The 61,472-nt window shown below is 43.5% G+C and overlaps 4 protein-coding genes across 6 annotated transcripts; 2 read left to right on the forward strand and 2 right to left on the reverse strand.

The window, feature by feature from the left end:
- Nucleotides 1–2,351: 2,351 nt before the first annotated feature.
- LOC138202268 (5'(3')-deoxyribonucleotidase, mitochondrial-like) lies at nucleotides 2,352–11,951 on the reverse strand. Of its 2 annotated transcripts, XR_011178635.1 has the most exons (6): nucleotides 11,222–11,951; nucleotides 10,315–10,415; nucleotides 8,179–8,239; nucleotides 7,796–7,910; nucleotides 5,042–5,301; nucleotides 2,352–3,601 (listed from the first exon to the last, which is right to left on the reverse strand). XR_011178635.1 is itself a non-coding variant. In XM_069156142.1 (5 exons), the coding sequence occupies exons 1-5, from the start codon at nucleotides 11,492–11,494 to the stop codon at nucleotides 5,162–5,164; spliced, it is 690 nt and encodes a 229-aa protein (XP_069012243.1). In that variant the 5' UTR covers nucleotides 11,495–11,951; the 3' UTR covers nucleotides 3,696–5,161. The 2 variants fall into 2 exon arrangements, 1 of the variants encoding a protein (XP_069012243.1); XM_069156142.1 differs by lacking the exon at nucleotides 2,352–3,601 and having other exon boundaries at nucleotides 3,696–5,301.
- Nucleotides 11,952–12,888: 937 nt separating this feature from the next.
- On the forward strand, nucleotides 12,889–23,140 carry cops3 (COP9 signalosome subunit 3). The gene is made up of 12 exons (XM_069156145.1): nucleotides 12,889–13,062; nucleotides 14,027–14,156; nucleotides 15,131–15,243; nucleotides 15,681–15,730; nucleotides 16,887–16,979; nucleotides 17,213–17,392; nucleotides 18,075–18,215; nucleotides 19,611–19,784; nucleotides 20,680–20,766; nucleotides 21,441–21,554; nucleotides 21,697–21,777; nucleotides 22,641–23,140. The coding sequence occupies exons 1-12, from the start codon at nucleotides 13,008–13,010 to the stop codon at nucleotides 22,692–22,694; spliced, it is 1,272 nt and encodes a 423-aa protein (XP_069012246.1). The 5' UTR covers nucleotides 12,889–13,007; the 3' UTR covers nucleotides 22,695–23,140.
- A 677-nt stretch (nucleotides 23,141–23,817) lies between these two features.
- Nucleotides 23,818–44,297, forward strand: usp22 (ubiquitin specific peptidase 22). Its single transcript, XM_069156144.1, has 13 exons — nucleotides 23,818–24,304; nucleotides 29,870–30,002; nucleotides 33,504–33,617; nucleotides 34,408–34,509; nucleotides 35,961–36,127; nucleotides 36,229–36,376; nucleotides 36,672–36,774; nucleotides 40,497–40,655; nucleotides 40,800–40,926; nucleotides 41,064–41,155; nucleotides 41,875–41,940; nucleotides 42,332–42,481; nucleotides 43,184–44,297. The coding sequence occupies exons 1-13, from the start codon at nucleotides 24,185–24,187 to the stop codon at nucleotides 43,224–43,226; spliced, it is 1,524 nt and encodes a 507-aa protein (XP_069012245.1). The 5' UTR covers nucleotides 23,818–24,184; the 3' UTR covers nucleotides 43,227–44,297.
- A 966-nt stretch (nucleotides 44,298–45,263) lies between these two features.
- On the reverse strand, nucleotides 45,264–54,342 carry LOC138202271 (tumor necrosis factor receptor superfamily member 13B). 2 transcript variants are annotated; one of them, XM_069156146.1, is made up of 5 exons: nucleotides 54,237–54,342; nucleotides 52,155–52,289; nucleotides 51,816–51,932; nucleotides 47,699–47,977; nucleotides 45,264–47,585 (listed from the first exon to the last, which is right to left on the reverse strand). In XM_069156146.1, exons 2-5 carry the CDS (start codon nucleotides 52,267–52,269, stop codon nucleotides 47,362–47,364), a joined length of 735 nt encoding a protein of 244 aa, XP_069012247.1. In that variant the 5' UTR covers nucleotides 52,270–52,289; nucleotides 54,237–54,342; the 3' UTR covers nucleotides 45,264–47,361. The 2 variants fall into 2 exon arrangements, with proteins under 2 accessions (XP_069012247.1, XP_069012248.1); XM_069156147.1 differs by lacking the exon at nucleotides 54,237–54,342 and having other exon boundaries at nucleotides 52,155–52,701.
- Between the last annotated feature and the right edge of the window lie 7,130 nt (nucleotides 54,343–61,472).

Raw genomic sequence — 61,472 nt, forward strand, 5'->3', positions numbered from 1 at the left:
AAAACAATCAGTTTCACATTAGTTTAAACTTTTGGAATTCTTTGATAAATCTATTATTCTCCTACAAACGCAGAAGAGTGAGCAGCAACACAAACACGGGACATCTGTTGACCCAACAAAACAAAACAAAAAAGGCTGACACAGAACTGACACACATGCAGCGCTTGTGTAACGCCTCATTGGCATTTTGCCGTCATGCAGCTTCTTTTCACCAACAACTACAACATCAGGAGAGGGCGATCGGACGGAGCGAGCTCCTGCTCAGAAGCGGAGCGACAGATGACCCGTTTGACCAGTTAACGGCGGTCGGGAATGTCGTGAAGAAGCGCTTTGAAAGTGCGCCAGGTCACGAACAGGATGCGGGAAGAAGAAACAATGAAAGTGTGTGTCGGTGTCGGTTTGGGAAACGATGCTTCAGTTCAGGTCAGGTTTGTTTATATAGCGCCAAAACACAACACAGGAAAAAAAAAAAAAGGGAAAAACTCCCTTTAAACAGGAAGACAAACTTTAGACAGAACCAGGCTCAGAGGTGGTTTCTGTCTGCCTCAACCGGTTGAGGTGACGGGAGAGCGGAGACAGAAAAGAACAGCATAGAGATCCAAAAGAATAGAGCAGGACCAACTGATGCTTTCTGAGTTTTGCCCAACAGTCCCGTGTGAAATGAAAAGCGTCCACACAGTGCGAGTGTTCGTCTCTCTGTGTGTCCCATGATGGAGGCTCAACGTGTCTTGCGAGTTTCGAAGGTATGCTGGGAAACGTTTCAATCCCCTTCGAACTTATATGGAAATAAATAAATACAATAACGGCGAAAGTGAAACACACGTACCATCGGGAAAAAAAAGGTAGAGCCTGTCCATGTGCATTAGTGTGCTGCACTCCGTTCATTTACAACAGGGAAAGTCCCAGAACTTTGTATATGTCTGTTCAGGTGTTGGGGAAGAGCACTTGTGCACCTTTGAAAACGAGTTCTGTGAAGCCTTTTGTGGCTCAAGAGGAAGCTGCATGAAGTCGAATATACAGTGGGTACGGAAAGTATTCAGACCCCTTTAAATTTTTCACTCTTTGTTTCATTGCAGCCATTTGCTAAAATCAAAAAAGTTCATTTTATTTCTCATTAATGTACACTCAGCACCCCATCTTGACAGAAAAAAAAAACAGAAATGTAGAAATTTGTGCAAATTTATTAAAAAAGAAAAACTGAAATATCACATGGTCATAAGTATTCAGACCCTTTGCTGTGACACTCATATTTAACTCACATGCTGTCCATTTCTTCTGATCCTCCTTGAGATGGTTCTACTCCTTCATTGGAGTCCAGCTGTGTTTAATTAAACTGATTGGACTTGATTAGGAAAAGCACACACCTGTCTATATAAGACCTTACAGCTCACAGTGCATGTCAGAGCAAATGAGAATCATGAGGTCGAAGGAACTGTCCAAGGAGCTCAGAGACAGAATTGTGGCAAGGCACAGATCTGGCCAAGGTTACAAAATAATTTCTGCAGCACTCAAGGTTCCTAAGAGCACAGTGGCCTCCATAATCCTTAAATGGAAGAAGTTTGGGACGACCAGAACTCTTCCTAGACCTGGCCGTCCAGACAAACTGAGCAATCGTGGGAGAAGAGCCTTGGTGAGAGAGGTAAAGAAGAACCCAAAGATCACTGTGGCTGAGCTCCAGAGATGCAGTAGAGAGATGGGAGAAAGTTCCACAAAGTCAACTATCACTGCAGCCCTCCACCAGTCGGGGCTTTATGGCAGAGTGGCCCGACGGAAGCCTCTCCTCAGTGCAAGACATATGAAAGCCCTCATAGAGTTTGCCAAAAAACACATGAAGGACTCCCAGACTATGAGAAATAAGATTCTCTGGTCCGATGAGACCAAGATTGAACTTTTTGGCGTTAATTCTAAGCGGTATGTGTGGAGAAAACCAGGCACTGCTCATCACCTGCCCAATACAATCCCAACAGTGAAACATGGTGGTGGCAGCATCATGCTATGGGGGTGTTTTTCAGCTGCAGGGACAGGACGACTGGTTGCAATTGAAGGAAAGATGAATGCGGCCAAGTACAGCGATATCCTGGAAGAAAACCTCTTCCAGAGTGCTCTGGACCTCAGACTGGGCCGAAGGTTCACCTTCCAACAAGACAATGACCCTAAGCACACAGCTAAAATAACAAAGGAGTGGCTTCGGAACAACTCTGTGACCATTCTTGACTGGCCCAGCCAGAGCCCTGACCTAAACCCAATTGAGCATCTCTGGAGAGACCTGAAAATGGCTGTCCACCAACGTTCACCATCCAACCTGACGGAACTGGAGAGGATCTGCAAGGAAGAATGGCAGAGGATCCCCAAATCCAGGTGTGAAAAGCTTGTTGCATCATTCCCAAGAAGACTCATGGCTGTACTAGCTCAAAAGGGTGCTTCTACTCAATACTGAGCAAAGAGTCTGAATACTTATGACCATGTGATATTTCAGTTTTTCTTTTTTAATAAATTTGCACAAATTTCTACATTTGTTTTTTTCTGTCAAGATGGGGTGCTGAGTGTACATTAATGAGAAATAAAATGAACTTTTTTGATTTTAGCAAATGGCTGCAATGAAACAAAGAGTGAACAATTTAAAGGGGTCTGAATACTTTCCGTACCCACTGTATGCCGACTCTAGTGTCTGCAGACTACATGTTTGAAAAGGAGAAAAATCTGGGAAAATTGAGTCGAGCAAAACCTCTGTGGCTCGATCTTCATATTGGCTTGAGGCCACATTAGCTGCCGTGATTGTAACACGAAACTCTTAAACCGGATCGTTGGCGGTCGAGTTGCTTTGTGGGGAACTTTTTGGACTCCAACCAAAACCCAGTTATTCATCCTGATTCTTCAGAGAGCTCCCGAGGTCTCTTAAATGCGAGTAGATGTTGAGGTTTTAGGACACGGACACTCACCATTTAAGTCACGTTTTGAAATGCAGCATTGTTCACGATGTATGAAATATGTGAAACAATATGTGTAAGGCAGAATCAGGAACTTTCTTTGATTTTTACATCTGCTCTTTTCTTGTGAGTTGTTTGCAACGTCTGTCACGATGTTTCAACCCCTATTGTTGGCACCTGATGATGTAGTTCACATTATTTCAGCCAGTTTCCCTTTATTTCATATATATACTGTATATATTTTATAATGAAAGTATAACATGTTTGTATATCACCACTGGATATATTAGAAAACGTTTTTTTAAGACTGAATAACTGATTGATATGGTTGAAATGTGGTTGTTGCCGTTACTCCTACTCTCTGCTGCAGATGTATGTTTTATTCAGTGAGAAATTATTTGATATAAGCCACAGGAGTTAAAACCAAAAGATGTCACAGCTGTTCGAAACATCCACCCTGGTAAAAATACATGAAAATGCAGCGTGGACTAATGCTCATATTCATGTGTTACTACATGTTTTCTTAACTGACATGATCAGCAGTGAGAGAAAGAAACAACAAAGAGGCATTTTCATCATGTTTTGTAAAACTGTCCTCCGGACGTTGAAACCACGAGGCCGAGCAGGTTTCCGAACTTTTGTCGAAAGCCATCGTGACATTTTGCTGCGTGAACCTAAAAAAACACAAACAAGTATAAAAGCAAAGAAAGAAAGCAAAGTGAATCATTAATAGCACCCATAAAAAGAAGACCATTGAAAGTATCCTGGTTGTCATGGGATTCTTTTCTTGGTTTTAATTGAGGTGCAGCAAAACACAGCATTAAAACATCCCTTAGACACAGATAAGCGTTGAATTTGCACATTAAACTAGGCACGATAAATCCGCAATTAGTACATCTTCCACAACACATGGTCTGCTTGGTTCCCTAAAAGCACGCCAGCAGCAACATGTCAGAAAGAAACAAAATGAATTGAGCTTCTACGTACTGACGGTGTGTCTTTAAGCAAAACAACACAGATCCTCACTGGGAAAGTGTCCGTTTTTAGAACTCGCTAAAATCCACAGACAGAACGGTTCTCGCCTGAAATACTGTTTTGTGGCAAATGTGGATGAACTCTATAAAACCTTTAAATAAATGTTTTTACAACTCGTAAATGACATGCTAAAACAAATACATCTTGTTGTTTTGTGGAGGGAATCTGCCCCGTCCGGAGTTCTTTTATTTCGTCTGATGCGATGTAAACAGGCTACAGTAAAATAGATCAGATGTTAGTAAGTGAAATGACACATTGGTCATTTTATCTGACATGACACAGATCTCATTAGAAATGGCGTTCACATCGACAGCTTGTTCAATATAGTGAAGAATATGTCTTAAAAGTGTGATTTTTCTTTTTTTTTACATAAATTCAGTATTTTTCTTTTGGCAACATGCGTATGCGTGTGCGTGTGCGTAGTTTACTCTCATCAGTGTATGATGCATAGATCGTTATGAACCGCTGAGGAAACACGTTTAAAAAAAACAAAAAAAACCAGCACCAATGCAGCCATCCACAGTTGATTCCCCTGTGCAAATAAATCTGCATTTACACAACAGTGGTTTGGTACATTCCCATAAAGTACATGTAAAATGCCGACCTAACAAAACAGAGTATTTCGCAAGTCCAGGTATCTTTTCTGTGTTTATGTATTGCACGTAATCACCAGTGCCGACGACTCTGGGAGGTTATTCTAGCGTGTACTGGAGTGCCCTGTTTGTGTGACTCATTAATGCTACCCAGAACTGTCAACTATCGGTTAAAAAAAACATAAAATAAAATGTCTTTGACTTTCAACTTAAATGTCCACGATTCGAAACACAAAGACGTTACCAACACCTTTAAGACAATAGGTAGGTAGGTAGGTAGGTAGGTAGGTATAAAATATATACCTACCTACCTACCTACCTATCCATTTTCAGTTCGTTTGGTCCTCGTGATGTTTGTTAAGGTGGTGGAAACACGACTTCACGCTCGGTCTCAGAGCGCCCCCTTGTGGTCAAACAAGTGAAAGTCCTCTCCCAGCTGAGTGCACCAACGTTGTGTGGAAACATGCGACCTCCATTGGTACCTACAGAAATGAGGGATCTGGATGACGATGCCTCCGAGCTCCGACGTCCGCCGATGTCGTGCCGGTGACCCTCAAAAATTCCCTCCATTACCGAGGTGCTGGGGCTCGTGGGAGGTGGAGCTCCTCACTGCCTTTTGCTGTCCAGGATGGCCCTCCAGTCGTCCGACCAGGACAGCAGCCGCCTCCGGGAGGGGCTGACGGACAGGTGCTTGTTGTGGCAGGCGGTGAACAGGATGTGCTCCCACGTCGGTTTGGGCTCCACGCCTGAGGGACACATGTTCGACACGAACATTACAAAGCTCCCACTGCTCGGAGCGTACGCATCACACTGGAGCGGCTGTCTCAAGGTCGCAAATGAAGCCTTGAAGATGAATGCAAATTATTATGACACCCACATAAAGTTACACGAACAGGATTATGCAATCCTCTTTATCAAACACATTTACATTATGATTGTGTTTTGTCGCCCATTTCATTTATCAAAACTCACCAACTCGGATCAAACATCCGGCACTATTGTATGCGTGTTTTTTAAACCCACTCTGGATCAGTGATGGTGAAATCACAGCTGGGCAACTGTAATTAGTCTGGCTCGTTTGGATCTGTCCACATGTTAAAGACGTGAGCGTGGTGCTGCAGTGGGAGGAAGTCTTCAGATGGTGGCGTATTTTATTTCGGCCTTCCGAGAGCTTAAAATCTCAAAAGCTCCATTGGAAGGATTATGAACGTATTCAACAGTAATTTATCTGCTCTATTATAATAATAATAATATTACATTTTATTTCCAGTGCTTTTCACGGTATTCAAAGACACTTTACGAAAGTTAAAATGATCAAAGAAAACAACACAATAAAAGTATAAAACACACAATATTAATCGGACATTAAAGGCGGCTCTAAAACGGAAGGTTTTGAGTATGAAGTTGAAGATGAACAGGTCGGTGTTGTGCGATTCTGTGCTAGGCTATGTTTACAATAATACAACATATATGTATGCCATATCATATTACTTATATATAAAGTCGTATTATCAACTATTAATCCTAAGGTGTAGACAAAAGGCTGTGTATGTAAATGAGAGTGATACTGCTGGGCCAAACCAAAAGGTCACAGGAGGAGGTCTGCGACCTTTGGGGTCACATACTGTTTCTCTTTGAAGTACTGTGTAAAACCAAAAGGTCACAGGAGGGGGTCGGCAACCTGTGGGGTCACATCCTGTTGTTCTGTGAGTCATAAACAGGAACAAACGGCTGTCGTGAGGACTCCAGGGTGTGAAGGAAGACAACCACCACCTCGACCAATCAACAAAGGACACGTCACCACACATGACTTTTTGGTTCCTGTACTATAAGAAGACCGGGTCAGGGAGAGTCAGGAGGTCAGACTTCGTGAACTGACACATACTCTGTTGCGGTCAGGGAAACACAGTCTGGACCCAGAGCTCTGTAAACTGATTATTCTGCGGCTGTTAAATAAATATCTTGAAGCCTGACATCTTCTCCTATTGCCTCATTAAAAGAACACGCAGGACTGGGGGCTGACACATGTTGGCTTTGTACTAGCAGGAGCCTGAGTCCAACAGTATTTGAGGAGAGACTTCCAGATGGGGCAGGTATAGAGGGGACTAACTCGGCCCAGGTCCGGTGCTTGGTCTGAGTGGCTGAGACTGAAGGTTGGCGTCAGAGGAGCGGGAGGGAGTGTGGAGTGTTAACTGACCGGGTAGTGACTGAACGTCTCTCTCGTACTGCGTAAAAGTGAAAACACACCACTTGAAAATATGGTTAAGCCGAGGAGGCGGATGTAAATGTGAAATACCAAACAGTAATAGCAGTAATGTCCAGAGGCGATCCAGATCATTCAAAATAAAAACCGGTCTTCCCTGCTGAGCTCTATTATCCACCTCAACCTGCTGGTGCCGCAGAGCTGCTCTCCTTCGTGACAGCCGGCTTCTACGCCGCCACTATTTCACTCTAGCTGAGGGTGAACGTGTGCGAATCGGAAAACGTTTTTGCTCGCAGGTGATCCGACTGTTCGGATACTCAGACTGGCAAAATACGCTAAAGTACGAGTAAAGAATCTGTTATCTCTCCTCTGTCAAAGATCAAACACAGAAGTGGATTCATATTTGTCGCTGAAGCTGACAGTCTCACCTTAAGGAGGTTAAAACTGCCATGTCAGCATGCCACATACATATTCAAATATGGAAATATTATCAACATTTAGCTAAATATAAGTACTGCCTAAAAAATATCTTAAATACTATACTATTTACTTCCAGACTGCATTACAAGACTTATCGTTTATTTTATTGTCTATTGTTCATTGTCAGTGTTTTCTACATGGATCAACAAGCGGTGAAGACTTTTATCTGATGTTTGTAGCGCACATCTTTGACTCTTTTCACAGGATTCATGTTTGAAATCGAGTCAGCTGGAAACGACAAAAGGTCATCAGAGATAGTGTTTGCTAATTTGAGCTTATTTATAGAAAACTCGAGCTGCTGACAGACACTCGAGTCATGAAATCAAGGACCGATTGTTTGAGGCATGTTGGCACAGTCGGGACTCCGTGTGGGCCGGGCCAGAATAGAAAGCTTGACAGGCAACGGTAACTAAGGGTTACTGGGTGTAGTGAGTGATCTGGGAGCCGCATCAACATCAATATCAAATCATCAGTATTATTACAATACAGGATCTCAATTTGTTGCGTGTATGACTTTAAAAACAAACACTGAAAGTAAACACGTATACATTCCTCACCCAGAATATCAGGCTTGTCATCGATGAGGATGTCGCCGCTGACTACCGTCTTGTCTCTGGTCAGGATCACCTGCTCCAGAAAGTCGTGGCCCAGATGTTTCTCCACCCAGGCGTACTGCACAAAAACACACACACTCTCGTTAGAGAACTGAAACTTGAATCATTTCCATTTCATTTATCTGATGCTTTTATCCAAAGCGACTTACAAGAAGTGCATTTCAACCATGAGGGTACAAAACCCAGAACAACAGGAATCAAGAAAATACAATTTCTTCAAGAAAGCCAAACTACAAAGTGCTAAAAGTAAGTGCCATTTTAAGCGCTACTAAAGTTCTACTATTTCCAAAAAGGAATAAAGGATACGTGATGGTCAGAGGGCTTACCTTCTCATACGAGCAGTGCTTGTAGTGTTTTATAGGGCTGGTGCAAATGAACACATCTGTGCTGCGGAAAGAAAAAGAAAACAAACAAACCAGAGAGGAAAAATTACGACCATCATTTCTATATTCCAGCTGCTGAGGCCGGACAGATATTTTTAGCTGGAAGTGATAACTGTACGGTACAAAAATAACGACGTCGAAAACAAAAACACATGACTGATTTCCCTTGGTAAGGAAATAGGTGCATTCAGGCACTTGCGGCTAAAGAGAGACATTTATTTCCAGCAGGAGAGGAAATGACGGCTATTTTTAGACTTTATTCCACTGCTTTGTCCGTTTGAGAATAAGAAGAAATCACAGCCTCCTTCATGTGGATTGAGATTACACATGATTGAATTATCAGCAAAGAAGAAGTCAGTTACGGGAGGCTTTCACTAAGACGCGTACAGCATAGTGCAACAACAGCACCTGGCTGGTTGGAGTCACAACTCTAACTACAGCTGGACTGATAAACCTTAGTGACACAGGAAAGAGACCTTAGCAGCGACAGCAGCAGCCTCAGTCCTCGAGTGTGAACACGATGCGTTCAGGTACAGTAAAGAGCTGTAGGTCATCTGCAATTGAGCCTTTTAGTAAACACCATCAATCTTTGTGGTTTTGGTGTGTAAAACGGAAGCAAGTACAACTTGAAAAGTAAAAGGTCACATTTTAAGTGTGGATAGTACACATGAAACAACTGTTCGTAGCTCCTGGAGACAACCGGACTGATCAAAATACGTGGATTTGTTCTATCAGATTCATGTGGCACTCATGACTAAAACAATGCAACCATGAGCACAATAAGTCGGGTCAATTCGTGGAGTCATCTCTTCTTTAATTTTTTTGCCCTCAATCAGAGTTCAACTTTTTTTGCTCCCTCAAACTGGAGCTTTCCTGTAACCGGCTCCACGGAGTAGAAATCTGAAAGCGCCAGCTGAGTGTTGCAGCGTGTGTGGGGAGGACAGAGGTTTGTAGAAACGCTGTCATGTTGCCAACAAAACAGATGGTGGCAATAGAGTGGCGTTTTTTAAATTTTTTTTTTTTAGCAATAACAAACAAACAATAACTCTGACATAAGTATACTTTATATTATAGGAACTTCAAAGGTCAGTTAAAAAAAAGTCTTCCCTGAAACATGAGCCAAAAAGGTTTCGTAGCTCCTGGGTTTCCTTCCACATTGAGTGTTACACCTGCATGAAGTCCCACTCTGCCCACAGGCTTTATATTTACATGTCACTGAAATAAAATCCCCTTTCCTGGGATTAGAAATAGAAACAATACTCCAAGACCTTGATACTGCAAGCAGGAAATGCGGCTTAAAAATGAACACTAACGAGACCAAAGTCATGGCAGGCAACGTAACGTCCCCCAAGACAATAAGTATAAATGGTATACAACTGGAACAGGTGGAAGAATACATCTAATTGGGACAAAGATTCACCTTAACTGAGAAAAACCAGGAGAATGAAATAAGAAGGCAGATAAAAGCAGGATGGCAAACATGTGGGAGACACGGCGCAATCATGAAGAGAAACCTCCCAATATGTCTAAAGAGGAAAATATTCAACCAGTGCATCATACCGGTCGTGACACATGGTTCAGAAACATGGACACGGACAACTAAAATGGAAAAAAACCCTCTCCTCAGTCCAACACAATATGGAACGCAGCGTACTAAATATCACATACAAAGTGCAAGACATCATGGAAACCACCAAAAACAGAAAGTGGACTCGGGCAGGTCATTTGACGAGGCGAACGGATGGAAGATGGAGTACAGAAATCACTGTATGGACACCAATAGAAGGCAAACGAACGAGAGGAAGACAGCGGAAGAGATGGAGAGATGAAGTCCAACACTACTGGGACACTGCCAACTGGTACAATTTCACAAGGGACAGAAAGTTGTGGAAACTCCATGCTGAGGCCTTCGTCCTGCAGCGGATTGACAATGGCTGAACATGATGTGAATTATAACAAACCGATCCTCAACACACACACATACTCAAACAGGAGCTCACAAACTACTGGTTGGAGACCCCTGATCTATTCACGTCAAATACTGAATTATGCACATTTTCCACCCGTTATGATACCTACTCATCCATCCTGGCCATCTCCTTTACTGCCTCCACTCCTCCCGGCAGCGGCTCCAGGTCCAGGAAGAAGTCTTTGGACTCCCAGATACTGATGGCTTTCTCCTGGGGGGTCAGAAAACACACACACACACACATACAGCTTATCACCAACAGTGTACGACGGTCAGGCATGTGTACGTCACATGAGTGTACGTGTGCTCTGAAGAAGGAGAGTCCCAAGGTCAACACTGGAGTTTGTGGGAGCTTCACAATCTGTTGATAGGTTTTATGCGAGTTATATAACATTGAGAAAACGGTACACACTGTATTTGCTTAACTTACGATCAAGGTGTACGAGAGGCCCAGATTGACAAAATGTTTCTCAACTAAAGGTCTGTCACGAACCAAAAATTAAAAATAAAAACACACAGTGACAAATCAGCGAGTGTGATTGAACCGCAAGAATCACAAAATACACACTTTTGGCTCATTGGATTTGAACCAATACAGAAAAAGATATAAAAACAGTTTCCTTTTCTGAAAGATTACGTGTCGCAGAAGTTTATGTTCTGTTTTGAAATAAGTGAACGTGATCATTAAATCTTTTCTGCCTCCTCAAATATTGAATGGCACATTAAATTAAAGCAGGAGACACTGTGTTATCACAAGCAGAAAAAAGGTTTAGAAATCACCGATCTATATATATATATATATATATATATATATATATATATATATATATATTTCTCCCTGAGGGACCCGTAATGTGAATTTAATATTAAGTTTCAACTGCAAACCATGAGAGTACGAAGTCTCTAAATGAAACTGGTTAAATGCTGCTCAAATTAAACCATGTCCCCCTGGACCCTGGTGAACCACCAGGAGGGGACACACGGGACCATGTCGGTTGTCCCCCCCGGGTCACTCACACACAGGTCGGTCCTCAGCTGTCCGTACTGCGTCGACACCCAAAACCCTCTCCTGTCATCCAGGGTGATGAAGGGCTCGTCCGGGTACCTGGCCCGGTACTTCTTCAAGAAGCCCCCCTCGAAGTCCGCCAGGACCCCGTCCACGTCCACCAGAACCCGCAGTCTCTTCCCCGAAGTCGTGGAGGACGACATGTTTACGCAAATCCTCTTAAACGGATCACGGAGCAAAGTGTTCCCTCTTCCGACGAGGCGCGTCGACCTGAACACCGACATCCTCCAGAGGCTCCGCTGACGTCCGCGCGGCAGCAACGGCCGCGACCCTCTCCGAAAGGCGAGCGGAAACTGCGGATAAAAGTCCGCATGGGGAGTCGACGAGTTCGTCTAATTACTGCGGCAGCTGCACCGCGCTGTTGCGTGACGTTTTGTTTCGCGTAACTTTCTCGCTGCGGGCGTCTCTCTGCTGCAGCTGAGCTAACGGCCGGTGCCTATCTCAGAGGCTAGCGGCGCGGTGGCGCGGCGGCGCGGCGCGGCGGGGCGGCGCGGCGGCGACGACCAGGTCAAATGTGACATGCCTTTGGCCGCAGTGGACAGGGAGCTGTCTGCATCGTTGGGCAGTGTGTGTACGCTCTGGCCGGCAGCGACCTTTTTTTTTTTTTTTTTTCTTAAGTCCAAAGCATCTGTGACGATGGCTGCTGCAGCTGCCTGTACTTGACCGATTAGTAAACAAATGGCGACGCAGCACCGAGGAGAGGGGGAGGGGGGGGGGGGCTGCACTTCAGGGCGCGACAAAGATAGTTTAACGAAGCGACGGTTCACTCCTACTGTGTTCCCAAGAACCATGCACAGTAGAAATGTGCTGTTTTTACAAAACTCCACTGTTATGATACGGATTTATTTGGTCCTGAGTGCATTTCTATTTAATTAAGATACTTTCTGATTAAATACTACATATAATTGTGAAGAGGACACAGGGTAACATTTTGCATCCCAAATTCTTTCAGGGATTTATATATTTACATGCGTTACATATATATTTGAAACGTCTTAAATATGTGGTATATAGTTTTTTTTTGCTCATCCTCTGGGGTTTGCAAATCAGTTTTAGAAATGAACAATTACAGTACACTGCAGTGCAGTAAATTACAGCAAGATATACTTTAGCTGGGAGTGAGACAAATATGATCAAAGATAGATGGATCAAATTCAAGTTTTAGAATTTGATTAATCAATATATGATAGGCTTTCATATCAAGGAAAAAGAGGCATTTTCAGATAAAGTGTCATTACTCTGTAACACTCAAAACTGAGACTATATTCTTCAGCCACCAATAAATTACTCTTCACTACTGTGGACGCTTAAAAATCAGTTCAATAGGAGTTCTCGCATCATAACATATCTTTGGTGAAAACCCGGTGAATTGTACGTCAGTTCCTGCATTTCTTAGTCCTTAAAGAGAGAAGTGGCACTGCTGTCTAAAAATAAACACTTGCTGCCCGTCAAGACATAAATGTGTTAAAACAAGTTATAACTGGCAAATAAAAACGATTTTTATGGAAATGATGTCAACAGTATTTCAAATACGACCAGCGAAACCGTGTGTGTGGCCCTTTAAGAATCCAACGGTCGACTCGTAAATCTCGTTGCAGTCCGTTCTATTCTTATGATCTCGCGATAGCTTCAACTCAGTGGCGGCTGTGTGGCCCCCTGTCTTAGTCCGGACGGAGTTGTTTCTGACGTTTGAATGAAAAACAGTGCAAATTACCTCCACTTTGGACCCAGGAAATAATGGCTTCAGCCTTGGAGCAGTTTGTGAACAATGTGCGGCAGCTCTCCGCTCAAGGTAGGGTTGCTAAACTCATTAGAGTGGGAAGTATTAGCTAGTGAGCTAGCATATGCTATCCAATGCCTTGCCGATAGCTCGGCAGCCAAACTGGTCAGAGCCTTCTTTTTGCTTTATCATGTAAACACACCGCAAAAATGACTTTCTGCGGCTGCCGGAGTTCCGTAAACTACCATCCGAAGTTGCGTCGCTCCACGGGGACGCTAATGATAACGGTGAACTTGGTAACTCGTCACACAAAATGTGAAATTTGTACTTTTTGTTTTTGATCTAGAAAATAATTTCCAGGGACTGCCTGCCGGTAGTCCCGCCCCGGCCTCACGCGATTGGCTGGCGAAGTGAATTAGCGAATGTTATTGGTTCAAAGTCACCTGTCAATCCTACTCGCATTCCCTATGTTGCAAGGCCTTGACAGGACACTTGACCGGCCGATTTATATTAAAATACTCCACAACACGATGGTCCTGAACTATTGTGTTCCTCTATTTTGATAACAAAAGCCCCCTGGCTTTCATTGGCGAGTAAATTCCTAATTAATCATAAATTTCGACGACTTAAACTATAAAAAAAAAATGTTTCAGCATATTTGAAAAAAAAATATTGCCCTGTTCTCTTTAATAAATTGTATTGACGTAACTTTATAATTTATACGAGCAGTGATAGGGAGAATGTTTTAATATTTCTGCTTTTGGTACAGAATGTAATAAAAAAAATTTTTTTTTAAAAAGCCTGTGCAATTCAAACCTGATGACATTAATCCTGGCATAACAACTTGGCTGGCATAAAAACAGTGGCTTTAAAAAATTTAGTCCACATCTAGGATTGTGATATAAACTGCTTTAAACAATTTGAGACTTTTTAATTTTTTTTCTTTTCTCTGAAAGATCTAAAGCACCTGTAAGAAACCCCGGGGTGGTTTAATTTCTCTGCTCTTCTGCCCTTCACCTTGACTCCCTCCCTTTAGGCCAGATGACTCAGCTGTGTGAGTTGATCAACAAGAGTGGGGAGCTGCTGGCCAAAAATCTGTCCCACCTGGACACAGTGCTGGGGGCTTTGGATATCCAGGAGCACTCCCTAGGTGTGCTGGCTGTGCTGTAAGTTCAAGCTTCCCCTTTAACTTTTCCCTGGTTTACTGTCATCAGTGCAGTCTTCTCTTAAATGGAGTTTGCTGCTGTTTTTCTGTATTTTGTTGACCCTTTTGTCCCATCTAGTGCTCCACTACACTCCTGCCTTCATTTTGCTCCATGCTTCTGCTCCACTTCCCTCCTCACCTGGACAGGATATTCTGTTATTGTCGTCACCGTTGAAGATCATGGTGTACTTTTTTGGGGTGAACAGGGTAGCGGTGGCGGAGCTATGGAGAAAGAGTAACAACTAGAGATAGACGCACACAAACAAAAAATTTTCAAAGAAGTAGAAGTTGCTAAATTGGTCAAAATAAACCACATAAATAATCCAGTATTTGAATATTGTATGTTAAAAAAAAAAAAGGTGCCAATCTCTTTTTCCCTGTTTTTCATTCTCAAAGGCTGCATGTTTGCATGAATCAGAACAAATGTGATGAAATCATGAAGCAGTGAAAGACTACCTGTTGCACATACAATTAATAATGTGGACTTGAAGCAGCCGAACACTGGAGCAACGGAAGAGATTTATTTTTTGTTCTTTAGAAAGAGAAGACTTTTTGATTATCATTGTAACAGTTATGATTTCAGAAGTTGAGTTTAGTTTCACATACACAATACACCACTATGAAATACAATACATATTTTTTCAACAATGAAATACTCTCACTGGATATTATCAGTTCACTTTTTCTTCTCAAACATTAAATCTCGATACCGATGGATACGTTTTCCTGCTTAATAGTGAGCCTTTGTTCCCGCACCTTCCTCTGCATACGGGTGGGACCTACAAAATACACCATTAAATCATTTTCATCCTACACGCCAAATTATTATTATTATTATTATTATTATTATTATTACTATTTAAGCTCAAAGGCCCAAAATGAAAGTGTCCTTTTTGACTGTCAGGTTTTTGCTAACTTCCGACTCCTTTGCTGCAGATTCGTGAAGTTCTCCATGCCAAACATCCCTGACTTTGAGACGCTCTTCTCCCAAGTCCAGCTCTTCATCAGCACCTGCAATGGGGAGCACATTAGATATGCAACAGACACTTGTAAGTCCTGACCGACCAGCTGCTCAGTGCTACACGTTTGGGAAGCTTATTTTTGGTTCCGTTTTATTGGAATTATTCAAATGAATAAGATCCGATTTCTGCACTGCTCAGTGGTCATATAATGTGTGTTATATGTCCCTTGACAAGCACTGCATAATGTTTTAGTGTCAATCACAACAAAGAAGAACATCTAGCAGTGGTTGAGTTAAGTTCAGCAGGATCTGCTACTGTAATTGCTAATATTTGGTTTTCATGTTGTTAACATGAGCTTTAGAAAATAATGTCATCATTGTACATGTGTTTATTCAGGAATATATTTGTGACTGATGTTTACACATGTCCTGCACACACACACACACGTGTAGCAGCGCATGGTACTGTCGAACCAACCACCAATCTCATTGAACCCTTTCTCACTCCTCTGCGTCCTCTCCCAGTTGCTGGTCTCTGCCACCAGTTGACAAACGCCCTTGTAGAGCGGAAACAGGTAAGACTCTCTTTTGTTTGAACTCCGCATGAATCGGTAGCAGGGCTTTAGGCTCGACTAAGCACTTCTGTTTTATTAAGTTAAGCTGAATTTTTGACTTTACGTAATTCTCCATAGCCGCCGAGGAAAAAACTCTTTTCCTCATTATGTGCCTCGGTGCCATTTATGATGCTGTTATTGTTTAGCCAAACAAATTGTTTTCATTCATTCGTAATTCACAGACTGCAGCCTTTGCAGTAGTCGGCAGTGCTCTGGTTGCTAATGAAGGTCGAGTTGTTTAAACCTCAGTTGAGAATGCAGAATTTTAGGGGTTATTTATTTATTTTCAAGTGCTTTCATTAACTCTTCTCTGCTTTTGTTTTTTAATTCCTTTTTCCCTCTTGTTCAGTGTTTGGTTCCATCGACGGCTGCCTGTAGTTAACCAGAGTGTATTCATTAACAGACTGCTGATTTAGTGATGTAGAGCGACTACCAGCTTTGAAATCTACCGTGTCTCTATAGACACTTTTATCCCATCAGCAGTTAATCTCTTTAGTGTTCACCTATAGGCCCTGTGTTACTTACAGTATGTTTGTGCCACCACTGACACACACACACACACACACACACACACACACACACACACACACACACACACACACACACACACACACACACTTTGTTTATGACTAGCACTTAACAAACCTATGTTACATCGGCCGCTCTGCACTTCAGCAGTAGAATCATGTGACCTGAGCCTCGGCTGTCTAACAGAGAAAACAAAAAACAGCACTTCCTTCCACCTGAATAATCATGTTAGTGTTGATCTCGGTTTCGATTTCTAATACGTTGCTGCGACGTGTCCTCGTCAACATGCCCCTCATGCATACAAGCTGTTTTAAAAGGCCGCTGTGCAGCGTCTGTGTGGGTGAAACTGTTTTTTAATGTGTGCTGCAAAAGAAGTTCCCTCTTTGGGACACTGAAATGAGTCAATCTGAAGTTAATTTTTTTTTTCTCTCCAAGACAAGACCACACAAACACACAAGCCGTTTCAGCATGTGTTCCTTTTCCGTCTCCATCTAAATATTTTAATGAATTTTAAAGTGTGGACCAGAAGGTCCTCAGTTTGTTTGGAAAGCTGCAGCAGAGTAACTCTTTCTGTCTCCTCCTCTGACAGCCATTGAGGGGTGTCGTCATCCTAAAACAGGCAATAGACAAAATGCAGATGAACACAAACCAACTTACCTCAGTTCATGCAGACCTGTGTCAGGTGAGTCATCGGCTGTAATCCTAATCCTTCAATGTTGAAACTAAACAAGATCACAGCTGTATTATCTATAATCATTATCGAAGTCCTCCCTGGTATCCTAATTGTCTTTAATCTCTGTCTGCTGAATGCAGATGTTGTTGTTGTTGTTGAGGATGCCGTGTGTTAAATAATTCAAGCCCAGTGGAAGCCCCAGTGTGACCGTCCACTCTAATCACACTCTGTCACTTCTACAGCTGTGCTTGTTAGCGAAGTGCTTCAAGCCCGCCCTGCCCTTCTTGGAGCTGGACATGATGGACATCTGTAAGGAGAACGGAGCCTACGACGCAAAGCACTTTTTATGTTACTACTACTACGGTGGCATGATCTACACGGGCCTCAAAAACTTCGAAAGAGCACTGTATTTTTATGAACAGGTACCCTCTTATCTGTTAACGGCACTTTCACATGATTGCAATGCAGCTAAATTCTTTGACTTCTAACGTGATCAATAATTCTTCTGTATTATTATGTGTTCTCTGAGTGCATGTTAAATGCAGGGTTCCCACGGGTCAGGGAATTTCAGGGAATTAAAACAAAAAAAACAACTCTTTTCCAGACAGGGAAAGTCAGACAGTTTATTATTTCTGTTTGGGTCAATTGATAGAATATCAGGGAATTTTGTTTGCTTGTTTAAATTTTAGTTGCCATTTTTCAAAGCGACAACGTTATTTAGCGAGTTATTGTCAGTGTGTATGTTCGGTGGCATTACTGGTCAGTGACAGAAATTGAAAATGTAGCTTATTAGATTGATTTTGATAATTAACTTTATTGTTAGATACATTCTTTGCCTGTGCACCCAGTATTTAGACAGGTATTTAATTTCTATCAATATTGGCACAAACAGAGGGGGAAGTGTGAGCCCGATTTGAACAGAAATGACGCTATTTCTTGTCCGCTCAGCACAATGGCAGTTTCTGTTCATTATAGGTCCGAGAATTTCAGCTTTTTAGTCGGTGAAAGTCTGAGAATTTGACGTAGAGTGGGAACCCTGTAAATGCTCACTTCCTTCCTGGTGTTTCTGTAAATGATTACCCGTTTTAAATTCTTTCCTAACAGGCAATAACCACTCCAGCCATGGCAGTGAGCCACATCATGTTGGAAGCCTACAAGAAATACATCCTGGTGTCCCTCATCCTTCACGGCAAAGTGCAGCCGCTGCCCAAATACACCTCACAGATAGTAGGGAGGTTCATCAAGGTAAGAGGCAGGGGTGAAGAGAATCTGCTGGTACAGCTGTACTCGGTAGTAGTACTCGGGGAAAATGTGTCCCCTTTATACTGAAATCTGTGTTAACAATGGTAAAAGACACGTAGGAGTACAGTATGAGGTGTTCTTGTTGAGCCCAAGAGCAGCACAGTGATGCTCATGGAGGAGAGGGAAGCAATAACCTTTTTGAGTAAGTAAGTATTCCCAGGTGCGTTGCTTGATCGACATCAGCACCCGAGTTACAACCGTTTTTGTGAGCGCTGTTACGTGTGCATTTGCGGCGTCTCTGTGGACATGAGCAGAGAGCAGAGAGCACACGCGAAATGTTGTCAAACTCAGGAAATCAGCAACAGAGAAGCTTGAATTCAGAAAACCTACAGCAATGAGCCAGGCGAGGCGCTTCGAGTGGCGTTCATGTTTCAAGAGCGGCAGGACGTCGCTGTCCAACACGGTCGAAGGTGCAGAGCGACCGGGCCGGTTTTCATCGACGTTCTGAGGCGTTTTGAGTGGAAACATTCGCTGCGAAACACTTAAACTGTAACACCCCTGTCATTACCAGATTATCTCCCTGCAACTTATTTCTGCTCCCAAAAATATGACATCAAGTTTAACGTGCGCTCTCTGCTCATGTTTCAGGTCCATAGTGAGATTGCAAATGCGCACATATCAGTGGTGACAAAAACACTTGTAACAGGTGCTGATGTTTATCAGGAGATGAAACCTGGAACACTTACAAGAGTTCGAGCTTCGCTGCTGCAACAGGAACCGTCTTTAAACTTTTTGATCATAATGTACATTGTTGATATTTAGGTTGATGAACCGATATAAACGCAGAATTAGTGCTACATGGTGGTTAAACACATTTATTTTTAGTTATTGTTTTTTATAACTCTCCAAGGTCGCAGAAGGTCATCATGCATTGCTCCATGCTGTTAATCTTTCTCTGTCAAACCTTTATTTTCACTATCGACTTACCTGTTTATGATCTTGTAGTTGATTAATCGTTGTTATAACAGTGTCTAAAGAGCAGCAGACAGTAAACAGTGTGGATTGACTGCTTCTCGCAATCACAGGCAGATTCAAAAACAAGTAAATAATAATATGACAACAGAAAGGAAGTAAGGCAGAAATGTGACGAGCTGTGCTGACCGTTCGACGCTCCAGTGTGAGCAGCATTTCACCTGTAAATCTTACCAAGTTTCTTCACATCTGCCTGTTTCCCTTCAGCCCTGAGGGAGACCAGTGGACTCCAGTGACTTAATAATCCTCTTTTCTCACCTGGTGAACACATTGTAAAATCCAGTGAAAGACCTGTGTGCCTGCAGCCTCTCCGGCCGCGTGTTTTCAGCCTCTGTTCTCTTGTCTATTTTGTGCCTCTGCCCCCAGCCCCTGAGCAACGCATACCACGAGCTAGCTCAGGTTTACACCACCAACAACCCGGCCGAGCTGCGCGGCCTCGTCAACAAACACAGCGAGACGTTCACACGAGACAACAACACGGGCCTGGTCAAACAATGCCTCTCCTCCCTCTACAAGAAGAACATCCAGAGGCTAACGAAGGTGCGCTGTGTGTTTGCTATAAGAGTGTGTGTGTGTGTGTGTGTGTGTGTGTGTGTGTGTGTGTGTGTGTGTGTGTGTGCGTGTGCGCTAAGATTTTTATACATTCACACGCTCCAGATGTCTTCACGGGAAAGTGTGAGAGTCTTCGCATGATGAGGTGAACTGTGCTGGTGACGTTATTTAAAGGGAGTGAGCGTGGGAAAATAGAATAAAGCAAAAGAGAAATGGGTCTCGGTGCTTCGAGTCAGCTGGAAAAAAAAAGAAAAAAGCTCATCAGAAATCACAAGAATGAAAAATGAAAGGAAACGGCCCTGCGTGTGAAGACAGATGCAGACATCTGATCTGAAGCAGCTGTTACTCCTCGTCGTCGGAGAGCTCGGCCGAACAAAGATGAGAGCTCGCCGTGTTCGGCTCGGGCTGATTCATTAGTCAGCGAAATGTCCATCGTGATCTGAGAGCTGACATAATTCATCTTAGAGGCTTTGTTGGCGCAATATCGGATGTCTTTTTACTCTTCTGAGTGAAAATGAATAATGTGTCCACCTGTTTGGTCATTTAAGTCAAAATATGAGGGAGTTTCTATGTTAGAATATTTCTACTTGTAAGTGTCTTCTAAACACGCAGTACTACACATATCAGTGTAATTAGTATGTACTTCGATCTTAGGTCAGGAATCATAATGTTGTGATCTTCATTACATCAGTTAAAGTTGGCTGAAGTTAGAAGACAGTAAACAACATGTTTAGGTGACTTTGTCTGCATTTAATTGATCTGCGTGAACGTCAATGAGCCGAACGCTGAGACCCAATAAATGTCCGAGCTAAGAAACGTACCGGCGCCGCACTCGTACTTTCAGTCACTCTGATATCAGCTTCTGTTTCCCGTGATCCCGCAGACCTTCCTGACGCTCTCTTTGCAAGACATGGCGAGTCGAGTGCAGCTCTCAGGCCCGCAGGAAGCAGAGAAATACGTCCTACACATGGTAAGTTGGTACACAGGGATTTACCATACCATACCATACCACACCACACCACACCACACCACACCATACCATACCATACCACACCACACCATACCACACCACACCACACCACACCACACCATACCATACCATACCATATACCTTATTATGCCCATGGTGGAACATTTTTCTCAGGCAAATGTTGCTGCATTTGATAGAATTCTGCATTTTGGACGTAATGTAACATTATTCCTAAGAAAGAGAGAGACTGTACGTCACATAAACATAAACAATACATTCTAACACTGAGGACACATCGCACAAATGGGACTGCATTTTACGTCTTTACAAAAATGAATAAACGCTGCGTATACACGCTTAAAAACAAGTTATTACACAGTCCGCCTTGGTGTGATACGGCATATTGCATATTCTAAAGACACATTCAACATCTCGGCTCCTATTGCGTGATCATATTGCACCATTAAGGGTTAGAATTATGACAACAGATTACACAACCGGTCCATCCTCACTGGCGGCCTCCTTGTTCATGATAATTCAAATTGCAGCATGCAGGTTCTGGTCCAAATAAAAGTGTTCCTTGTGACTTTCTGCCAACTCGCAGTTTACTGCTGATCAGTACTAGAAACTTAGCGCTGGGTTTTAATCACGCTCTTCCTGATGCTGCGTTGCAGATTGAAGATGGTGAGATCTACGCTAGCATTAACCAAAAGGATGGTATGGTCTGCTTCCACGACAACCCCGAAAAATACAACAACCCAGCAATGCTCCACAAAATTGACCAAGAGGTGAGAAGCACAGATTTATCTTTAGCGTTGTCGTTCTCGGCACAAATTCTTTTAAGTGTTGATTCCTTTATTGGTAACTATTTATTTGTTTCTAAGTAATTTTGTGTCTTTTTTTTTTTTTTTTTTTTTTTTCTCCTTTCAGATGTTGAAATGTATAGAGCTGGATGAGAAACTAAAGTCTATGGATCAGGAAATCACAGTAAACCCACAATTTGTGCAGAAGGTGAGTTGGTGTTCAACAATATTTTGTGTTATTGATGTTTAAACCTGTTTAATGTGGAGATTTCTGCGTTTTGCTTTGCGACATGATTCTGTTTGGTTTTTTTTACGTGAGAACGGCAAAACGTGCTCCCGGTGCCTCCGTACAAGATTTATGTCGTCGCAATTTATTGTACAAGTGTGCATCTATACGAGGGGCAATCGAATTGCACTGGAACGGAGCACAGGACCTTTCTGGTCCCCGACACTTTTAACAAGAAGTCGACGTGCGCTTTCTGCTTCCACTTGTCAGTGGTGACAGAAACACGTGTAACTCGGGTGCTGATGCGGATCAGGTGACATAACTTGGAGTACTTGCTCGTGAAGGTTGTAGTATCCACCTGCTTCGTGAACATCAATCATGGTGCTGCGGCGCCTCCAACAGAAACGGTCTAATCTAATAATTCAAGGAATATGATCGACGTAAATGTCTCTTTGGTTGTTTTCACATAATTATGAAAACAATACAACGGTGCCGTTCAACTGCAATGCAGGTCGCTACTTAGGGTAACATACACAAAATACATGCTCCTCTTTGTACTCAGGAGTTCAAATGTATTGCCTCTGTACACGCATAATCAAAAACTGGAAAAAGTTCCTTCAGGAGCCTTTTTTTTTTTTTTTTTTTTGTCCAGGGTTTTGTCAGCAAAAATATTCAGATAATTCATCATAAAGCTGCTTCTTTGAAAAGGCCTCCGGTTAGTTCGGAGACAACCAAACAAACAATCAGCCATGGTTTTGTGGACACTTAGCAGAAACCGGTTTGCAACCACTAGTTTTGGTCTTTCGTCATAACGCGTCACTTCTTTTTTTGTCTTTGTTCTCCAGAGTATGGGATCGCAGGAGGACGATGTTGGTAGCAAAACGTCAAGTTATTCCTGAGGGGCCTTGGACAGGGAGAGAACGCTGCAGCCACCCAACACGTTCTTCCCAGGATGAGTTGGATTTTTTTAAAAGAGGAAAAACAAACAAACATTCTATTGCATAAGGACATTGGTCAAGGAAAATCTAATTGTGTGGAATGATGATAAATTTGGTTATTCTTACTTCACAGTGTCTTAAGGATAACAAATGATCCTTACAGAAAAGGAAAAAAAAAAAAAAAAAATTACAATTTTGTCAGTGTTTTATTTATCAATGTTCAGGTTGGAGCGCCACTGCTACATTAACAGAAACCACAATAATAAAAACTGGACTTATTTGTTCCAAACATATGTGTGAATAATCTCACTGTTTGTTTTGGTTCTGCTGCATGATGGCCGTAACCACGAGGGCATTACGTATGAGGTAAAACATGGCTGACGAGGAATAAATCTCATTCTATTCTACATTTGTAAAGACTGCAATGATCGTTTCCCTCCCACTCCTCGGTTAGAATGTAGATATTCATCAATAGCAAAATCTGTACAACATTGACATGCCCTTGACCAAACTCGGCACAATGGAGGAGTCGTTCACAATCGGTTTAACTGTTTTGGTTATTTTGTTTTGTTTTGTTTGTTGTTTTTTCCTTTTTTTTTGTTTATTTTTTTTGTTTTTATTTGTTTTGTTTTTAGGTCGGATCCACTAGAGGTCGCTAGAGCACTGTACAGTGAACCGTTCCGACAGCTTGTTATTACAAGAGGTGAAGGCAGCAGATGAAACCAAACTGTCATGTCATTTGGGAGCTTGAGCTTTGCGATTGTGGATCTGTTAATAATAAATTGTTTAAGAATATAGTTTTGGGTTTCATGCCTTTGTGAAAAAAAAGAGTCCCATCGACTCGGTTCTTCCTCGTGAGGTGTATTTGAATTCCCATCCACTTCCATTAAAACATTCTTGATTGATACAATGGCGCTGATTTCAGCTTCAGCCAATGAGCGTGTTCCTCAACAAGCGGCTGCGGTTCGCAGGGAAATGCCACCAATCACAGCGCAGCGCCCGCTTCACAGAGGCGGGACTTGACTGTTGGAATATGTCAATCACGCGCGGTCCTCGCCGCTCATTGGTCCGCCGCTATGAATGAGGTGGGTCTTGATACTCGACCGTGGAAGCTACTGTTGAAATCTCAATGCTAACCAACTTTAGCCAGCCTGCTAACATGTAATTCAGCGAACGTGTGTGTGGGGGGGGACTACGTACGGCGCCATTCTGGATTTAAGTGCGTAAATAATAATTGTCTCCAGAACAAGCCACATCGGAGAAGTCCTCTTGATGTCCGCTACTGCAACCGGGACATGTCCAGTTAGCCGGAACGCAGCCGTCGGTGGGTAACGAACCCGGGGAGCTAGCCAGCAGTCAGCCCGCTCGGACCGGGTCTCCGCGGAAGAACAGGGCTGGTTGGGTTTTTTTCACCGCTCCGAGGAACAGCAACGCCGGATGCTGCGACTACCATGAGTCCCGCAGGCTGCCCCCATGTCAACGCCTTCAAAGTGGACAACTGGAAGCAGAACCTGAGGGTTATTTATCAGTGTTTCGTGTGGAGCGGTTCAGCCGAGACCAGAAAACGCAAGGTAACAAGTGACGAGGAAACGAGGATGCTTCCTTGAATGTGTGCGTGTGTGTGTGTGCGTGTGCGTGGACAGTTCCCCCCCCCCCCAAAAAAAAAAAAAAAACCAACAACATAAACAATCGCCACCCTGAAACCCAAAAAGCCCAGTTCGCCCTCGGATGGTCAGATACTACTGTTCACCTCCGGGGCTCGAACCAACCACCTCCCCCGCGCCCATCTCAACACCTGACGGGGCTCGACCACAGCTGAGCAGCATCTGAGCCCTCCGGTTCATCCCCCCCCCCCCCGGTTCATCCCCCCCCCCGGTTCATCCCCCGGTTCATCCCTCAGCCGAGGGCTCACGTCAAAGCTCGGGAGCGCATGGTAGATCACGGAGCTGATGTGCATCTGCAGCGGCGTCCACTTCCTCCCACCGGCACGGAGCAGTCAGACAGCAGGGGTCTCCTCGCTTTAGGAGGAAACACCACGAACACTTCATTATTTGTTTTTTATTTTTTATTTTTTCAATCAACTAAGCAGTCATTTAATGTCTCCCATCCTCTTTAATCCGAGCCATGCCATGTTTGTTGGATGTGTTGTTGAGAGCTTCGTGTTAATTGAATAGATTCACAGAACACGTGGGGCACCGAGCAGATGTGCTCAAGATTAGCTGCGATTGCATCTGCAGTGTGTGTGTGTGTGTGTGCGTGCGTGCGTGCGTGAGGCTCATCAAGGCCGATGTCTACAAACTGCAGCGCGCGCTCGCTCTCCCCGAGTCCCCCCCTGTGATGTGCAGCGGGAGGTGGTGGTCCAGGGTGGGGTAGGAGGGGGGGTGGTGCATACACAGGGTCTCCTCCTGCCCTGTAATTGCTCGGTTCTCCACCCTGAAGAGAAGACGAGGCGCTGGCATCCCTGCATAGTATCACCTCCCTGTGGCACCACTTTTGTTTTTATTGATTGTGGCTCAGCTTTCCATTCAGACTCGGTTCTCACAGGCGGTTCTATACTAAATGGGTTTTTGGGTGGTTTTTTTAAGGTTGTGCTTTGGGATCCTCTGAGAGTTTGGTAAGGAGTGTGGTTGATGTTTCCATCAGATAAGTCATAAATTAATGTTCCTGTCCAACAGCGGCTCTGAGGCATGCTTCAGTTGCACACGTGTGACCAGATATCAGTGTAGCTGCTCCCACCGGTCGGGTCCATCGATGGGAAGCTCCACAGGAGAAAGTGCGTCGGTTTTGACAGGTTTATTTTTTTTTTCAACAATTGAAAGTGTGATTTGTCAGAAATGCACGTCAGACCTCTCTCTCCTGCCGTTCACTCTCCGCCCCATGCTGACCGTCACCGCTGCAGACGGTCACGATCGACACTCCAATGACCTTCTGGTGCAGATTGAATTTAAAGCGTTTCGTTCACCTTGAGATTCAAAGGCTGCGCGCTCCGGCTGACAATCACAGAAGTGTCTCATCCCATCTGAACGACAGATGCTTTGGATTTTATCAGTGTACCGCAGAGCAAACAGCGTTTTCCCAGGATGCTGCAGTAAGGGAACACCGACTGCAGGATGATGTATTCTCATCTTTTACTATAAGACGGGAACGATTGATAACCACCTATCTTTGTTTCAAGCACACGTTGTTCAACATTAACAAATTCAAAAATCACCATATTTTTGACTAACTACCTTGATATTAATATTACGACAATATTGTTTGGGAGACTATTAGTGCTTTCACAAAATCATTAGTGATATAGATATAATGAATATGTGGGTAAAGGCACATAATGGAAAAGCTAGAACAGTATGGTATGTACAGCCCGACCAGTTTATTGATTTGCCAGTTGTATTGGCCGATCCCAGTTGTATCAGTGTCGGCGTATATGTTGTTCAATAGTGGCTTTTTTTTTTTTTATATACTTCATAGTTATAATTTTGGTTTGGAGCCAGAAGTGACCGTATTTGAACGAGCTGTGGAGGAGCGACCAAAGGATGTCACTCGATGTGATTGGACACTGCTCCCCGTCCACCGATGGCGGAAACCTGACTGCGCCACAGGCCTGTCAATCAAACAGACGCGTCCCCAAAAACACGCCTTTTTGAGGCTTATTTTCTAATTAGTGATGAGATTTTACTTTTTAATGAACCGCCAAAAAACTAATAAGAAAGAGAGACTTTAGATAACAACAACATTGCCACTATAACTTCTGGAAAAATAGTCTTGACTGTATTTAATGAAGTTGAAGGGAGTCTATGGAGCCAGAAGCCTTTTGAAACCAACCCCCAGTGGCCTTCGGTGGTATTGCAGTTTGTCACTTGCTCTTTGGCCTAATTTATCAGACCCAGAGGCTACTTCCGCTTTAATAAACAGTCATGATGATGCCATTAAATATCCTAGTTACTTGTGATTGATATCCACATTTTGGCTGATATATTGATATCACCTTTTTTTTTCTTCTTTTTTTTTAACTTTCCTAACATTGGTATCGGTTGGGGTTTACTGAAAATTGCATCACTTGACTGTAATGCAGCTTTAGTAAGCACGAACCATATCTATCTAAGATGATATCTAGTCTCATATCATGACGTCAATACATTGCCCGGCGCCTGTTTCAACAGCAAATAACCACATCACGTGTGTCTTATCTGCGCACCACGCCTCCATCAAACGACACCAAAGACCTGCAAAGTCAGTCCCGTTCAACCTCAGAGCTTAGCAGCAGATTCAGCACTGCTTTTCTTCTCCAGGTGCTGTGAAGTCCGTCTTCTGTCAGGTTGTGTCACTGCCGCTGCCTCCGTTCAGCGCAGCCACACAAAGCGGAATCGATGTGAGCGGGCCGTTGAGTTGCAAAGCCGGTGTCAAAAAGACAGAAAGTCGATGAAATGTTTCCCATTATGACATTAAATGGTTGCGTGACTTCAGCCACAGCTCTGCAGTCAGTCACCAATGTTTCTAATCTTTCATTTTATTGTGTTGCAAAGAATATGAAAGCTCCTTTTTTTTATTTTTCATAAAATCAGTGTTCCTCTGATGTCTGCAGGGTAGGAAGGCTTTTATTCTGTTACACATCCTCCTGTTGCTGCACGACAACAAACTTCCCATATCGAGTGAGGCCTTAAAATGACATCCTTCCTACTCGTTCATGGTCCCTTCTGACAGGAATATACAATATTATGGAGGGAATAGTCCCTTAATTCACCCGTTAAAACACCCACCCTGGATGCCGGCCGTCTCCTTAAACGAATGAGGCAGGTGTTGTTGCATTTGGCTCACAGTGTGATAATGTCCTCACTTGCACTTTCCTAACCCAGGATGTTTCCAGCCCATTACTCTCCCTGCTCCTCTCACACAACCTCCCGCCTGCAGACGACTCGTCCTCGTTTCGAAAACCAAACTCCTGGATCCCCATAAGTACTGAATATGTGCGCTCAGACTCTCGCTGGCGTGACAGTTGAGGATGTGACGACGCACCGCAGACACAAATCCCTACATGAATACAGTGTCCTCAGGGACTCGAAAAATACACTCGCACACTGTAACGCTGACAGCTCGAAGGATGAGTGAGGAGACACCGGTGCATATTGATGCGTGTTTTCATAATTCATGTGCTGTCTAAGCACTTATGCATGGAGGGGTGTGTGTGTGTGCGTGTGTGTGTGTGTGTGTGTGTGTGTGTGTGTGTGTGTGTGTGTGTGTGTGTGTGACTAGAATAAGAATCTTGTCTTTTTTTTTTCCCCCCGTTCTGTATATCTGTCCCATGAATAGACGGGGCTGAGAATCATATTTAAACGATCAGTAAAGGTGTTTTGTCCGTAAACATTTTGACCCATGAACCTCGGCCAAAAGGTTTCTGATCTAGATGGAGTTAAAGTGGCTTTTCGAAGTGTTTTTTTTGTTTTGTTTTGTTTTTGTGGGTTAAATCTAGAGCAACTGCCAAAGGACAGTTATCTTAGCTTAGCACAAAGACTGGAACCAGGGGGAAACAGCTAGCCTGGGTTGTTGTTTTGGTTCGTGAGCAGAAGATTTTAGACATTGGGGTTTTAGACATTTAGAGATTGGCCGGCACGGTGGTGCAGTGGTTAGCACTGTCACCTCACAGCAAAAAGGTTCCGGGTTCGAATCCGGTCCTGGGCCTTTCTGTGCGGAGTTTGCATGTTCTCCCTGTGCTTGTGTGGGTTCTCTCCGGGTTCTCCGGCTTCCTCCCATCATCCAAAAACATGCACCTCAGGTCAGGTTACCTGGCGCCGCGCTAGTGGCAGCCTGTTGCAGCAGCTCCCCCCTGAGAGCCCCCCTGCTGTAGTGAAGAAATTTCCCCTCGGGGATTAATACAATTTAAAAAAAAAGCTGTAACATGTCGGTGAACATCAGACGTGCCCGTTTTTGCCATGTTTACCATATTATGATATCCAAAATCAGGCAATATCTCGTCTCACATCGCCACGTTAACATCATACTGATATATTGCTCAGCTTTTATCCCACTTTTAGTTGTTTTTTTTCTCCGTTAACTATCCCAGCCTGCCTGGTTTAGTCCTTTTGTAATTGACTCTCGAGTTAAAACACATTTTGTAAAACACAATAAAACATCAAATTTGACATTGATATCAACCTTCTCTATAATTCCAGCTGTCATTTTCTCTTTGATGTCCTCCTTTTGTCCTTGTCTGTGTTCCTTGTCCCTCTGACTTCCCTCCATCCGCCCTCCTCTTCCCTCCTTGTCTCCTCTTCCAGGCGTTACTCATTTCTTCTCACCTCCTCATATTCATGCTGCCTCATTAACATGCCAGCTTGTCATCTGCATGCGTTTGAACTGTCGCTATCGAGCCTCCATTCTCCTTTTCTTTTTTTTTTTCTTTTATCCAACGTGACTATAAAACAGAATGTATAGGAAGCCCGATTAATAAATAACGCTGTACTTAAAAGGTTTACACATTAATTACATGAATTTTACACCATCGCTGGGCTGCACTTGAGCCCCGTGTAACACCCAAAAATAGCAGAATACCTCATCGGTCTGCAGAGGTTGTTGAGCCTACGTTCATCCACTTAATGATGAAGCCACAGCCACACACACACTGACAGAACCGTCCCCGGTAGATTGCTTTCCTGTCGCCGATTGTGATTCTGAGCAGGGCGCCAGAGGCTGAAGAACGGCTACGTTGGAGGTTTTTTTTTTTGTTGTTCATGTTTTTTTTTTTCCCTCGATAGAAAAATCATTATTCAAACAACAATGGAAGTCGGAATTTGTCATTTTAATGCCAAGGCTCGGTTTTCTTATTGTGAATTACGTTTGTTAAAGTTTTCGCTGTCATTTTGTCTCATTGATTGTAGATCGACGGGAAAATGCCAGTTTTATTCATTTTGAAATTACAACACTGTAAAATGTTCAAAAAGCGAAGCGGTCTGAATACCGGATCCTCCGAAGCAATTAAGACTATTGATAAGTGCAGCTCGAAGTCGGACCTGCATTCTCGTGTCTGTTGAAGCTTTATATTAATGTACTTCTGAAAATGACATGTAGAGTGCAAAATTCTGAAATTGACCCGATCACTTCCCGTGTCTGTCTGTTTTTTTTCTCCCCGTCTCTCTCAGGCCAAGTCATGTATCTGCCACATGTGCGGCGCCCACCTCAACAGACTCCACTCCTGCCTCTACTGCGTCTTCTTCGCCTGCTTTGCCAAAAAACATATCCACGAGCATGCCAAGAGCAAAAGGCATAACCTGGGTACGACACACACACGCACACACACACGCACACACACACACACACACACACACACACACGCACACACCGTCGTACACGGAGGCGTTTTGAGGTGTTTTGAGGTGTACAGAATGCACAACGCCGTCAGTAAAGTAAAATAACATGCTAAAAGGTGTAATTATACAGTTAGTGGCTAATGAGGTTGTAGCCTCGTTAACTTCATTAACGTGTCCACATTCACGATGAGCTTTAAGTCAGTCGTGTTTTGGACTTCTCCACCGGTCCGACGGCGACACATTTGCGGTTTTGTGAGTTGCTTAATCAGCCAGAATAAACGAGAGCGACCGAGCCGCGAGCTATTACGCAACCCGGCGCAGCGCGATTGCAACACAGTCTGAAAGGCTCGGCCCCTCGATGGGGGATTTGAATGTCACCTGTGTGTTTGGCCTCACGCAGCCCCATTAGCTGGCAATATATGCATTGGTGAACTCGCTAATGAATCGGGACTGAGGTCTGTCCTGGTGGCTGATTAGACTTAAGCACGTTTCCCAGTCTGGTCCACTTTACCGGGTAAACCTCGCTGCTTTACGATCAGCTTCCTCTGAAATCCTTCGAAACATTCGCTGACCTTGCGTCGGCGTTTACGGGGCAGAGCACAACAACGAGATTTGTCTCCGCCTTGTTTTGACAGGATTAACAGTCCTGGTCAGAGAGGGTACCGAGAAATATTGCACAGTGATAATCTGCCCTGGATTTGTTTCAATATTCCTCCTTAAAAAATGCCAGAGACGGCTTCCATTTTCAGGAACCGAACCAGCCTGACTGTGTTTCTCACCGCAGCCCCCACGGAGGCATCACAGCGGGAAATGGGAAAGTTGTATTTCGAATCTCTGTATTAAATATTTGCATCAAACAGGCCCAGTCTGGATGCCTCCGGATTTGAATACAGACGTGGGTGTTTGCTGAACACCGGGAACAGTTGGCTGTGGTTTTTTTTTTCCCCCGTCCCTGCTACTCCCACAGGGACACATGGCCTGTACTAATCAAAACCTCGCTCAGAAATCAGGGAATTATTGCAGAGGAAATTGCTGAATATTAGTTGAGCTCGGCCAGTAAATCCAGCTGCAGAAGAATCTGCTGTATTATGTGAAAAGAATGGACGATATCCGTGTCCAAATAGTTGAAAACATTAAAAGGAAAAAAAACAGCACTAAGCTTTTGTTGTTCCACCCTGAGCTTCCAATAAAAGCTCCGAGGCTCCTTAGTGAAGTCTCTTCAGCTCCAGGAAAAGGATGAAGACCATTCTTTGACAAGATATTCCCACAGTTTGTGTTTTTGTTTTCGGTCGTGGAGAGTTTGAAAACTCCTGAAGGTTTTCAACCGAGTTGGGATCTGGTGAAAGAAAAGGTCACAACATTGTCACGCTCAAAAACTCGAATCTAAATCTCTTTTGAAGTTGCTTTGAAACAGTCATTTCCAAACACAACACAGTTTTTCATTCTAAACAAGAAGTTTTGGTCGAATACGAGATGCGATCGAAACGTTTTCAACCCAAAAACCCGACCTGATTGGAATACGCCTGCCATCTCCTTCCAAGTGGTTGAATCACGCCACAGTTTTTAAGTCTTGCGCAATAAACATGTGGTTTTGCATAGAATCAAATGATGATGCCACTGTAGAACAGAAATGAAGAAGTCCCTGTCGCCGGTGAGCTGATCAACACAGAGTTCGCTGGCGACTCCTTTAATAATCGATTCGTCGCTAAATCAAACGTCCTCTTAAAACAAACAAACAAACAATTTCAACATGCTATCTTCGGTTCTGCGTGTTTCACTGTTTTTCCAAGATTTTGTGGCCAAAACAGTTGATCGTTTAATGGAGAAAATGATCAGCAGGTGAATTAGTAATTAGAATCGTTATTTACGACGTAAAGTATTGCCCAACAAAATAAAGGAGTAAAGATGGAGCGTTTTCAAAGATGCAGTAAACGGCTCTTTATCTCCAACACGCGGCGCCGCCCGGTGGGGAAGCTGCGACCGCGGCCGCTACACCCAGTAGCTGTTCTATATTTTGTACTTTGTTCTGCACATGGTGGAATTAGCGCCGTTTGTGCTGCGAGTGAAGTACGTTGCACTGCAGTGTTCGGAGGAGACGGGCGCTGCAGCAGAAGGCACTCGGGCTGCCGGCGACAAAAGGCTGGGCTCGGCAGATGTTGAGAATCTGCCGTTCGGTTTTATGAAGCCTCCTTTTCCTCTGCGTTATCGCTCATCTCAGGAAGACCCCCTGTGGTGTGTGTGTGTGTGTGTGTGCGTGCGTGTGTGTGTGTGTGTGTGTGTGTGTGTGTGCACGTGTGTGTGTGTTTCCCACAGAGTGTAATTGTGAATTTAATTAGGTTAGCTGCTGAGTTAAATGCAGCAAAAATAGAGTGCGAAATACTTTTTTTTTTTTTTTTTTTTAAAGAGGGTGAGATCTCAGCAGACTGGCGAGGAGGTAATTAAGTCGTCTTTAATAAACCTTGTGGAATTAGCCTCCATTAAACCCCGGCCCCTCTCCTCCTCCTCCTCCTCCTCCTCCTCTTCTTCTTCCTCCTCCCTCCTTCCTGTTTCTCCTCCTCCTCTCTTTTTATTTTTTGGCCATTTCATCTCTTTCATCTGCTCGTTTTATGCTTTTTCACTCAGCTGTTTGGTGCATTCTGTTTACTCGGCTCATTTCCCCGTCTCTATCCTCATCTCTGTTGCCCTGCTCTTGTTCCCATGGTTACCTGATGACCCTTTCCATATTCAGAATTGTTAAAGGAGTTTGTCTAATTGAACTTCATTCGTCTTTCTTTTTTTTTTTTCTTTTTTTACGTTTGTCCTTTTTCATATTTCTTTTTATATCTCCTCCATTCAAGTGAAACTCTCTCTTTCCCTGCCTCTTCACCGTCCTCCATCCTTTTCTTCCTTTCTTTTTCCACACCTGCAGAGGTTGACAGCCAGGAGAGGCCAACAGGCAGGTTGTTATGGCAACAGCAAACAGGTAGCTGCAGGGTACCAGAGCAGGTGAGGGGAGAAAAGGGAGTAGAAGGATGGTGTTTGGGCTGTGTGTGACCATTTAAGTGAGTGTGTGAAAGATTGTACAGATAACCCCCCCCCCACACACACACACACACACACACATACTTCCTTCCTCCTTCCTCTTCCTCCTCATCCTCCTCCTCACCTTTTGACTTCCCCACTGCTCTCTCCATCTCTTGGGGTGTCTCTCTGCCATTTGTGGATGGTGTAAACAGATAGCTGATATGTCAGCAGATAAGCCTCGCTATACCTGGCATCACAGCGCCATGACAACCTGACCTGAATAGAAAAAAAACGACCGAGCGATGAAGCCGTTAGCGGCTCACGCAGCTCGCAGCAACACGAAGCCCTTTATTACCTCCTGACAGTCAGATAAACCGAGCGTCCCCGCATTTGAATAAAATGGCTTCCTCGTGAATTGTTTTTTGGCAGCTCATTCTCTCCTTCTCCTTGTCCATGTTTCCAGCTATTGACTTGCTGTACGGGGGGATTTACTGCTTTATGTGCCAAGACTACATCTATGACAAAGAGATGGAACAGATTGCCAAAGAGGAACAAAGGAAAGCCTGGAAGATGCAAGGTAACGTTAAACACATACATAACCCTGCACCCAGTGTGGCATACGGCTTACTTTCTTCCTTCTTCCTTTGATTCAGAGAAGAATCCAGGGTCAATTGAGGTCATTGAATCTTATTTTTTATTTTTATTTTTTTAATCTTAAAGGTCCCATATTGTTTCTATTCAGATTTCCTTTTCTTTTTTTGGTTATAAAGTAGGTATAAATGCTATTTAAATCCTATGGACGTGTCAAATTGTTCAATCCTTTTAGAAATACTGTCCCAAACGTCTGATCATGTCATATGTCTGCCCTCAGCACAGCTCAGTGTCCAATCTTTTATGTGAAAGAAAACAGAAAGCAGTCATTTCGTTGCAGAGCTAGCAAGCTGCAAGTCCAAAGAAAACCTGTGGTTGTCCTGGGAACACATCACTCAGAAGAGAGTCAGCCAATCAGAGGGGAGGGCTGCTGATATCACTGCACCTTTAAAGAGAAAGACACAAAACGGCCTTGTTTTTGGTAGAGCTCCAGAGAAAAGCTTAAGAGAGGAAACTATATTGAGATAGTTTTAGTACTTAAACCATAAACAAATATTTTCTTATGGATACAAAGACTGCAGATAAAACACCAGATAAGGACCTTTAATGCCTTTTCATGTCTTAGATGCGGTGCTTTGAAATGCATTGCTGTTGCGAGGTGCTATCCAAATAAACTTGCCTTGCCTTCCCAAGATGCAGAACTTCAAGTGTGTGTGTGTGTGTGTGTGTGTGTGTGTGTGTGTGTGTGTGTGTGTGTGTGTGTGTGTGTGTTGCAGGTATTGGGGAGAAGTACTCAACGTGGGAACCCACCAAGAGGGAGCTGGAGCTCCTCCGCCACAACCCCAAGAGGAGGAGAATCACCTCCAACTGTACAATTGGTTCGTGACACACACACACACACACACACACACACACACACACGCACACACACGCACGCACACACACACCATCAGTATGTGTGTGTGTGTGTGTGTGGACAGCTAGTGGCTGTCCAGCTTAATTGGGCCAATCACACAGTTTCAAAGACACACTGGAGATGGAGGAGGGAGGAAACGATGTGAAAAGCATGAAGATGAAGTGACAGTAGAAGCATCATCAACAGATTCACACAGCGATGAACCTCAACTTTGTTTTCCTTAACTTCTCCCCGCTGTCTCCTTGGAGCCATTAAAGTTGTCATCCAGCAGACAACAGAAACAGCAAACGTCACTCATAAAACCTCTCCGGGCTCATCGCTTCTTTGCCGTCGGCTTCTCGGAGCATTTTAAGGGTCTCCGTATCTGATTTGCAGAATTCGACGCTAAATTTGATGAACGCCGTCTGCCAGTGGTCACCAGCGCTCACGAAAACATGTGTAACTCAGGAACTGATGACGACCAGGCGATGAAATCTGTAACACTGACTCATTAGGGCTGTACCTCCCTCCTGCTCCGGACACGTCACGCTGCTGCACATCGTACTCTCACAACAGGAGCAGTCTCGCAACCTATTGATCCACCCTCATATATAATTGGGAATGTTATATTTTTTGATTTTGTACTGCTGGTCAGACAAAGACAAGTAATTAAGCTCATTGGGCTTTTGAACTTTTTTATTATTTCAAAATTGCAAAAGTACTCAACAACGTAAAGCTATTTATTCCATTTTAAGGAGCTGCACAGACGGATAAATAACTATTATTTCACCACGCCAACAAAACATATTTGTATATGCAGCAATAGGGCATATTAGATGGAAGCAGTGGTGGGATGAGGCAGTGTGTGTGGGAGGCAAGAGAGCCGGCATACGTTTAACACGGTGTAGCAGCCTGCAGGGATCTGCTCCGGTGACATTAACATCTCTGGCACCGTCTCAGACGAGGGGAACTACAGACCTGCTCATCTGTGAGATCCTTCCTCCATACTGTTTCCTTCTTTCCTTCTTCCTTCCGCTGCACTGGTGTGTGTGTGTGTGTGTGTGTGTGTGTGTGGGTGTGTGTGTGTGTGGGTGTGGGTGTATGGGTGGGTGGTTCAGTCTGCTGTAATCCGACGAGGGTTTCCCTGCATGCAGTCCAACATAGCCTCAGGGATGTTACGGTGCGTGTGTGTGTGTGTGTGTGTGTGTGTGTGTGTGTGTGTGTGTGTGTGTGTGTGTGTGTGTGTGTGTGTGTGTGTGTGTGTGCGTGCGTGTGCGTGCGCGTCTCTCTCTCTCTGCAGCTCCGTTGCCCCTCTGCAGTAGCCAAGAAAAATAATCTGTGTCTCTTCTTCAGCTCTCCTTTCTCTTTATTCCCTCCCAGCTCTGTCTTTTCTTTGTCGACTCCTTTTCACGTCCGTATTTCCTTCATCCTCAGGCCTGCGCGGTCTAATAAACTTGGGCAACACGTGCTTCATGAACTGCATCGTGCAGGCGCTGACACACACTCCCCTGCTGCGTGACTTCTTCCTGTCCGACCGGCACAAATGCGAGATGCAGAGCAACTCCTGCCTGGTGTGTGAGATGTCGCAGCTCTTCCAGGAGGTGACTATGTGTTGTTGTTTTTTGTTGTTGTTTTTTTAAGCTGTAGAAGAGGAACGTTTATATCTCTCTCACACTTTCCTTCCTTCCTTCCTTCTCCGCAGTTCTACTCAGGCCACCGCTCGCCTCACATCCCGTTCCGCCTCCTCCACCTGGTGTGGACGCACGCCCGTCACCTGGCCGGCTACGAGCAGCAGGACGCCCACGAGTTCCTCATCGCGGCGCTGGACGTCCTGCACAGACACTGCAAAGGTCAGAGAGACACACGGACAACATTTACGAATGAATACAGGTAGAAAAGAAACTTGAGAAAGAGGAGGCTTCGAGCAAAAATGCACAAAGGAGGATGAGAAGATGATACTAGATGAGAGAGATGCCCGGTCTGACAGAACTGATTCTCTTGGATCTGTCTCTTCAGTTTATAAGCAGAGTGGGTGAATGTGGAGTTACACAGTTTTGCTCTTAGTGACAGTGCTCGTGTGTGTGTGTGTGTGTGTGTGTGTGTGTGTGTGTGTGTGTGTGTGTGTGTGTGTGTGTGTCCACACAGATGACAACGGGAAGAAAGCCAACAACCCGAACCACTGTAACTGCATCATCGACCAAATCTTCACAGGGGGCCTGCAGTCTGACGTCACCTGTCAAGTCTGCCAGTAAGTGTGTGTGTGAGTGTTTTAAGTGTGTGTGTGTGTGTGTGCGCGCGTGTACGGAAAAGACAAAACACGCCCTCAAACATAATTTCTGCTTCACCAGAGACTGTAGGAAGAGATGAAAGTCTACCAGAACAAAGCTGTGGCTCTGTAGACTTCTTACAGCACAGCTCCACCACACAGTCACTCTCTCTCTCTCTCTCTCACTCACTCACACACACACACACACACACACACACACACACACACACACACACACACACACACACACACACACACACACACACACACACACACTTCACTTGTCTGCATCCAAACTCTCTCAGTCCTCCTCTCTGAGGTCACCCCACTCTCATGCCTCATCTCTCTCTCTCTCTATCAATCACACATTGCACCATCAATCTCACACACACACACACACACACACACACACACACACACACACACACACACTGACCTGCTCCACTGCAGCAACAGGAAAAGCCTGTCAGTGCGAGCGGTGTGTAAAGCTGGTCTCTAGTTCCACCTGCTGGTTCGTCCACAATAATGGAGCTTAAACTTGAAGAACCATTTTTCACAGATGACTTGAGGATCCAGATTTATTAGAAAATAAAAGAATCTGCAGCCGCATGATACGTGTTTAGCTTTATTTTTTTTTTCTTTGGCCCACTTTTATATATTTGGTGAAAAATACTCACCTTTCCTCAATGTGTAGCTTATTGTTTCTCATTTGAAGAACTTGGATAAAGGTTTCTAGTTTGTGTTTGTTTATTTTTTAATAAGAATAGTTGGTTTAATGCAGCTGTCTGTATATTTTTGTGGTCTCGTGTCACTTAGATTTCTTTTCCTCCTGCGATTGTCCCCGTGGACGCCATTCATTTTCATTTGCACAATATGAGGATGATAATTTTCCCAGGAAACGTGACCTTAGGTCCAATGGCACACATAATTACTGATTTACTCCGGTCCATTGTCCCTCCTGGGACGTACGCCACCGACAAACGTCCCTCCATCTGGCTCCAGGTGTAACCGGTCTCCTCTCTGGGTCCCTACGTCGGGTGTTTCCTGGCCGGCCTCTCTACGGTTTCTCTGTGGGGGTTCCATGTGTGACACTCAGTGCTGGTTCATGGAGCCCGATCCTTCCCCACCGCCTTCTAGTGACTTCTTAACCAACCTCTGTTTTTTATTTACGAGTAGGACTTTTTCTTCTATTTTTACAGAACATAATGTCGGAAAAAATGCTTGGGGAATTGTTCATTTTTTTAATTATCGAAAGTTATTTATAGTTATTCATAATTCCCAGTTCACTGTTTCAGTGCACTTATGTCATTTTGGACAATAAAGTCTATTGATAAACTTTTAAATATGCAGCTTCCATTATATTTGGTTTGGTAACCACATTTCAGTCAATATATCAAAATCCAATTTTTTTATTTTTTTTTTTACTTGCATGTTTATCGGTATAAAACCCAGTAGGAGTCAGACTCTAGTCTCCACCCTGAAGTACAACTTAAATGAGGAAAGAGAAGCACCTCACAAACACTCTCTAAAAATAAATGTCTTTACTCGACACGCAGTCGAGTAAACGTGTCTCCAAGAATTCCTGGTCGCTGATTCTCTCATTCAGTGTGACAGTTCAGCGTTCCCATCGCAAGCAGACAAGTTTACTTATTCAGCACAAGTCGTACACCGCGGCAAGGCAGGGTACTTCACGTGGATACAAGAAAAAGAAGGAAAATATATATTAAAGATTTAAATAAATATGATTTAAAAAAAACAGTGCAAGGTCGATAAAACCGTAATTACGAAAGAGAGTTATTGAGAGATAATAAGTATAATAGGAGGCATATCAAAGGAAATTTTGTATGGCATCACTACCCCACCACGAGGCACGGTATAATTTATCTCTGACATCTCACCAGCAGGTAAGTGCCACGAGTGCTGCAGTCAGAGTTTCGGTGCTTCACTGCCTTTTTCTAGATGCAGCCAAAATGTTTAAGCAGGTCGCCATTTAATGGACCAGATACCACATATTTATCATCATAAGGATATGTAAAATATGAATACATTACTCCTCTCCGTGAGTTGCATTTGCTTTGGCATTTGAGAAGACCGTGTGCCCTGCAGCTCGTAGGAGATCAAAGATGATGAAGCATGAAAACATCCAAATATAAAAGCTCTGTGCTAAAATAAGTGGAAAACTATCAATTAATTATCAAAAGGATTTTTAAGCCAGCTGTCTGATGAGTCTTTGTTGGTTTAGCTGACGATGACGACTGGAAACATTAGAGCAGATCTGGATTGTGGTGCTTCGTGTCGGTTCGTGTCTCTGCAGCCGGCTTCTGAAGGAAAACGCGGCCCCACGGGGCTTTTTCTGTGTCACGATTCATTCATCTCACTTTTTTTTTTCCATTTGGAAATATAATTGACGTGAGTAAGCAGAACACGGTTCCCAACCCTTCTCCGATTTTGTCTGAAGAAAACAACGTCGGGTCATTTTACACAGAGCATCTTCCACCACATCAGTCCCCATTTAGTGAGTCACTACGTTCAGGTCCGTCCAAACCAGAGCAAAGAAGGTCTCTGCTCGGCCGTCAGTCAATCAATTAGTCAAACTTTATTTCTATAAAAGCTTTCATGCAGGTTAGTACAGTTCAAAGAGCATAAAATACAGATGACACAAATACAATGGAAGTAAATATAAATGCCAAAATAAGAATAAGAATGAAGACGATGAAATGCATAAAAAAAGAGAAAGATTCAAAGCCAAGTTAGTAATAATAATAATAATAATAAATGGATAAAGATTACATAGAGTAGAAAATAAAGTGTGAACAGAATAAATAAAAGACAAAATGTCTATAAACCATTGTAATCAAAAGCCAGGCTGATGAAGTATGTTTTAACATTTCAACATTTCCAACTGCTCTCAGGTCTTTGAAGGTCCACACAGGTTCATATGCTGTCAGCATGGCGGATAAATAATCCAGTACAAGACCGACACGTGCTTGAAGTACATGTTTTTTTTAGTGGTTCATAAGTTTGCTCCCAGTCAGCCCGTACAGGGTGACGAGTTGGATTCCTGGATCGATAAAATGTTGAAATGATCAGTATGATGGAGCACGTCGTCTGGTTTGGGGTACAGTAAGCGTCGTGTTAACATAAGTTAAATATGTCGTGCTGTGTATGTTTGAAGGAATCCAGTTTATGATGGAAGTCGTAGGTTTGGAGTGAAGAAGTCAAAGGACAGTTTCCTGGCTGAAAATCCTGCGTTTGATCCGTCCAACCACCGCGGACTTCGCTCTCTCTACTCGATCACATGGATCCCGTCTTCAACTCAGGGTGTCGCAGTACCGACGCTAAAGGGAACTTTTTACATATCTGACACGCATCAACACCTTTAGACCAAACAAGCAGACGTTGACACTCTGGGAATGAGAACCGGTTGCTGATGCTGTCGTGATGACGCTTATTACGTCAGCTTCCCTTTCTGATGGTTTTAGATATTGTTGTTGTTGCGATTTGACTTATTTAATTGAATGTTATTGAATATTGTAAACTCTTAGGTGTAAATAAAGGCCACATCTTTGTCACCGTAAAGGAAAACTGTCCTGGAAGATGTAATGATGAACCACAGCAGCTCTTTAGAAATATCCATTTTCTGGACAGAATTTTCATCTCCTCGAACATCCTCTCCATCTTTTCTGTCTCCGTCTTCCTCGCAGCGGTGTGTCCACAACCATAGACCCCTTCTGGGACATCAGCCTGGACCTGCCGGGCTCCTCCACACCCTTCTGGCCCCTGAGCCCCGGAGGAGACGGATCAGCACTTAACGGAGAGAGTCACACCACTGGAGCCACGACGCTCACCGACTGTCTGCGCAGGTAACTGACCACGATGAAAACATTTCTCTCCCTCGACCGGTGATGAAAAACAACCGACACGACCCGACAGCAGAGTCCTCCGGAAGCAGCAGCACCGACGGAGGAGCACAAACCCACCAACACTAAATCTCACCTTCTCTCTAGGTTCACCAGACCAGAGCACCTCGGCAGCAGCGCTAAGATCAAGTGCAGCGGTTGCCATAGTTACCAGGAGTCCACCAAGCAGCTGACCATGAAGAAGCTGCCCATCGTGGCCTGCTTTCACCTCAAAGTAAGAGAGTTCATGTCGGACTGCTGATTTAGAGGCTGCTGATAACCAGAGCGGTCCTCTAAAATCTGTGTGTGTGTGTGTGTGTGTGTGTGTGTGTGTGTGTGTGTGTGTGTGTGTGTGTGTGTGTGTTTTCTCAGAGGTTCGAGCATTCAGCCAAACTGCGGCGGAAGATCACTACTTACGTCTCCTTTCCGTTGGAGCTGGACATGACGCCGTTCATGGCCTCCAGGTGAGCGCGGTCCAAACCGAGGTTGCAAGCTGTTAAAGAACAGAAAAACCAAGTAATGTGTACAAAAAAGTTCGAGATTATATCCTGGAAAAATTCAATTAAATAAAATGAAATGGCCTCCTCTTCGCCTCCGACCACTTGGACTCATTTATTCTGGAAGGCACTAAAGAACGTATTGTTTTCATGTATTGTCCCACAAATATGGTTCAGATATTTCCAGATTCAAGACAATCTCCTCTACACAACTATATATATATATATATATATATATATATATATATATATATAAAAAAGGATATCTCTACTGACAGTATTTTCTGGTGGTATACATGTAAAAACATCACAATTTCATAAGACAACATTTTATTTTTTCCTTGATATAAAGGCTATTATATAAAGTATTATCAAAATAGATGATAAAAGATCTGAATAGCCTTGACTGAACCTGGAAAAAAACAAAACAAGATATATAGCATGAATGGTTAACCCCAATAATGAGCAAGATATGAGATTAAAGGTGAAGGAAGTGAAGTTACCCTGAAATGAGCCTGGAGTTCAAAGGGTTAACGAAACTGTGTGTATTTAGTTACTTACAAAATCTACAATATTTGACATGAATACAGGAAGTAACAGAAAAGTGAGGATCCAAAGCCGGCGAAAACAGGAAGTAGTGATTGTTCAAACCAACCTATTTTTGTTTGTTGTGTTGTGTGTTTCAGTAAAGAAAGCCGGATGAATGGGCAGTACCAGCAGACCGTGGACCCCTTCAACAACAACGACAACAAGTAAAGCCCGTGACGAACGAGTTTCTGAAGCGGCACATGTTCCCCAAAAAAAAATCCAAACGTAACCGGTTCATCGTCTCTTGTCGAGAAAACAATTGTTTTCGTCAACAAAACCTGCTGGTTCCTCTTCCTGCCTCCTCCCGTTGATTCAACCTCTGTATCGACTGCACCCTTCACCACATTTCATTCATTTCAGCAGGAAAATAATCCACCTCATGGTTCTCGCACGGAATTTATTCGGATGAGACTCTGATCAGATATCCAAGTCTTTTTAGCCGTCAGCTCCGTTTCAACTTGCTTCTGAAAAAGAGCCGTGAGCAAGTGTGAATTGAGGAGGATCCGTCATTTGTACAAGCTGAACTGGCTTTTGTCTCCCGTCCTCCCGTTTCAGGTACAGTTTGTTTGCCGTGGTGAACCACCAGGGGACGCTAGAGAGCGGCCACTACACCACCTTCATCCGGCAGCACAAGGACCAGTGGTTCAAATGTGACGACGCCATCATCACCAAGGCGAGCATCAAGGACGTCCTGGACAGCGAGGGGTGAGTGTTGCTGCCCGTGAGACTCTGTTCAACGTAAAAGAAACCGCTTTTCCTTCAAGCCGGTGGAACACTGTGTGTGTGTGTGTGTGTGTGTGTGTGTGTGTGTGTGTGTGTGTGTGTGTGTGTTTTTTTTTGTTTTTTTTTTTGCGATAAAGTTGCGGAAAGTTCGAAAAAAATTGCAAGCTGAGGAAATAAATTGGATTTTTAGTTCTAATCTTTTATACGTTGAATGAACTCAGACTCTCAAAGTTACAAAGAAATCATAGAAGTCGCGTAGCTTTACAAAACGGACAATCCGTGACTGTAATATAGAAAACAAAGGCTGCATCTTCGGTCAAAATAAGAGCTTCAGATGCCGTTTCATTCACGTTAATTCAACACGGACTGAATGCACAAAAACAAAGTGCAGTCTGTTACAACTTGAAGTGTGTATGAAACCAGTCAAACACGCAGTATTACTCATTTTAATGATAAGACAACATTTCCCACAAGCCCCTTCACTTCAGGTTATTCTGCTCGTGTCGACCGTACGGAGTTCCTTTTGTTAATAAAGCGGGTTTTGTTTTGAAAGGCGACTTTATGCTAAGTTAATTAATAAGTTAATACTTTCAGCTGAACTTCTGTTTTGCTGGAGAGGGGGGGGGGTGTTCTCCGTCGTTAGCGAAGTTGCCACCTCACGCTGCGCTGCTGTCCTCTCCGCAGGTACCTTTTATTTTACCACAAACAGTTCCTGGAGTACGAATAGTTCCCTCCATCAGCCCCGGCCCGCTGCAGGAGCTGAGGAAGAGGAGGAGGAAGAAGAGGAGGAGGAAGAGGAGGAAGAGGAGGAAGAGGAGGAGGAGGAGGAGGATGGCAGGATTTAGCTGCACAGGAAAAGGTCAACAGAGTGACGAGAGGGAAACGGAAACACGAGCCCGCCTTGATCGATCACTCGCAACTCTGACACGGAAGACGAAGAAGAAGAAAGAAAGAAAGCAGCAGCGACAGTCTGCCGTCGGTAACAAACGATGAAGGAAACCGTCTCCCGTCGGACGCAGGCAGAAGACGCTGTGCGGCGTTTTTAAACCGTACTTTTATCCGGAGAGGTTTTACTTGATCACAAATGCTGTTTCATCACCGACCGTCTTTGCTTCGTGCTTTGCACAGCTTGCGTATTACAACACCCAGGGGGCACCGAGAGGCGGAGTCACGGCCACCCAGGGGGCACAGAGAGGCGGAGCCACGGCCACCCAGGGGGCACAGAGAGGCGGAGCCACGGCCACCCAGGGGGCACCGAGAGGCGGAGTCACGGCCACCCAGGGGGCACAGAGAGGCGGAGCCACGGCCACCCAGGGGGCACCGAGAGGCGGAGTCACGGCCACCCAGGGGGCACAGAGAGGCGGAGCCACGGCCACCCAGGGGGCACTGAGAGGCGGAGTCACGGCCACCCAGGGGGCTGCAGGGCTCTTACTTTAAAAGAGGTAGTGAATTTATTTTATTTTTTTTATTTTCTTCTCACCACTTTTACCTGCAAGAATTCAAAAACTGGCAACTCTCTGGACACAAGCACACTCGTCTGAAACCTACCCACACTCCTCCAAACAGACCAAATATTTCAAGGACAGAAGTTGTCTTATTATGCATCTTGGTTCAGGCTGCAACTGTTGATAAACGGAAAAAAAACAAACAAAAAAAACATCACCTGGCAAATAGTATTCTGATTCCATTTATTACTCGTGACTTTGCAGTTATCACTCAGATACTTTTAGAAAAACACGAGGACGTTGAAGGATTCTGTTATTTTCTGCCTCTCTTGCTGCTTCCACCAGTCGAAGGGAGGAAATAGATGACACAGTTAATATTATATTTTTATACATACTGCGATTTTAAAAGTTTTTTTTTTAAGTTTTTTTTTTTGTTTGGTTTTGCATTCTCCCTGAACTCTCACATTGTTTCATCTGCATTATTATATGGTGCTGTCAATCATGTTGTTTTGTTTTTATTTTCGTACACAAGAGGCATAATTGTGCCGAGTACTTTCACAAAACTGCTGCTATGGCTGCATTTTATTCTTTTCTTTTTTTTGTTTTTGTTTTTTTGTTGTTTAATTTGCCTTTTCTCCGCCCCCCCACCCCCCGAGTCAATTCTCCACATTCAAGATAACGTCGTCGTGATACTGTTTCAGGTAAATGGCCAAAAAAAAAAAAAAAAAAAAAAAAGGAGAATACAGAATTTGTGTAACGGGTCAGAAGCTCGATCCTGCAGTGTTAACTGTCGGCCGCATGTCGCTATAATTCGATATGAGTGTGTGTGTGTGTGTGTGTGTGTGTGTGTGTGCGTGTGCGTGCACCCGTATGTGGGGAAGAAAAAAAACAACAGCAACAACTCAGCGTAGGTGTGTTTGTATAAAACGTGTCATGGCGTGTAAAAGAGACTCAAAAAAAAGAAAAAAGAAAAGACAAAACGAAAAGTGCGTGCGTGTTCCCGTCTGTATGCACGTGTGTCGTGCGCGTGCGTATGTACCGTATGTCCGTGTACTGAATCAGTACTTGCATTCAGCATGCCGTCTGAGCTGGGTATCACAGTTTGGTAGGATCTTTTTTCCACATGTTGATGATGTATGTCGAAGTGTATATGTACAGTTTGTATGTAAGAGACAAAATGGTGAAACCTCAAGAGCTCCGATTAGTTCTTCTTCACGTCGCTGGATGCAGCTGCGGTGGGGGGGGGGGGGGGGAGTGGGGGGGGGACATAATCAGAAGAAGACAAAAAAAAGAAAAAAAAAACCTTGTCTTGAGCCGGTCAGTCATTCCTCGCACACACATGTATCTGCTGCAAGAACTGGACAGTGATCAAAGACACTCAAATAAAGAAAAATCTATATCTGTAAACACGCCTGTGCCGCTTTATTTATTTGTTTATTATCATCCATTATGTAACGGGACTTTTTTTTTTTTTTGTCGAGTCCTCTTCCGGTTGTGCTTCTATAATTCCACGTTGCTATTTGAAGAATGGATGAGTTGAGCCAACCTGTAGGTAACCATAGCAACGTAGCTTTTGTGCTACGTCGCCAGTTATCCGTCCGTGGTCCGACAGAACTCGACAGAAGGATTTATGTGAGTAAAAGCACACGGATGATGATTTGAACAGGATAAAACGGCATCTGCTCCTCTTCTATTAAACTGATCATCACCTGTAAAAAAAAAAATAGGAAAGTATTTGTCATGTTCAGGTTCCCAATCTTAATTGGACTCCAAAGCGGGCGTGATGTCACCAAGAAACGCTGGTATGTCTTCATCATTCTGCACAGAGAAGCTCAAACGAACCCGGCAGTGATTAAAGCACATTTGGTACCCGGGATACATTCATGGAGTACGGAGAGACGCTAAATCAGTGAAAACGACGTGTCCGGACGAGCTCGTGTTCGACGCTTTACCGATTTATTTAATCAGGAGAACCGATGCGTGCACGATCAGGTGGCAGATAAGAAGTCCTCCACCAGTGAGACTGAAGGAAAGAAGTTCTCAATACACGTTGTTTTCACCTTTCCTGCTGTCGTCTTCTTGGATTTGGACTAATACTGCCTACGATGTTCTCCAGCGAAGTCTTTTATTGTGTACGTTGTGTTTCATGCGTCGTGGTGGAAAAGCAACAAGCAAATGTGTCCAGACTGAAGATCACCAACTTGAACGAGCAAATAGTGTCTCTGCTGTAGTTTTCTGAAAGCACGTTGTGGAGTGTGGTTGTATCACCCGAGCTGACTGTTGGCAACCACACGCTACCGGGCCATTGTTGACTTTGGATACGTGACCATAACCTCTAGGTTGGTTTTTTTTGTGCCGTTGGTACGTTAGGTCTTTATACACTGGGAAATTAACTTTTTTTTTTTTTTCTCGCGTAATTAGAACGTCAATATTTTTCAAACTGTTTTGTTTTCATCCGGACATTTAGAAAGAAGTGGATTTTTCCGGGCTTTCACGCTGCGAGTGAAGCCATCAACCAATCACACCGCGCGGAAGACCAACGAACATCACCGTCGCAACTTTTCCTGACTTTTCTCCGTGTGGCCGTCCGGCCGCCCGGTGTTAATATAGAAGGGCACCCAAAAAATGCCACGTGTCCCGAGGACGACGTACGGAGCGGCATTTCTTGGGGGGAAAAAAAAAAGGTGTCCGCTATCGTCGGAACTACATTTAGCAACGGGCGCTTGACTTCGGCGTCCGCCGGTCGCCGATTGGCCCGTTCTTCAGCGTTCTTCAGCGTTCTTCAGCGTTCTTCAGCGCGGCTGAGCGAACCTTCACGCAAACGGAGTTCCCAGACTACAATCACGTCGCGGGCTCGTGCGTTACAGATATTGTGTTCTCGGTTTGCGTGTTGCGTGTCGTGCAAAAGAAACTACAGAACGGAACAAGTCCAATATGAAGAAGTACGAAGCGCAGCATCAGTCCTCACGCGTCTTTGTCAGCGTCCTAACGTGGAGTACTGTGTTAGAGGACAGTCATCCCTCCCCGATTGAGAATATGATCCCGATACGTGAACATGTGTCCAGCGACGCTTGCACTTTAAATACTGAAAGAAACTACACTTTAAGGAATTTTCCATTTGCATACCTGCTTTCCTGCCATTTTTTTTTTTTTTTTTTTTTTAATAAGGAAAGGCTTTTCAGAAAGGAATTGTAACTGATGCCTTCCCATCACTGTCGCTGCTGACCGAGCGCTTGTTTGGTATCTGAATGAACACGCTAACCTTTTTACAACCAATGTTTTTACAAATTTGACAAGCTAAATGGTTAAATGTTTTGTTGCGCGCTGGGAAAACTGGATTCTTGTTGAAAAAAAGGCTGCCAGAGACGCGTTCACCCATTCCAGTTGCCCCTTGAGATACTGGACTGTCAATGGACGTCATCGCACCGCCGCGCCGTCGTAGACCTCCTGGTCGGAGGAGGTGTGGATGCGGGCGCTCTGGAGGACGGCCGGCTGGTAGAAGGAGAAAGGTGCTCTCAGCGGCTTGCCGTTGGTCTGGCCCAGCGCCGTCAGATCGGGGAAACAGTGGACGCACACGCAGGTCTCCGTCGGGATCGAGTCGTCCGACGGTTCGCGGTTTGCAGGATAGCTCGGTGCGTAATCTGCAAAGGGGAGAAAGAAAACCGTCCACAACTGACCGCTTTGCAACGACTCGCCGAACGCACCGACCCGGGGGGGGGGGGGGGGCGTTCGGCCGTACCGACGCCGCGCTCACCTTTGGAGCTCTGTCTGCCCGGGAAACCGAGCTCCTGGCCGGGCTGGACCGCACACTCCTGCCTGTGGTCGGTGCCCTCTGCGGGTCCCGGCTCGGAGGCGGCGACCTTGCGTCGCCGAAGAAAGACCGCCAAGGCGAGAGACAAGCTGGTCAACAGCAGCACCAGGCTCAGAGCCAGCAGGGAGTAGAGCAGGATGGCGGAGTCTTCCAGCGCTGCGGGTCCTCTGGAGTTCGACATGCGTGCGGTAACGGCCAACAGGGGCTTTTTGGTGGACACCGCTGGGGGACGGGGGGGTGGGGGAGGGGGGAGAAGGGCTGGATTGGTATTTTCTATTGGACTTCACATTTTGGAGTTTTAACCAGTTCAAAATCAGGTTGTTTTTATATTACAAACGTATTGTAGTGTACAACCTGTAAACGTATTTAGTCATTCAAACCAGATTCTGACGAAAGCACTACAAGTAAAAAAATAAAATAAAATACTAATGTCAATATACTGGCTGATATTCTTTATATAATCTGAGTGCAGCACTGTTATGTGCAGGGAGCACTCGACGATAACCTTCGTGACTAATATTCAAAGTTACATAACTTCATCAAAGTTAGCGCCTGAGTTACGGACGTTTCTGTGAGCAATGCTACGTGCACATCGATCACGGACTTGAGCAGGAAGTGTTCATCAAAATTCTTTGACGTTCGCAGTTTGTGCGCCGTGAATTCATCCATTCAGGTGTCTTTTATACAGGTAACGAGTTGAGACAGGTGTCTTATACAGGTAACGAGTTGAGACGGGTGTCTTTTATACAGGTAACGAGTTGAGACGGGTGTCTTTTATACAGGTAACGAGTTGAGACAGGTGTCTTTTATACAGGTAACGAGTTGAGACGGGTGTCTTTTATACAGGTAACGAGTTGAGACAGGTGTCTTTTATACAGGTAACGAATTGAGACGGGTGTCTTTTATACAGATAACAAGTTGAGACAGGTGTCTTATACAGGTAACGAGTTGAGACGGGTGTCTTTTATACAGGTAACGAGTTGAGACGGGTGTCTTTTATACAGGTAACGAGTTGAGACGGGTGTCTTTTATACAGGTAACGAGTTGAGACGGGTGTCTTATACAGGTAACGAGTTGAGACAGGTGTCTTTTATACAGGTAACGAGTTGAGACAGGTGTCTTTTATACAGGTAACGAATTGAGACAGGTGTCTTATACAGGTAACGAATTGAGACAGGTGTCTTATACAGGTAACGAATTGAGACAGGTGTCTTTTATACAGGTAACGAGTTGAGACAGGTGTCTTTTATACAGGTAACGAATTGAGACAGGTGTCTTTTATACAGGTAACGAGTTGAGACGGGTGTCTTTTATACAGGTAACAAGTTGAGACGGGTGTCTTTTATACAGGTAACGAGTTGAGACGGGTGTCTTTTATACAGGTAACGAGTTGAGACGGGTGTCTTATACAGGTAACGAGTTGAGACAGGTGTCTTTTATACAGGTAACGAATTGAGACAGGTGTCTTATACAGGTAACGAATTGAGACAGGTGTCTTTTATACAGGTAACGAGTTGAGACAGGTGTCTTTTATACAGGTAACGAGTTGAGACGGGTGTCTTTTATACAGGTAACAAGTTGAGACGGGTGTCTTTTATACAGGTAACGAGTTGAGACAGGTGTCTTTTATACAGGTAACGAGTTGAGACAGGTGTCTTATATACAGGTAACGAGTTGAGACGGGTGTCTTTTATACAGGTAACGAGTTGAGACAGGTGTCTTATACAGGTAACGAGTTGAGACAGGTGTCTTTTATACAGGTAACGAGTTGAGACAGGTGTCTTTTATACAGGTAACGAATTGAAACAGGTGTCTTATACAGGTAACGAGTTGAGACAGGTGTCTTATACAGGTAACGAGTTGAGACGGGTGTCTTTTATACAGGTAACGAGTTGAGACGGGTGTCTTTTATACAGGTTACGAGTTGAGACGGGTGTCTTTTATACAGGTAACGAGTTGAGACGGGTGTCTTTTATACAGGTAACGAGTTGAGACAGGTGTCTTTTATACAGATAACAAGTTGAGACAGGTGTCTTATACAGGTAACGAGTTGAGACGGGTGTCTTTTATACAGGTAACGAGTTGAGACGGGTGTCTTTTATACAGGTAACGAGTTGAGACGGGTGTCTTATACAGGTAACGAGTTGAGACAGGTGTCTTTTATACAGGTAACGAGTTGAGACAGGTGTCTTTTATACAGGTAACGAATTGAGACAGGTGTCTTTTATACAGGTAACGAATTGAGACAGGTGTCTTTTATACAGGTAACGAGTTGAGACAGGTGTCTTTTATACAGGCAACGAGTTGAGACAGGTGTCTTTTATACAGGTAACGAGTTGAGACAGGTGTCTTTTATACAGGCAACGAGTTGAGACAGGTGTCTTTTATACAGGTAACGAGTTGAGACAGGTGTCTTTTATACAGGTAACGAATTGAAACAGGTGTCTTATACAGGTAACGAGTTGAGACAGGTGTCTTATACAGGTAACGAGTTGAGACGGGTGTCTTTTATACAGGTAACGAGTTGAGACGGGTGTCTTTTATACAGGTTACGAGTTGAGACGGGTGTCTTTTATACAGGTAACGAGTTGAGACGGGTGTCTTTTATACAGGTAACGAGTTGAGACGGGTGTCTTTTATACAGGTAACGAATTGAGACGGGTGTCTTTTATACAGATAACAAGTTGAGACAGGTGTCTTATACAGGTAACGAGTTGAGACGGGTGTCTTTTATACAGGTAACGAGTTGAGACGGGTGTCTTTTATACAGGTAACGAGTTGAGACAGGTGTCTTATACAGGTAACGAGTTGAGACGGGTGTCTTTTATACAGGTAACGAGTTGAGACAGGTGTCTTTTATACAGGTAACGAGTTGAGACAGGTGTCTTTTATACAGGTAACGAGTTGAGGCGGGTGTCTTTTATACAGGTAACGAGTTGAGACGGTGTCTTTTATACAGGTAACGAGTTGAGACAGGTGTCTTTTATACAGGTAACGAGTTGAGGCGGGTGTCTTTTATACAGGTAACGAGTTGAGACGGTGTCTTTTATACAGGTAACGAGTTGAGACAGGTGTCTTTTATACAGGTAACGAGTTGAGGCGGGTGTCTTTTATACAGGTAACGAGTTGAGACGGGTGTCTTTTATACAGGTAACGAGTTGAGACAGGTGTCTTATACAGGTAACGAGTTGAGACGGGTGTCTTTTATACAGGTAACGAGTTGAGACAGGTGTCTTATACAGGTAACGAGTTGAGGCGGGTGTCTTTTATACAGGTAACGAGTTGAGGCGGGTGTCTTTTATACAGGTAACGAGTTGAGACGGGTGTCTTTTATACAGGTAACGAGTTGAGACGGGTGTCTTTTATACAGGTAACGAGTTGAGGCGGGTGTCTTTTATACAGATAACAAGTTGAGACAGGTGTCTTTTATACAGATAACAAGTTGAGACAGGTGTCTTATACAGGTAACGAGTTGAGGCGGGTGTCTTTTATACAGGTAACGAGTTGAGGCGGGTGTCTTTTATACAGGTAACGAGTTGAGACAGGTGTCTTTTATACAGGTAACGAGTTGAGGCGGGTGTCTTTTATACAGGTAACGAGTTGAGGCGGGTGTCTTTTATACAGGTAACGAGTTGAGACGGGTGTCTTTTATACAGGTAACGAGTTGAGGCGGGTGTCTTTTATACAGGTAACGAGTTGAGGCGGGTGTCTTTTATACAGGTAACGAGTTGAGACAGGTGTCTTTTATTTTATATTCTGTCTCTCACTGTTAAAATAAACCTGCCATTACACTTACAGACCGTTCATTTCTTCGTCAGCGGGCAAACTTACAAAATCGGCAAAGGATCAAATAATAATTTCCTTCACTGTATCCGTGTTAAGCCAATATTGATTGATAAAATCAGAGAGACGATACGTCGGTCGGGCTCTGATTCGGACCAGTTCGACACGCGACACTGTTCACTTCCTCGCGACTCAACCGGTCCGCTCGGCCATCTCGCTTTCTGAAAACCTCGTCAACAACAGAGAGAGAAAGTGAGTCCGAGGGGTCGGTACTCACTCTGGCAGTGCTCGGAACATTCAGCCGTGTGTTTGCCACAGATGTCGGCACACCTCAAGCATTTCTTCAGCAGCACGTCGTAGAAGTGGCCAGGCAGAGCCTTGCACAGGGCGGACTCTGGGGTGGGAGAGGTGGACATTCAGAGTTTCACTATTCTGGTGTTGCTGGTGCTCATCAAGTGTTTGTAATCTTTGGATGAACGAATGAATCACCTCCAAGGAGGAAAGTCGGGTGTTCCGAAATATTTTATATTTGTATTTTTTTATCCCCCTGGTCCTTATGTCTGTGTGTGTGTGTGTGTGTGTGTGTGTGTGTGTGTGTGTGTGTGTGTGTACTCACCGCAGTAAGTGGTGCATCGGCTGACGACATGTGGTTGCCGACATACCACGTCGCAGTGCAGACACTTCTTGACCAAGCCATCCCAGAACAAATCGTCAAAGCAGTTTGTAGCCATCGGCCTTGATGAGCCTTACACTGACAGACACACGCGCGCACACACACACACACACACACACACACACACACACACACACACACACACACACACACACACACACACACACACACACACACACACACACACACACACAGGTTGATAAGAAGTGTCACGGCATGGATATGGCAGAATGGAAATACTGTTGTCCATTTTGAGCACGTCATGTCACGTGTATGAGGAGGTTTTAATTTGACATTTTACGAGTCTGAACGAGTCGAAAAAGGTCAAATGAGTTCCTGTGTTTGTTGAAATAAGGGTGGTCACACTTCATAAACCAGATATACACACACCCTGCCCCATACTGTGCGGTCTACCTAGTACTAAACTATACGGAGTAAAACTATTCTGTACTATACTGTACCACACTGCACTACCATATACTACAGTAAAAGCAACTGTACCACGCTATGCTATATTCTGTATATAGTACATATATATATATATATAGTATAGATATATTCTACTATACCACTACACTATTCTCTACTATACTGTATTTTTTCTAGACTGTACTATTTGGTACTATACAATTATGCACTACTCTGTACTGTACTACACTGTTCTGTACTATACTGTAACATGCTATGATATACTATACAGCATAATGCTATAATATACTACAATATACTGTCCTGCATTATATAACACTATTCACTACTTTAATATGCTTTCAGTTACAGCATTATACTATACTATACTGTATTGTACAGCACTATTATGTACTGTACTGTACTATGCTATACTGTTCTGTACTGTACTGTATTGTACAAGACTCTTCTGTTCTATAGTAACACTGTGCAGCACTATAGTATAGATATATTTTACAATACCATCATATACTATTTCATACTATACTATAAAGCATTATAGTACATCATATTTTACTATGATGTAGTATATTATATAATGCTGTGCTATTCTATATACTGTACTATATAGGGCCATGTTAGACTACATTACACTGTACTCTAGTGCGCTGTACAGTACTATACAATTGACTATAATATATTATGGGATACTGCATGATAGATCAGTTTTGCTTCGTAGTTCTGGTCATTATTGGTTACAGAGAAGGAACGTATGATGTGTAAGCAATGTTTTAACTGTGCAAGATGACAGAAGCAAATTGTGAGGCTTTTTTTTTTTTTTAATTTATTTTTTTGGAGTCGTGTCTTTTCTGTCCAGAACCATCTCCTTCAGTGTTCGTATGTCTTTTGTAAGATCGGTTCTGGGAAAGCAGCTGAACGGGTCCGCCAGCGACATCCCGGCCCGGCCGCAGCGCGCACGTGTCCATCCTTTCAGAAAACAGGCCTTTTTGTTCTCAAACACAGTTTTTCTTTTGCTCTGTCGAGCGCGGAGTCAGCGAAGTGTGAAAGACACCCAGATCTGAAGCTCCTCCGCCCTGCGCTGCTCTCACTCACACAAACCTGAGTCACACCTCAGTGACCAGCACTCGCTGTCTTCTTTAGATAGAATATACAGAAAGTTCAGGCTGTAACGATCATTAAAAAAAAACCACACAAAAACAACAACACAATATGTGTTCGCAAGCCGCCGATTTCCATCATAAAAGTGCTTATTTCCGTAGAAAGCGAGACCATTAAACAGCAGTATTCTCATCTCTCTGCGCTCATATCTCGTCTCCGATGTGTTTAAATGTGACCTGAGAGTTCACGTCCGCTGTGTTCGGAGCGGAACAGTGTTTCTGGTGTCCAAAGAGCTCCAAGTGAGCCTTCAACCTCCCGCGTTTATCCCCTTCGTGCTCATTAGAAACGGCAGTAATGCTGAGTTAAGTAGGTTCACTGCCCCCCCCCCCACACCCCACCCCACCCCACCCCCACCTGCACCACTGACAGCACACCATCCATGCTGCTGCTGCTGCTGCTGCTGCGGGCTCAAACACAATATTTGGAGAGATCACTTACCGGAGGATGAGATGAAGAAGCGGCGGGAGAGTTCTCGGTTTGAGGATGAGCGAGAGAGAGGCAGGCCTGTATTTCAGCATTGGAAGCTAATTTGGATATGAACTTGCTGTCTGATCCGGGATTTCCCCCCCTCGAGTGTGAGGAGGACCCCCACCCTCACCCCCACCCCACACACGCGCGCACAAACATGTATATACAAAGTAAAAGACCAGTATAGTGCCTGTGTAAGCAATCCTTTCACTTTTAACTGCTTTGATAATGAAAAAAAAAAAAGAAAATGAAAACAAGATTTGAGTTGAACTGTTGAGAAGGACACTTGACTTTAAGCTTCAGTACGCACAGACTGCTTTAAAGTGGATGTGTTTCAGTGGTTGGCGGTTTTTTATTATTATTATTATTATTATTATTATTATTATTATTATTTGACATTCTCGATAATTTTAATAAAAAATAAATGTTTTTTTTTTTTCTACAAATTGACTAAAAATCTTTTTTTTTTTTTTTTAACATTTGTCAAAATGGATGTAATGATCACATCCTGTTGAGTCCTGGTTTGGAACTTTACAGCCTGTAATGTAACGCGTTAGTGTGCCTTTAAGGGTTTTAGTGGATCATCAGGTTGAAGTGTCTTAATGCAACAATCTGACAAAAACAGCAAACTATTTTACTCATTTGAACCGAAGCGGGTTCATTTTAAAGTATTGAACAATCCGTCACAAAGTTAAATCGGGCCCGAAGCTCCCATTTACCGTCACCACGCAATGAGTCAGTGCTGACAGGTATTAATACTGAGTGTGGCCGCCAGTTGTTTGACAGATATGACTGATTCTGCTTTCTCTACGTCAGTGTGAAACTATCAGGCATTTCCACACCGTGTTTTCACTCTCCAACGACCACCCAACATGAGTTCGGTTCTCAAATGAAGCTGGACCTGTCTGGCCACGTGGAGCTTCATCCGAAAACCGTAAGGAAATATTATCCTGAGCAGACATCATTAGAAATGTTCACTCGACCTACAAAGATTTAACCCCACCCCCCCACCCCCCTCCTCCTCCCTTAAATCGTTTAAGTCCTACACAGATTTGTCTAAACTTCTTTATCAGTGTGGTTTCCTTTTTGTGTTTCCGGCACTCAAACAAAGTGGCAGCTCATGTTCTCCTTCACCTGTTGGCCGTCAGCCTCCTGGGAGTTTGTAAAGAAGTTGGTTTCGGTGCTCAGGTAGGTGATCGTGGACACCTTTAGGTGACGGTTTCGTTTGGTTTTGGGAGGATCGTGTGTTTGAAGTGTGAAGATTTTTGTTTGTCTATATTGCAACAGAGCCTCAAATGTATATGTTGTTCCTCTTCCCAGTGACCCCTGACTTTGATTTTGTTTATTTGGGTTCAATTGCTTAGTTTTTGTATTATGTTGACAGACATAGTTGTACTCCCACAGCCTCCAGTCCAGTACCCAAATGGCTTCTTCTTCTTTTTCTCGGGTAAAAGTGACTGTGCAGTAAAACCCATACAGTGAAAACTCACCAAAATTCGGCATGTAGGTTGCAAATTGCTCCCACTAATCAGGTGCAAACAATGACACAAATTGACCAGAGGGTGGCGCTGTGACAATCAACTATACCTTTATGTGATGCAGTTATCTCAAAACCGGTTTGTTCTTACACTATCTGAATCCTTTGGATACTTGGTATATCATGTTTTCAAAGGGGTTAAGTTTGGTCAAACTGTGAGCCTGCAGTGACATCAAATCTTCTTTTAATGAGTACTGTACGCACAACCTTTTTCTATTTCTCCAAACGTTTGCTCAGAATTCACCAAAAATATTTGTGGGTACCCCCCCCCCCCCCCCCCCCCGACATCATCCGAATGTTACGTGAATTCTTTCATAGTTTTATCACCAACATTTTGACTGTTAGAAGTATTGTAAGTGTGGACAACAAAAACTACTTCAGTTCCCCCAAATTGAATTGCCAATTATCTATGGGCAACTTAGATTAAGTTGGGATTAAGTCCTAGGTGGGGTGTGAAGACTTTACCTTTCTGCTGAGAGGCCACAGTGCTTACCACTGCACCACCAATCTGCTTGGAATCATCCATATGGCCTACAGAGTTGAATGTTTTTTTCAGGACGCCCTCTGCTTTCTGACAAAACTTTGGCTCAGTGCAAACCCATGGTCAATTCACAAGTCCGTCACTATTTGTTAAAATAACCCTGTTTGAAACGGTTGTTCTGGATTATTCCGACCTTTTTAAGAAATTATGGGTGTCTGTCTAATAAAACGCTAAAATGCTTTTAATTTGAAATGATAAAGGAAGTGTTGAGTTGTTGTTGTTTTTTATTACAGCAGAACGCAATAACTTTGTGAGCGCAAATGGTGGCTACATATTCAATGGAGGCTCATTATGACTAATTGTAAACGTTCCATTTGTTTTTAGTGGCTCTCTTGCAAGACATATGCTTTACGTCCTCGAACACTCACAACATGTAGGCCAACGTGGATTTCAGTCGGATCCAGAAAACTTTGAACGTTTTATTTCCGCACTTGAAGAAAAGATATGGGGACGCGTCCGAATCCTTCAGGGGGGAGGAAAGAAAAAAAAATAAAAGCGTCTGTCTAACCCATTCTTTGTCTGGTCAATTACAAATTATCACCATCAAAAGGACAAGGTGGGATTTGAACAATCAATCCTGATGTTGCACATTTACCTGTTGAGTAACCCACATGTCAGCTGACTCACCGGGAAGCTGCACCAGCAGAAAACAAACATGTTTGACTCTTTCTACCTGAGACTGAAGGTGAAGTGAATCCTGGGGGTTATGATTTAAAAACTGAAAATGCACACACCAAAAGCCAACAACAAATAAAAAAAACTTAAAAAAGAAATAAAAGACTCATGCAACCCCCCCCCCCAAAAAAAAAAAAAAAAAACGAGTGTAAAACAAAAGCAATAAACTCAAATACGAACGATTCAAACACTTAAAACGAAACTAAAAAGCAATAAACATAAAAACAAATACAGACAAAAATTCAAAAACTTTTGCAGCTTTCTGCAGCAGCATGGAAGTGGAGTGTGTTGAGCAGCTAGTTGGCACAAAGCTCGCCGGTTGATGTTAGCAGGTTAGCGGTCAGTTCATCAGCTCTCTGGTACAAACGGGCACAACAACGACATCAAAGAAATAACTTCATTCAAGTCACAGCAAAGAGGTACGGAAAACAATTATAAAAGAAGTAGACCTCAGAGTCTGTTGGTGATTTGTGAAGTGAGCAAATTATAATATACTATTTACCCAAATCTGTTAAACTCAGACCCTCATTAGAGTTCATTGGTCGGACAGGATACTTTTACTCTGTCACAGTCATTGAAGTACAGCCAGTAAGACTCCTGTCTATGGTGCAAAAGTTCAGAGGTTCACATCCAAAGTTGACCGTGAAGCTGCTTTTTAAAATCAGCTTTGTTGTTAATTTTTCTTTTGAAAAGATTCAACTTTTGCAGGAACTCCAAACTACTTGTAGTAAATATATTTCTATCTCACTCTTGTGTTTTTATGCTCTCAAAATAAAGCCAATATAAACAAAAATCATGAGCTGATTTATGGGTCGAAGCTGTAAGAATTACTTCTCCGTTTCCGTGTCAAAGAGGCCCAATGGTGAAGTAGTTAAGATGCTTGCCTTCTAAACAGCACTTCTCTTACGACAGCAATCCCAGGTTTAATGCCGGGGCTGCGCCAGCTCTTCTTGCGTACAACATTTATACAATAGCAACACATACTGTCTCAGAAAATGTGTTTGTTTTTATTTTTTTATTGAACCTTTTTCTAACTTTATGCGTTTTAACCCTTGAGAACGCATTTGAAATAAGATTGCAGTCAGTAATTTAGAGGACAAACATCTCCACATCAAAAACATGCCATAAAACATTACACACTAATACAATTTTCACTTAGTGCTTTATTTGAACTAAAAATCGGTCCTGATCATAACCACTGAATATTTATTCAGTTTTGGTCAAATCCATATCCCTTCAATGTCTTATCTTGTCATGTGATCTTACTGTCACACGCTCTAAAAATGAAGCAAAGTTACAAGATCACCAGCCGACTTATAGGTAGAGGCTGTTCATTCCTGCATGCAGCGGACCAGTCATATAACAGTATACAGTACATGCCTTTGTAAGAATAAGGAGTAGATCTCTGGTTCAATAGCAGGTTGGCCTGACCCATCTTACTTGTTGTTCCCCTTCTATTTTGTACGTGACTTTTCCTTCCATGCTTTCTTTTCCTGCTGACACGCAGCGTGAACTGTGTGTATGTGCACGCCTGTACTCTTTTGAACTCCGTTCAATACATTTCATCAGCCCCAAGTGGACTCGCAGGTTCTGGCACTTTGTTAAAATAACTTAAGCAAACAGGATGCACCTGATCACAGAAATAACCCTTTGAAATGAGAGATTGCAGTTTAGGATTTTTTTTAAATGAACTTGAGCAGGGCTCGAGCCCTTAACCTTCCAGCTACGAGGTGACGGTGCTAACCTCTGCACCACCACGCCTTTGACATCGCCACAATACACCTGACGTCTTCAGAATGATATGTGCATTTTTTTTTTTGCACATGCGATATCTTTCCCTCAAGTTAATATGCGCTCGTGCAAAAGCATGTCTCCCTGGGGTGCAGTCTGTGAGTCAACATCTCTGGAGACCAGAAGATCAATGGTTCAAATCCAGTTGTGCACAAATACAGCAATGTGTGCATGTGGTTTACTTTTGTGTGCTTCTTGTCTTGATTGCATTCAATTTCCTTGGATCCTGATTATTGCTGCTTGTGGCTATATATATATATATATATATATATATATATATATATATATACACACACACACATTTTTTTTTGTGTGTGTTAAGTGCAGTTTAAAGTTACTTTTGTGTATTTTTTGAATGCAAAAAACAGTTTTGAGAGCAAGTTTCTAGCCCATTACTTCCAACTCTACTTGCAAACAAAAGTTTTTGACTCTCAGCCAGAGAGGTCTGATTATCGACTGAAACCTTTTGTGACACAAGCAAAATTCTCAAGTCTGAGACAAAAACCAACAAAACTGTGATCCAAATAACTTGATTCTCAGCTTATAAATTTTTAGATACAAACTTGATTTTTAATTGCAGTGCAGGATATTTTCTCCCAAAACAGTTTTTTATACTTTCATTAAAAAGACACCGAACTACCTTTATTGCAGTACTTCTTGATAGTTTCCCAACCAGCGACCCTCGTTTTGTGTTTTTGAAAGCTTAATACCTAAATATATATACACACAGTGATGTGAAAAAGTGTTTGCCCCCGTCCTGATTTCCAATTTTTTTTGCATGTCTGTCACACTTAAATGTTTCAGATCATCAAACAAATTTAAATATTAGTCAAAGATAACACAAGTAAACACAAAATGCAGTTTTTAAATGAAGGTTTTTATTATTAAGGTAGAAAAAAAAAAATCCAAACCCACATGGCCCTGTGTGAAAAAGTGTTTTCCCCTCCTGTTAAAACATAACTTAACTGTGGTTTATCACACCCGAGTTCAATTTCTCGAGCCACACCCAGGCCTGATTACTGCCACACCTGTTCTCAATCCAGAAATCACTTCAATAGGACCTGCCTGACAAAGTGAAGTTGACCAAAAGATCCTCAAAAGCTAGACATCATGTCGAGATCCAAAGAAATTCAGGAACAAATGAGAAAGAAAGTAATTGAGATATATCAGTCTGGAAAAGGTTCTAAAGCCATTTCTAAAGCTTTGGGACTCCAGAGAACCACAGTGAGAACCATTATCCACAAATGGAGAAAACATGGGACACCGGTGAACCTTCCCAGGAGTGGCCGGCCGACCAAAATTACCCCAAGAGAGCAGCGACGACTCATCCGAGAGGTCACAAAAGACCCACAACAACATCCAAAGAACTGCAGGCCTCACTTGCCTCAGTTAAGGTCAGTGTTCATGACTCCACCAGAAGAAAGAGACTCGGCAGAAATGGCTGCATGGCAGAGTTCCACGACCAAAACCACCGCTGAGCAAAAAGAACATTAAGGCTCGTCTCATTTTTGCCAGAAAACATCTTGATGATCCCCGAGACTTTTGGGAAAATACTTTTGGAAGGTGTGTGTCCCGTTACATCTGGCATAAAAGTAACACCGCATTTCAGAAGAAGAACATCATACCAACAGTAAAATATGGTGGTGGTAGTGTGATGGTCTGGGGCTGTTTTGCTGCTTCAGGACCTGGAAGACTTGCTGTGATAAATGGAACCATGAATTCTACCGTCTACCAAAACATCCTGAAGGAGAACGTCCGGCCGTCTGTTCGTGACCTCAAGCTGAAGTGAACTTGAGTTCTGCAGCAGGACAATGATCCAAAACACACCAGCAAGTCCACCTCTGAATGGATGAAGAAAAACAAAATGAAGACTTTGGAGTGGCCTCGTCAAAGTCCTGACCTGAATCCTATTGAGATGCTGTGGCATGACCTTAAAAAGGAGGTTGGTGCTGGAAAACCCTCCAATGTGGCTGAATTACAACAACTCTGTAAAGATGAGTCGGCCAACATTCCTCCACAGCTGGAAAAGACTCATTGCAAGTTATCGCAAACGCTTGATTGCAGTTGTTGCTGCTGAGGGTGGCCCAACCAGTTATTAGATTTAGGGGGCAAACACTTTTTCACACAGGGCCATGTGGGTTTGGATTGTTTTCTCCCTTAATAATAAAAACCTTCATTTAAAAACTGCATTTTGTGTTTACTTGTGTTTTCGTTGACTAATATTTAAATTTGTTTGATGATCTGAAACATTTAAGTGACAGACATGCAAAAAAATAAATCAGGAAGGGGTAAACACTTTTTCACCCCACTATATATATATATATATATATACATACATACATAAAGGAAGTTTTATACGTAATACAAAAATTACAGTTGGTATGAATATGAAGATAACAAAGTGAGAAAGTCAAGAGAGGGAAATCAGACCAGAAGAGTTCTTTAACAAAGATGATAGTGATACATGTCAACAAATCAGGAGAGTGAGAACACAAAGCTTCAGTTTTCAATCTGAGATCTTCATGCAGCTGTTTGAAGATAACGGAAACGATGTGGTGTCAACTCATTTAAAGGTGTTAGTTTTGTTTTGCAGCATTACAAGCAGCACAGGACATCCACTGAAAACAGCAGGTGCACTAAACATGTGATCATTTGGAAAGAG

The sequence above is a fragment of the Embiotoca jacksoni genome, unplaced genomic scaffold, assembly GCF_022577435.1.
Source record: "Embiotoca jacksoni isolate LCO1_2020_lvr unplaced genomic scaffold, fEmbJac1.0.p SCAF_20, whole genome shotgun sequence".
In the NCBI taxonomy this organism is placed as follows: domain Eukaryota; kingdom Metazoa; phylum Chordata; class Actinopteri; family Embiotocidae; genus Embiotoca; species Embiotoca jacksoni.

Bases quoted from the DNA above. Each gene is read 5' to 3' on its own strand.
- LOC138202268 (XM_069156142.1), bottom strand. From the start codon at position 11,494: ATGTCGGTGTTCAGGTCGACGCGCCTCGTCGGAAGAGGGAACACTTTG. The intron at 8,240-10,314 runs GTAGGTATCATA...TTCTTTCCGCAG, and splicing joins GAGATGGCCAGGATGGATGA to CACAGATGTGTTCATTTGCA. The intron at 5,302-7,795 runs GTGAGGAATGTA...TGTGTCCCTCAG, and splicing joins TGACAAGCCTGATATTCTGG to GCGTGGAGCCCAAACCGACG.
- cops3 (XM_069156145.1), top strand. From the start codon at position 13,008: ATGGCTTCAGCCTTGGAGCAGTTTGTGAACAATGTGCGGCAGCTCTCC. The intron at 15,731-16,886 runs GTAAGACTCTCT...CTCCTCTGACAG, and splicing joins CCCTTGTAGAGCGGAAACAG to CCATTGAGGGGTGTCGTCAT. The intron at 18,216-19,610 runs GTAAGAGGCAGG...CTCTGCCCCCAG, and splicing joins TAGTAGGGAGGTTCATCAAG to CCCCTGAGCAACGCATACCA.
- usp22 (XM_069156144.1), top strand. From the start codon at position 24,185: ATGAGTCCCGCAGGCTGCCCCCATGTCAACGCCTTCAAAGTGGACAAC. The intron at 24,305-29,869 runs GTAACAAGTGAC...CGTCTCTCTCAG, and splicing joins CCGAGACCAGAAAACGCAAG to GCCAAGTCATGTATCTGCCA. The intron at 30,003-33,503 runs GTACGACACACA...CCATGTTTCCAG, and splicing joins GAGCAAAAGGCATAACCTGG to CTATTGACTTGCTGTACGGG.
- LOC138202271 (XM_069156146.1), bottom strand. From the start codon at position 52,269: ATGGCTACAAACTGCTTTGACGATTTGTTCTGGGATGGCTTGGTCAAG. The intron at 51,933-52,154 runs GTGAGTACACAC...CTCCCACCCCAG, and splicing joins CCGATGCACCACTTACTGCG to AGTCCGCCCTGTGCAAGGCT. The intron at 47,586-47,698 runs GTGAGCGCGGCG...TCCCCTTTGCAG, and splicing joins GGGCAGACAGAGCTCCAAAG to ATTACGCACCGAGCTATCCT.